The sequence below is a fragment of the Diadema setosum genome, chromosome 19 (assembly GCF_964275005.1).
Source record: "Diadema setosum chromosome 19, eeDiaSeto1, whole genome shotgun sequence".
Taxonomy (NCBI): domain Eukaryota; kingdom Metazoa; phylum Echinodermata; class Echinoidea; order Diadematoida; family Diadematidae; genus Diadema; species Diadema setosum.
In genome coordinates this window covers 24,035,993-24,096,940 of record NC_092703.1, presented here as the reverse complement: position 1 = coordinate 24,096,940, position 60,948 = coordinate 24,035,993, and the positions used below count along the sequence as shown (strand labels likewise).

At 38.7% G+C, this 60,948-nt stretch overlaps 2 protein-coding genes across 2 annotated transcripts; one reads left to right on the top strand and one right to left on the bottom strand.

The window, feature by feature from the left end:
- Positions 1 to 443: 443 nt before the first annotated feature.
- Positions 444 to 14,854, bottom strand: LOC140243143 (lysine-specific histone demethylase 1A-like). Its single transcript, XM_072322871.1, has 14 exons — positions 14,291 to 14,854; positions 13,012 to 13,150; positions 12,397 to 12,530; positions 11,712 to 11,790; positions 11,106 to 11,215; positions 10,127 to 10,393; positions 8,600 to 8,745; positions 7,587 to 7,677; positions 6,695 to 6,829; positions 5,392 to 5,465; positions 3,370 to 3,614; positions 2,204 to 2,391; positions 1,202 to 1,444; positions 444 to 750 (listed from the first exon to the last, which is right to left on the bottom strand). The coding sequence occupies exons 1-14, from the start codon at positions 14,618 to 14,620 to the stop codon at positions 445 to 447; spliced, it is 2,487 nt and encodes an 828-aa protein (XP_072178972.1). The 5' UTR covers positions 14,621 to 14,854; the 3' UTR covers position 444.
- LOC140243142 (uncharacterized) lies at positions 14,855 to 24,567 on the top strand. The gene is made up of 5 exons (XM_072322870.1): positions 14,855 to 14,972; positions 20,561 to 20,707; positions 21,603 to 22,430; positions 23,140 to 23,527; positions 24,163 to 24,567. Exons 1-5 carry the CDS (start codon positions 14,910 to 14,912, stop codon positions 24,273 to 24,275), a joined length of 1,539 nt encoding a protein of 512 aa, XP_072178971.1. The 5' UTR covers positions 14,855 to 14,909; the 3' UTR covers positions 24,276 to 24,567.
- The last annotated feature ends 36,381 nt before the right edge of the window (positions 24,568 to 60,948 follow it).

The window sequence follows — 60,948 nt, the reverse complement described above, 5'->3', positions numbered from 1 at the left end:
TTCTCATCACTGTGCAATCAGAACTTTCAATGGATTGATGATATGAGGGGGGTTACCAAATTAATGGGGCCATAACTTCTTACATACAACTTGTCACAAGCAAAACATTGTACATTCATGAACAGTCTTCTGTCAAGTGGTTGATGAGCCAATAATAGGCAGTGTATCAACACAGAGAGAAGCATATTGTGTATTCATTGCGGATATTCAAAGTTGTTTGCATTCCATTTCAGATCAAAAACAAATGTGAGTGCACATAGCCCCCCCCCCCAAAAAAAAAAGAGCACTTTGTACAAGTTTACAAAAAAGACAAAAATAAGCGAGGATTACAACATTTGTAATCACAGTAGAAGCTTATGTCTATGTACAGACTCGCAAACACATGAAATGCGGATACGGAAATGCAAAAAGATTGACGAGACTGAGCTTGTTGCCAGTTGTCAACTACCTCCTAGCCGGCGGTGCATACGGAGACCCCAGGAACTGGTCGGCAATGCGCCCAGCTTCCCGCAACCCGCTGAGCAGGGCACCGTGGACTGTGGCAGGGTAGTTCCTGATGGTGTGCTCGCCGGCGAAGAAGAGGCGTGGCAGGTTGTTGGCCTGAGGGGGCGCCCCGGGCACGATGGGAGTGGGCGTGACCGGGGTTGCCATGAGGTCGTAGTCGTTGCCCGAGGAACCAGCGGCCACGTAGGAGTAGGAGCCCCGGGACCAGGGATCTGCTCGCCAGCGAGTGACCACTGCGTCTTTTGGCTGGATTTGACAGGCAAGAAAAAAAGGTTACAGGGTGACTCCCATGATAGGTAACAAGACAAGCTTTAATTCCGGTAAAAATCATAATTACATTAACCCATGCATACAACATTGACTACTGGGCATGATTCCAAATCAAAGAATGCTTAAATGTAAAATTGGTGGCACAAATTCAAAATGACAGCCCGCCTAACACAATTTACTATATAATTCACAAGCATTTTGGACTTTTAGAAACACAATCACTACAAAATACTTGGGGGGAAAAAAAAAAAAAAAAAACTCTAACCTACTTTTATGCTTTAGAGGCAGATTTCTGACTTCATATGATGGTCAAGCTATTGTGTGTTGACTCTGATTAAGGTGCCCACTAATCAATCATACCAGTCTAATTTCAATACATTCTTTAGTGCTAGTAATCCCAGTCTTCAGAAGGAATGAACAGACCCACCTGTGGAACAGCGTTGTTTCCAAAGATCCCCTTGAGCACCGTCAGGCAGCGCCCGACGATGACGTCATCGCTGACGTTCTCCATGATCTGGGCCGCCTCCCCGGCCACCAGGGCCAGGAGGACCGGGGCCTTGTAGAGGTTCCAGAAGAGGAAGAGCTCCCCCCGGCTGGCCGTGGTGCTGCCAACGTGGCCAAACAGGTTGATGGCCGACTCCCAGAACACCTTGTCAAAGCACAGCACCACCTATACACACACACACACACATGGACAATCAGAAACATAGATACTGGATATCAAGTACAATGCTGTATATGAAGAGAGTCTGGCCAACTGCAAACTTGGACGCCATGTCTTTACTCAGCGTCAGTGTGTATGCTCGATGTCATAATCAAAGCAAGCTAAGTAGAGCGTAGTTAACAATGGGCACTGCACATGTGATCTCTTTGCTAACAACACGGTTCTGCGTAGGTCACAAGACAAGCTATTGACCAATCGCAGGCTTCAAAACTCATAAGCCGAAAACCAAGTTGGCCAGACTCTCTTTACGTATGGCACTAATCAAGTACAGTGCACTCCCAATTATAACCAACACAATTAAAACAAAATTCTCACTATAGCAAAGTAAAAAAAAAAAAAAAACAGGTCTAAAAATTGTCATTCATATATCTTTAAATATTTTGCTGTTTGGCTACAACAAAATTTCTATAAGGACTTCATTTTAACGTGAGTTGCCCATATTACATCATGCTTGCTCTTGCACAATACAAATCTACTACAGAGTCAATGATATCAATTCACAAATAAATGTAAAAACTCCAATAGCATTAGTGCTTTAATTTTTCATCTGCCAATTTTTCATCTACCTGCCAACACTAGGGTAATGATAATGGCAGGGCCCTCGGGTAGGATAGTGTCAACACTGAATAGGCTACCCTGGATAAAGAAGGCCATATCATTATTATTACCACTACAATAGCACTGCATGAAGAAACTGAAATATACCTTGTTCAGGTTGCCGTAGCCCATCCGCTGTATGGCGCTGGTCTTCCACTCCGGAAGATGGGGTGAGAACTGGACCACGGGAGGGGACTGCTTTAGGACCCCCAGGGGTAGGGTGCACACGGCAGCGTCGGCCTTGAATGTGCAGCTGCCTCCCTGACCCTTGATGCTCTGGGTCACAACCTCAACTCCTAAAGGTCACACACACATACAGAGAAGATAGAGAGAGACACATTGCATAAAGGTGCGGCAAAAACATTTTGAAATAATAAAAATGACAATAATAAAGTACATTTATAATGCGCCATATCTATCATTACTGAAACTCTCAGCGCAGAACTATCTTGACTCGGGGCAGGGGGGGGGGGGCAGACATGCATCCCGATCACACTTAATTACTAACCAAACAAAGTAACTTTCACAAACTCTGTAAAGGATAAATCACATGACCTGTGTAAGCTCTGCACCAGCAAACTGGGTCGGTACGATGAGGATGTTCTTACTATATTCCTTTGTTTCCTGTGACTTCTTATAAAGGCATATATCACAAGCACAAATCTGAAGACTAAATCATATTTTTCTTCTGTTAATACTAATTATTCAACAAGCTCATTAATGTAGGGCAGGATTACCCTGTACTCAAGGAATCATCACTTTGTTGATACATACATTGTTCCCCCCCCCCCCCCCGAGAAACATCTTAGCCAAAATGAAGAGATCTTCTGCAATGTTTTACACAGCTATAAACACTTCCTGTGCCTGAGCACATCTATGTATCTCACCAAGCTACCAAACAAAAATATTTCAGTTTCCCCAGACATCTAAGCCAACAATGTAAATCAGACAAAACACACATTGTGGCATTTAATGCAATAGTCCCTGCCACGGGAAGTATGGAGGATAAAGCAACATCCAAACACAGCTTGCCAGAAGTGACGATAGGGGTAATAAAAGAAACTTCTTCTTTTTTTTTTTTATAAATTGTGCAAATGCACACAACAGCTAGTTCAGAAGACCCTGCCTAAGAGAGTTCAAAATTAGGCTAATCAAATGGTTTGCTGCTGCTCAGAAAAAAAAAAAAAAATGCATCTTGACTACAAGGTTTATGAAGAAAACAACAACAAAAACAAAAAACAAGTAGGTTCCTAAATGTGCAGATCCTTTCATACCGGTGGAGGTGTGCTTGATCTGTCGGACGACCGTGTTGAGCTTGATGTCCAGCCCCTCGGACAGGGCTACGGGCACGCAGGAGTAGCCGTTGCGGACGGTCAGGTGGCTGCCGGAGAACTCGAAGTCGTCGTCCTGGTCCCAGTGCTTGAGGGAGAGAGTGGAGAGGGGTGTGGCGTTGGCAAACTCCAAGTTGGCAAAGTGCCAGTCCAGGATTTGGCGGTCGCGAGACGACAGGTACACATCGCTGGGCAGGGGGCAAGGCAAGGGAGTTGCAAAATGATATGAGACTTTATTTAACATGGTGTCAGTGGGACTTCTACACACATGACATTTACACACAGTGTCCATATAAATACACATTTTGTTGCACTGTACTGTTGATGAGATTTTACACTTCATTTACACACTGTTTAAAGATAATAAAAAGTTTTGGTACCTCAAAAGTGTCCTTGAATTTTCTTGTCTTAGTTTGTGTTTCAGATTAAAGTACCTTTCATATAACTAACACTGTGACACTTACTCGCCCCAAAGTGCTCTCATGTCTTAGTAATCATGCAATTAACTGCGACCAGCAGCCCCATACGCATAGCGACCAGCAGTCCCATACGCATAGCGTAATCGGGCTTCGCATTGTAGCATTCAGGATCATGACAGATTTAGTATCGCAGGGTAAATGTCAACTGAAAATCCCATGAATTCTTCAATTTGAAGACTTACCAATTAAGTTGAAGTATTGAAACAGGCTTCGGGCAACGTTTGGTTCTGCCTATAGTCCCTTTCTGTTCGAATTGATGACTGAATGTGACTCGGTCGACAGGACCTTAGGAGAGCTACATACAGTACACTGAATACTACAGCCAGTGCACGCGAACACATCACATGCACACAAATTTCAAATCCATGAACGGATAAGATGTTTGTGTGCGCATGCGCTGGCCATGGTATCCAGTGTATGTATAGCTCTCCCAAGGTCCTCTCGACCGAGTCACATTCAGTCATCAATTCGAACAGAAAGGGACTATTGGCAGAACCAAACGTTGTTCGAAGCCTGTTTTCAATACTTCAACTTAATTGGTAAGTCTTCAAATTGAAGAAATTTTTGGATTTTAAGTTGACATTTACCCGCGATACTAATTCTGTCAAGATCCTGAATGCTACAATGCGAAGCCCCATTACGCTATGCGTATGGGGCTGCTGGTCGCAGTTAGCTATGCGTACAATGGGCTGCACGCTGCTGTTCGCAGTCAGTCGTTTCGTACAATATTTATCGACGCTGTACAGCGTCGGCTCTGGTACGAAACCATTATTGCATGATTACTAAGACATGAGAGCACTTTGGGGCGAGTAATTCTCACAGACAACGTACTTTAACCTGAAACACAAACCAAGACAAGGAAATTCAGGGAAGCTTTTGGGGTACCAAAACTTTTTATTATCTTTAAATAACTGCAGGTTTTGCAGCACTGCAGATGCTACAATCAGAATTTGCATTTGATGTTACACAAGATGAAACGTAGTTACTGTCAACACAGTTTTAAGTTGCACCTTCTGTGCATATTTGCCCCAAAATATATTTCACCAAGGCATTCTCATAAGAAAGCATACTGTAAAGCAAAGAAATGTTTATGGCATGAAATTTTCGTGAATTGGAGATGATCGTCTTTTTCGTGGCACGAAATGCTTTTGCGAATTGCCACCGGCATTCAATATCTAATTCTGACAAGAAATTTCACATGCATTTCAATTTCGCTAATCTCAGCTCTCGCAAAATTCACCAAACTAAAATGCACACAAACATTTCTGGTTTTATTGTATCACTTTTATCACTGCTTTTCCATCAGATACTAAACGTGTAAGGCAGTCAAAAGAGAATATACAAGTACTCAATCATCTGGGAGTAATAATGCCTTCAGCAACACTTCATGGCAGAGGCATTAACCCGTTCCGTACAGGAACCTGATGGCCTGCGCATGACGTCTATGGGCATTTCAGAATTCAGTATGGAAAGGGTTAACACTCACCTTGGAGGGTTGTTCTCCAATTCTTGAATTTTCTCTTCAATCTCCCTCTGCTTCTCCTTCTCAGCATCGTACTCCTGCAAAGCACACAAACAATCATCATAATCATGACTGAATTCCATCGTTCATGAACAAATCAAACTACCATTCATGATATATTCTTCCATCATTCATCAAGTAAGCATGAAAAAGTCCTCTTTTGCTAACAAGACTCCAGAGTCCAATGCTAGAATAATCAGTGGTAATTCTTGTACGCATCCCTTGCCTTCATCTGAACCAAACTAAATGACATGCACCCATACATATTTTAGAACTTTGGCGCAAATTGCATGAGGGTTTAGCAGTGACAAATCAAAGTATTCCTTTCCTTGCTTTACAGTTCCATGGACGGCTACCTTTACCAAGAAAATGAAATCAAGACTGTAGTGTCTATGGTAGGCATCAGAATTATGACAAACAAAGATTTCTCTCTCTCAGTAAGCTAATTACATGTACTAAAACTTTAAAGATATCAAGGGGCAGAAAATTTGTGTTGAATGACAGCACAGCTATGTATTCTTTTGTACTACTTGACCGTTTTCTTCTTCTCATATGGCACAATGTTCCTGGTTGATACCGTTTACTGACTATTGTATATTTGTGTGTGTGTGTGTGTGTGTGTGGGTTGGTAGGTGGACCACTTCACCGGGTTAACATCCTACTCTTTGTGATACATGAATGGAGTTCTTTTACATGTGTGAGTCACAATTCCCTCAGGAATCGTGACTCACTCAGGAATCAAACCCAGGTCATTTGGATTGGAAGGCAGACAGGCAACTGATGACTGAGTCAAATTAACGCCCTTCACCCGACCCTTTATGAAGAAGGCTGTAGTACATCAAGCAATCCTAGCATATTGTCCGTGGGGATAATTAGTGGGAATTCACCCTTATCCGTTCAATCTACTGTATATGCCATATATTTAGCAAGTCTAAATTTTCGTGAATCGGAACTTACCGACAATTTCACAAGTGGTTAAATTTGCAATCATGGAGTAATGTACTGAACAGAGAAATGTATACAAGTGCATCATATTCATATCGGGATCAGAGTCATTATTTTCAAGTATCTTTAATTTCGCAAATAGCACCTGACTTGTGAAATTTGTTTAAAGAAAAACCTCCCGAAATATTCAGCAAATACAGTAAATTGGACCAGGCCCAGAGCCATTAAAAGGCATGATGCGTGGATACTACACACAATGTGCCACTCCACAGGCAGTGACAGATAAGGAGAATATTTAACAAAAGGTTTTCCCAGAACTCACTTTGCAGGCGGCGTTGAGGTCCCTCAGCTTGCTGCGGACCACAAACTCAGCAGTGATGTCTCGCTGCTGTTTGCTCTCGCTGGCCTTCTTGTGCTGTCGGTTCAGCTCCTTGATCTTGTCTTGCAGTGACAGCAGCTGAGCAGGCAAGTAATAAAAAATTCCCCAAGTGACATACAATTAAAGACGAGTGAAACCCAAATACACATGTGGATTGAGTGAATGCAGCAACATTAGTAGAACGCATCACTTTTAGAACACATCTTTTAGATGAAGTCCTTTCACCATCGCGGTGAAACGATTTCTATATGGTATGTGAATCTCACATTATGGCCTTTTTTTTTTCAAAAAGCAAAGCAACATATGTGAAGATGACAGTGATTCATATTTGCCTTGTAATCATTTCTTTCTGAGATATGATCATTGATAAAGAGCAAGAATCTTTTATAAGCAATTGTGTACAGGCTTGGTGTTAAACTGTCAAGATACACTGCAGCTTTGTGCAAATCTCTCACCAATGATTACTTGATATGTGTTTCCCAATTTTGTTATGGTGTGTACATAGAATAACTTTTCTTGCACTCACAGCAATTGACCCAATGAGAAAACAAATAAAAGCATGAGTTCAGCAACACATAAGATTAAGAACAGATAAAGCATTTCGAAAAAGAGTAAGAAAAATGATGGCAATGAAAGGGATGGTGTTGAAATAGTTTCTGTACCCTCCTCATTAAAGATATGGTATGTAGTAACACATGAAAATTATCGCAGCATTATCTATGACTGGAAATAAGTGAATGTCTAAAATTAGCCCACAGTGCAAAGGCACTCAGGTCAACAAAAGGACAAGTCTGCCATTGCAAAGTAACATATGTCCATGTATAACCATGCTTACCCTGGACTGAACTTGCTTGATCTCGTCCTGGAGACTGATGATGTTTCTCAGGTAGTCACCCTTCTTCTCTTTGACTTGCTTCTCTTGCAGTCTGGATAAGGAGAAAGGAGAACATGCTGAGAAACTTACAGGCAACATACATACGTGACATTCAAAACCAACCTGCACCAAATGCCACAGTACAGTGGAACCACAATACAAAGAGGTCTGACATACATGTACCAAAACCCTCTCATAGCAAGGGGATTTTGTAGGTTCCAATCCTCAACATTTTTTCCCTTATGTAGACAGAAATCACTGATATAATGAGATAATTGTCATGATTTTTAGGTCCTCGTTAAAATGAGGTTCTCCTCCTGTAATACCGGCTCTGTTGCATTTATTGATTCCTTTCCACCTCTTCCTCTTCCCCCACAATACAAATAAAGCAATAAGATAACACGGTTGTGGGAAGTTTTTTATTATCTCAAACAATAAACACTTCATTCTAAGAAGTAACATTAAAAGATTGCATGGTCAATTTACTGTCCCTTTACATTCTTTGCTTTCTTTCCACATTCACTGCCTTTTTCATGAGAAGCTGGGCAAGATACACATGTATCTAAAACAATCCTTAGAATCATTCACGACAACCAAATGGTTAAAGAAAAGTATGTAACTGCTCACAAGAGTCAATGGGGAACACATAATTACTGATGTGACAAGGTGTATTACAAAGAGATCTATACAGGCAACTTGTGTTATAACAAACTGCTTGGTATCGGCAGTTTTCTTTCCTTTTATCAAAGTACATACATATAGATAGATGAAAATTTGAAGACCTAAATTTTTACTTGGTTTTAATGAGAATTTTATCATAACCATGTTCGTTTTAACGAGAGTGCCCTAGACATGCAAAGAGAATATTTTAAGAATACTCAGTGCATCACAAATACAGCAATCAATACTGTGCTCGCGACACACAGTACATAAACATAAAACCGTCGACAGTCTGCGTAGAAGGACACGCTTACTTGATGACTAGCTCCAGGGCCTCTCCCAGGGAAACAGGCTTGCCGTTCAGGTAGTTAAAGTCCAGCTGGTGAGACAGGTAGGAGGTGGCCTCCAGGAGACGATTGAACTCTCGCTCAACCATCTCATCCTTGTCCTTGGGAATTTGCTGAGGGAAAGACGAGAAACCTGTCTGTTATTTTCCTGACATTCAAAACTCTCTTTCCTTCCATTCCCTCCCCGAACCCTCAAATACATATGGCAAGAACGCCAGACTTTATGCTGACAGTCCCAATTACTGCATATACTAAGAAAATGGAAGTAAAGGCAGTTCCCCTTCTAAGACTTTGGGGTTGTACTCCTAAAATCTACTCCCCATCAACTGAAACAGAGTTCAGGCAAAACACTGGTACTAAACATTCAAGAAACTACAACACAAACAGTGAACTGCATTACATTAGAACATACTTATAGGGAATCACTTTAAAAGGCATTAAACTTAAAGGACAAGTTCACCTTCATAAACATAAGGATTGAGAGAATGCAGCAATATTAGTACAACACATTAGTGAAAGTTTGAGGAAAATTGGACAATCGATGCAAAAGTTATGAATTTTTAAAATTTTTGTGTTGGAACCGCTGGATGAGGAGACTACTAAGGCTCGTGATGTCATATGAGTACAACAGTATAAAGAAAATGTAAAGAAAATTCATCATATATTCACTTTTTTCGCATAATAAAAAAGCATTTGACTTGCCTCTTTCTAAAGGCAATGGGAATAACATTACCCATAACATATGTCAGTAACGAGTCAAGGGAATGTGTACTTTTTTCAAAAGATGAAATTTTGTGAAATTCTCTTTATATTTTCCTTATATTGTTGTACGCATGTGACATCATACACTGCAGTAGTCTTCTCATCCAGCGGTGACTGCACGAAAACTTCAAAAATTCATAACTTTTGAATGGATTGTCCGATTTTCCTCAAACTTTCAATGATGTGTTGTACAAAGATTGCTACATTCTCTCAATCCTCATGTTAATGAAGGTGAACTTGTCCTTTAATTGGGTTTAGTAATTTTCACTCCACATGTTGTTTTGATGTATCACAAAGAGAAGGTTATGATAGAGTCTGCAAGAAGAATGTTTTTCTAGACGTTGTAATGTGGTTCAGTCAGTAGCACATCTGCACCCAAATCCAACGGACGCAGGTTCAATTCCCCATGTCTCGCTGAGCAATGTTGTGAGCAATCATACAGTCCCCTCTGGTAACAGGTAAAACACACTCTGTCCCGCAACTAGAATATTGAATGGAGGTCCTGTGTGGGAGAGAGTCACAGCCAACGCACATTAAAGATTCCACTTCACTCCTTCATTTTAACCTGTTGACGATGGGCTGATGTTGCTACAACACGCATTTTCCATAGACACTTGCTCGAGTATACTCGGGTCTACCCCAATGAAGTGGCCCATAAACCTATCTACCCATGCAAAAAAGTGCCTAATCTTTAAGCATGAAGCTGTACTTAATGGAAGAAGAACAACTCACTGTCTGGCCTCCACTCTCAAACAGTGGACACTTCTGCTTGACCTTCGCCAGCTCCATGTTGACCTGCTTGCTGACGATGGTCATCGGGTTGCCCCCGAGTCCGGTCACCACCATCGCGCCGAGGTCGGCCACGTAGTTGTTCTTGCGGTAGGTGGTGACACGGCCGCCCACCCGGTCGCGGGCCTCCAGAAGGGTGACGTCAATGCCGAACGCCTGCAGCTGCCGGCCGGCAGTCAGCCCAGCGATTCCTGCCCCTACGATGATGACCTGTTTGGGATGACCATGATAGACGATGGAGAAAAATAATGGTCAGGCATTGTGGATTACTCTTCTCCTTCAGTATCGCAAATAGGGATGCTAACTTTGAAAACAGAAATGCAATATTTTAAGGACTGAAAAGGGCTCTTTTTTTTTTAGTGGAAAAACAGTATTCCCCCCCACCCCTCCCCCCCCCCAAAAAAAAAAGGCAACAGCATGATAAATGTCATAATGATGAGTTTCTACAGAGTATGCCAAACAAGAACATGTCCTCATTGCTTGTTTGGGAAAACAGACAAGCATCTATTTTGAGCATACCAAACAGACTGTAATCATTTTGCACATTTCTAACTTTTATCAACGTCTGCTGGTGAAGACTTGATCACTCCTCAGTGGCTTAGTCGAAACACACATGGGATGACGTGGATTCTTTTGAGTAGTATCTGCTTTTGTTTCAAATATCAGTCAATTTGTTACATGACAGCAGCCCACAGGTGTACAGTATCAGTCAGACAAACCTGCAAGCACCAGAAGAGCACTATTGTAAGTCATATGGCTCTACAGAACATACAGTACTTGTGGCAAAATAATACACATCTACAATTTGGATCTGATGTTACTCTTGCAGTTATGGTGCCCATAAGTCCACTAATTAAAATAGCAGGGGGGGGGGGGCAGAATCTGCTCCCTTCAGATTTAGCATAGCCAAAATGAACCTCACCTTGAATGAGGACCTCTGGGGAGGCGGCTGGATCCTCTTGTACACGCCGAAGTTGATGTAGCCGTGCCGCTCCAGGTATGCGTGCACCCTGACTATCAACTGCACATCACCTGGTGTCAAGAAAGAAAGCAAAACATGGAGGAATAGTAACACCACTATTGTCCTCTTCACCATAGCAATTTTATGGGGGAATATTCCTTTGCATAACCGTACTGTGCACATCAAAACTACGTAACCAAGTTATTGTACTTCCCGCACTAACAGTCTTCACAGACTGCATAGGCCTACACGTAAGACTACATACTGTAATTATGGTCTCTGGGCAAGACTTTTTGACATCTTTCATGATTTTTTAGGATGTACAGTAAATTGTATCAAACTAAAGACTGAATTCAGTCATTTCCATAACTCTCCACATCAATCTCTAAACACTTCACAAATGTACATGTATTTCACACTTATCATTCACTACTGTATGGGCAACATGCTTGTTCGTGTTTGTGTGCTGCTGCCAGTCTTGAAATGCTGCGTACAATTGACATCACATGACACAACCATGATTACAAAAGAACTACATCAACATTCAAAACATTCTCAGATACTTACTGTTGTAAGGTGCTTCGATCTGAGGCAAGGCATTCTCACAAGTTAATTGGACCTTTGGGTTTTCAAGCCACAACTGGAGCTGCATTTAAAAAAACAAAAACAAACAAACAAACAAACAAAAAATGTCATTTAACAATAACAAATACCCTGGGTAGTACTCATGTTACATAAGATATAATTTCATTATTCTATTCAATTACTAATTTCTTTTTTTCTTCAAGATGTGCCATCTCATTGCAAATCATATTTTACTACTGTATTTTACGAGCAAGGTCGACCAGGAACTAGATGAGCACCATAGTCTCCATGAGTAAAATCATGAGTAAAATCACATAAATGGTAATTGTTTCCTCGCCATCTGAGGGTAACTTATCAACAAAACAATCTTTTGGGCAAATAACGTCAGTATGTTCTTCTACACCTATGTGTGCATCTATTCATAAATCATGCAACAGTTTTAGCAAGACAGCACAATCACCGTCACTACTTTTGCCTGCTTCCATCCAATAACTTTTGGTGAGGGAATTGCAGAACAGACACATCATAAATTTCCAAACTCATACTGTTGGATCAAAGTGTCTCTTTACACTCAGCTCTGAAATTTTAGCATACTTGTACTTGTACTTTAGATATTTTATATATAAGAAGTACAAGATGCACTATGATAACAATCTTAGATGCATACAATTCTGTTTCTGATGTAGAGGAATAGCTTCTGGGTCTGCGTCGGGCTCTGGATGATGTCAGGGAAGCAGGCTGCCTCCTGGGAGGTCATCTTGTCGTGAGGGAGACGGGCAGAGAAGGCTGCTCCCTCAAGACCTACATGATTACAAAGAAGAAAAAAAATATAATAAAATAACAATCATCATCATCATCACCATCATCATCAACATCATCATCATCATAATAATAATAATCATAATAACAGAAGACAAATACAATGACACCTTTTTCTCTTACAGAAAAGAACAAACTGAGAAAAGTATCACAGAACTCTGTCAGATACTTCCACATTGTACATTATAACATGCCAAGAAGTTTTCATCAGTGGACAGTGTTTCATATATGTTTTCATACATCATTAACATTGAAGTACTCAAGTACGTTCACAAAAAAGTAATGAAAACAATCAAGGAGTTGTTACAAATCTCAAACTGGATATTATACGGCCTTTATATCTGAAAGGCAGAGTCTTGCTTAAAGTGTTTTATTTTCGAGTGTGAATAGAGATTCTGTCCAATCTATAGTGGCCAACAGCCAAACATGACACCGATGGAGAAGACTGGGCACATGCAGGTACCTTTGGGTTCGGACAGCTCTTCCTCTGGCTCCTCCTCCTCTGGAATTCTTGCCGTTCTCTTGGACTGTCTCTCCTCCTCAGAGAAGTATTCATCTTCCGATAGGTTGGCCAGCTTCTCATCCATCTCACGGTATTCCACCTGCAAAGTGCAGCCAAGTTGATGTGCATGGACATTAATGGAGCATTCTAGAAATTTCTATACTACTCCCCTACGTGTGCATAATTAAGTGTCATGACTGCGAAATTTCACGGGTCTGATTTCTACACACAGTGCAAGATAAAAGAGGCAATTGGCTACTGTCCCCTCTTATCATCTAAACATACTGACATTTCTGGAACTGATTTTTATGGTGCAAGCCCCTCCCATGCATTGTCCATCTCAGAGTAACCCCCCCCCCCCCCAAAAAAAAAAAAAAAAAAAAAAAAAAAAATGAAAATAAGAAACAAATTCATACAAACTGACCACCTTTTGGATACACTTACAATTACATTAAACTTTCCAGGCTCAGTATTGGATCTGTTGAATGGCCTTCAAAAAAAAGTCTTTGACTTACAAATATAATGCTGTGCATCAATTGTTTAAGCAATATAGTGAAAAGCCAAAACATGTGCTTTCGGTCAGAAAGTCTTTATATGCAGAGATTTAATTGAGGGAGAGTGAGAGGAGAGTAGATTACCTGGTCCTGGCGTACACTCTGTAGTAGTAATGTACAGTGTACCGGTACGTCAATCCTCATTTCCTTCAAGGAAAATAAACATGTGCATTTTTAGTCTGCACTAAAAAAGGTGGGTTCCACCTTGTATTATTGCTTTGTTTACTTCAAGGAATATTTCAGCCATTTTAAAACCAACTTATTTAACGTTAGATCTAGGAAACCTAACGTAAGTCTAGATGCTACATCCAGTAGGGTCTAACCGTTACACCTAACACCCTAACTATAATCTTTGAATTCCTCTTCGAATTATCGGAGTATAAACAGATGCTCTTTCATTTTCATAAAAGATTTCTCATTATCTTAAAAAATCATCATAAAAAAAAACAACATTGGAAACCTAGCTGAAGCACCATCTCAACCAAAACTGTACAATCGCCGCAAAGGTCATCAGTGGTCATGCTTTCTATTCTTTCTATCATTAGGCCTAACTTACGTTAGAGTAGTAGGCCTAGATTCTAACGCGTGGCCGTTAGTAGCTTTAGTATCAACTTGATTTGATGACCCTGGCCTGACAGTAAACTGCTGATAAATCTAACTGTTAGAACGTGTCCTTGTGAAATTACCCGAGGTCTCTTCCTCCTACTCGTTCTTCTAAGGGGCTCGTCATTTCCATTAGATGCTTGCCCCTTGCTGTGGTGCGATGTTGTCGGCATAATGCTGTAAACTGGTGTAGGATGATGTTTTCCAGAACTGGTGGAGCTTGACGAGTGTATGGATGCCGAGGTGGCCGCGGGTGTTACAGATGGGGTCTCCACGCCAGTGGCCGAGGCGGAGGTTTGACTGCTCGAAGTACCCTGGTGCGCTTGAGACGGGCTATTTCTGTCCCTCTTCTTCGCGCCTTCATCTCCACTATTATTCGTGCTGCCGCTAGAATCCTTCTCTTTCTTCTCCATTCTGCCAAGTATTATTCCTCAAACTCAGGAACAATGGAATTAGCCAGTAAGATACCGACGTAAATAAACTTGGTCCGACTCTCTTTTCACGAACACACACAGCCAGCTAGCTAGTCTTTGTGTGTAGTTTACAGGTCGAAGGTGAAATCAATCAAGTGATGCATTGTGGGTAATGACTAAATTTAATTAGATTTGATCGCCATGATCGTGTGATCTCGCTGATTTGTCAGTCATATTTCCTATGATCAAACAAGCTCGATAGACCACAGAAACAACATCATCAGCTGAAATGATTTCACCGGGAAATATCCCACCCAACGCCTACCAGTCCTTGTCATCACGCGTGATGCGGGTAAGGAGAAATTTTGACATAAATTTTTGTCACACTGTCTGAGCGGGTGAATACAAGTCTGTGTGATTGAGATCCGGACATGGTGCGTGCGTGTGATGTCCTGCGCTAGCACTACGTGAACAATTCAGGTGGAACGCAGGGTGTAGACTGAGCCTTTCTTTCTGAAAACAACGTTCAGATAACAATCCTAAGCTCGAATACTTTCCCTCATAATATGTTTGATATTTCTTCTTTGAGAAAATGTTTCGTAGAGTTTTCGAAATGACTCGTATGGCTTTCATTTTGCAATTCCTCTTGGGGGTGTTCGTTGAGATTTTGCTTGCGGTGATAGACGACAAAGGTGATCTTCAGTCATATTTAATCACAGTCCAAATCATTATCATAATACGTTGCCAACTTGCGCACTTCTAAAGAATTTCTGTTCAAATGGGCAACAAAATTTTTATAGAAATTCAATGTAAGTATGATTTATGTGTGAACAAATTTACAAATTAATAAATTAGCAGAAATTTAACCCTTTGCCGTTATTCGAATTTAGAAGGGAACAATTTAGTGTTACATTGTACTATTGCACATTATGCATGCACATTATAATACACAATGATCAGAGTAGATGTGCGTTGCTCACTCGGAATTTTTGGAATTTTGTTCCGCAACCAACTTTGTCTGAATTCTGTCAGAATGAGAGTTTTAAATATTTTCAAGAAAATTAGTTATAGTTTCTAGGAGAGGTTTTGTTCTTAGTTTATGTATGTTATTTCTGTGTGTGTGTGGTTTATGCGTGTTCAATGTTTGTTTGTTTGAGTTGGGTTTGTGATGTTTAGTTGTTTATTTCCGCATGCAGCTGGTTATATGTTCGCAGCAAAACAGAAAAAGATGAGTAAGATTAATCATGATAGAACAAATTAAAGACAACACATTATTTTCCGCTATTTCGGCATACAATAAACTGTTACTGTCGCTGATGATGATTATTAGACAGTGAGGCGCGCTAACCAAATTCGATATTTATGATAATAATTATGCTATAGTTCCGTGGACTGAAAGTCATATTCATTGAAATTAGATCGGACAAAACTAGATCATTATGTGGGCACGTCGATTAGAAGCGCGGATGCAAGAGATGTAGGAATATTTATCGACTAACGAGGAGGATTCATTGCAACTATCAGTAATGGTCGAAATGTATCGGAGATGAAAAGTATATATGGCTTCCTTGCACTCACTGTGTACCCGTGCATATAGAATCAAAATCATAGGCCCACAAATAGTAATAATGATAATAATACTAATTATAATGATAATAATAATAATAATATTAATAATAAATCAATTCATAAAGCGCAAAACATATAGACATATTCTTTTGCGCTGCAAAAGCTTCTGTTTTAGCCTATTTGATGATAATAGACAGTGAAATAATGAAAAGATGTGTTTTTGAGTCGCGATTTAATGACTGCTTTATACAGTTGGGGATTTCCTGACCTTTAATGGCAGGTCAATCCACAGTTCTACAATATGCCCTATCCCTATACCCTTATAAATAATTGTATAGAGAGAAAGGGAGAGAGAGCGATCGGAGGTAGATCAGGGATCATAATCATAATAATTTATGATATGAATTGTAGACCTATATAGGCGAATTGGTGTAGGCCTATAGCATTCAATAAAATATTGCATTAAAACAATATCATTCTAAACTACATGGATGCCGTCCAGATTTTTAAGGTAATCTATGCCCTATTAATAATGTTTTTCTTACATTTTGATGAGAATCTCATCCCCATGTTATTATGTTAGCTTTATTCAAAGGGAGCATATTCAAACAAGAAAAAAAAACAAGTGAAAGTTTCATGAACTTTTATAAAAATCGGGCACAAATATGAAAGTAAGAAAAATATAAGCGATAATCACCATTATGCATTCTTTGGTTTTGAAATGGCTGAGATATCCAAAACAGAGTGATTCTAAAAAGTGTGGGACCCACACTTTATTACTATCGCTTTGTTTTACTTTGTTTTTGAATGTTTCAGTCATTCCAAACCCGATTTTCATCAAATAAACTTTGAATTCCTCTTAAAATGGTATGCTCTGTACTATTTCATATGTAAGTGTTTTCTTGGTATCTCGCAAAAAGTTGAAAGCCCAATTCTCATCTCCACCAATACTGTACCATCCCTTTAATTGTCTCCTCATTACACTCTTATTGGTTCGACATTTTTGTTAGGACGTGAACAACATTGATACGTACACTCTGTAGGCCTACAAGCTATCCTGAATGAAGTTTCCCCCTTTCTCAAATTGTTTATCTTTGGGGGCATGCAGTGATTAAAAAAAAAATGTTGGAGTTATCACATTTAATGCATATTTATGTATGTCAGTTGTATCCCAAAGGCGTCCTACCATATAAACATTTCACAATAAAACCTATAGATATAAGGAGATATCACTATTTTTCACAATAAACCACAACTGTATCTCAGACGGTTTACTCCAGAAACAATTCATTGTAGGCCTGAACTATTGTTTTGTGTATATTTCGCAATACTTGACATTGATTATACTGATTAACTTTCTTACATTGGTTGTTTCTATCCGTAACTCACATTTTAGAATTATTTGAAGCACTAAATCTGGGTTTTTGTTTCATCTGCAACTGGTAAATGATACATTTAATGCATGGAGTTGTGTAACTGCAGTGAACTGAGGACTGTAGGGAATGACCCAATCACGTCTAGGGTCATTTCACTTACATCTTGTCTCATGATGGCTGTTTTGAGAAAACACTTGCCAAAAAATGTCATAACCATAAGCCTTTATTTTCTTTTGTCATATTCTTCAAAAGACCAGAACAACAACAAAAAAAAGTTAGTCTAGGAAGAAAGAGTAAAGTCTTACAAGATTTGATCAAAATCGGATGAAAATTAAGGAAGTTACGAAATTGTGAAGTTTCACTAAATATTATCATTTTTTTATAATGCAGGCCCATGAAACAGTAACTGTACGGTGATGCCAGTGTCATTAACACCTCTTCCAATATTTTGCGTGCTTATTATAATTTTGCGTATTTGATGAAAACGCGCGAAAATTCCATAAATTCCATACCCTGCTCGCTTATCTTATGTCCGGTCCTTCTATTGTTCTGCTGTCCATTTGATTCTACTTTCACGTGACTCTGTTACCAATTTGAATAAGAAATTATGATGTATGTTGGATGGCAATATAGCAGCGATTTTGCCGTACAATCAGTCTAGCTAAAAACGTCATAAACTTTAACAACAGCAACAACGACAGTACCAACGATCAAAGTATTGCCAACAATAAAGACAATGGTCAACCGGAATTATTTCTAACATTGTTCAAATTGTTGTTAACATCATGCATCTAGTGTTTCCTTTCCGTTTTAAACGTTCTTGTAAGATGATACCCCCCCCATGCAGCTGAACCCCAAACTCGCTGACTATCCACAAATATTTACAAAGAGAGTTCTACAAAAACAGAACGATTTATGCCTGTGTACAACACATTAGTGTTTGTATCTTAGATGATGGCAGAGAAAAATAATCATAAAGAATTTGGAGAGCACTCCTTGAAAAACAACAGTGCCGTCAAATTGTGAAAAATGATCTGATTTCACCAAGTTTTTTTTTTCTTTAATCGCCTTATTCTGATATGTTTGTGTGGACTATATAGGAAAAGTAGACTGCAGTGATCAGCTTTTCCATAATGAAGTTTCACATAAGTTTTCTGCACTTAAGTTTCATATAAGTTTTCCAAACGAATCTCTTGACCTTGCTAGTCATACGCTTAATTACTAACTGTTGTTGTTAACTTGTGGTTGTTGTTCCTTGGATATTTCGTGACGACAGTGTTTTCAAAGTTAATACTCTTAGATGGTTTCTTCCGCGTCATCATCATCTTCTCTTATCTTCCTTTCTTGTGTCTTCATTCGTCTACATCTCTTTTTCCTTCATCTTCATCGTCTCATGCTTCCTCTTCTTTTTTTTTTTTTATTTTTCCCTTGTTTCTCTTCATCTACATCCTCTCCAGCTCTATCCATCAATAGTTACTGTGAATTAAAAACTTGCAGAAATGAGCTGTAATATGCAAAGCACAGTTTGTGGGCACCATTTATTTTTCTTTCCGTTTATTTCATTTAAAACCAACGTCAAATCGATAAGCTGCGTGTACACCATGTTTCTCGCGTCCACGTACGGCAGCCCCATTGTTATAGCCCGTAACGTAGTGTGCCGTGGGTAGATGCAGTGTGACATTCTCCTGTTTTCCATCCTTCGCATTTGAGTCTCGTTCGTTCTAGTCCTCGTTTTTTGTTTTTTTCGTTTTTTGTCTTTTTTGTCTTTTTTACCCCGGAATTGCGTACAAGTAAGTGGCACTAGAAAGAAATTATACAAACCTTGAAAGCGCGGTAAGGCTTTGTTTTTACGGTGAAGACTCCTTTTTTTTTTTTTTTTTTTTTTTCTTGCTTGTCAGGTGAAGAAACCCGGAAATGGAATGAGAAAGATGACCTTTTTTTTTTCTTGTTAGCTCTTGAAACCCGGAATTCCCCTCCCACTCCTACTCCCCTCTCCCCCCCCCCCCCCCCCCCCCCCCCCCACTTTTGAAAACGTGGCGCCGGCGGTGATCATATAGCTATGAGACGCTGTTCTCACGGCGTCTGGTCAGGCTAGACTATAGATATTTTCAGTCGCGTCCCGCTACGGACAGCCTCAAAGTTTTGTTACGGCCTATTACGTGCCACCCCTTACAAGATTCCTCATTAGTACCGGGACTGCCGTGGCAATTTTTTGACAGTCTGAAAAATCTGACACGGCATCCACGGCAATGAAGGCCTGTCACGTTTGCTTGTCCCGTCTCACTGTGTTGTTTTACGTCCATCCCGTTTTGCCAACGGTGGCGCTGCCGGGAACATGGTGTAAACGCAGCTTAGAGTCATTGCATCCATAAGAAATGACGACGAAAGTGTGGGCTATCGTATGCAAACATTTCCGATCCTTTCGATTTCAGAAATATCAAAGTCATTGTCTACATGTAATGGTATTATCGGTAGTTTGATGTTTTGTTTTGTTCTTTAAACCCCTTTTTTGGGGGGGCGTATAAGCTACATGGAGACGCAGACATTTTACTGTTTGATGATAAGAATGATAATAACTTTTATACTCGGTAGATAGTTATCAATTCAATGCGATAAAATTTGATTAACGTGTCAAAATGTAAGATTCTCTATAGTTTCCTTTCTCTGTAATTTCCGTGTGACTCTAACTTTCATACTGCCACTGGCATTATTCACTTGTTTGTTTGCTTGATTATTTTTAAAGCAGTTTGATGTTGGCTCCATGTGTCAGTTGTGTTTTCGTAAAGCTGTGCATATTATATCATCAAATCATCGAGGGACAACGTTCTTTATACCTTGGTGTTTTGAGATTTTGCGAGTGCGGACAATGCGAATGTGGCGAATGGGGACAGAAATATCTATATGAATAATGTGTACCATGGTAAAAGGTATGGCTGATATCGAGATATTAGGCCTACTTAATCCTTTCGATTTTTTTCGTCTTCTTCTTTTCAAGGTCCCAATGAGGCACACATTTACGCTGGAACAGAAGCGAATCCTGATGAAATACTTCGAGCAAGGCATGGTCGGCCAGAGCCTCATGTACCAGGAGAAAATCCAGCAGTGCGCTCAGGAAACGGGACTAGAATTCGACGTTGTACGGGTGAGACACATATAAACACATATTATGTCAAAGGTTATTGCTCGGCCGTGAGGGAGAATGTTGACTATGCGCAGACTTGTTAGCAGAATAATTCATTGCCTGAGCTCGGAAGACATAACTATACATGTATTGCACTATACTATAGCGCGTGTGGAGTGGGTTGGCCTAAATTTGTTGCAAATGGTATCAACATGATGTCTTTTATTAGTATACTTGAATATAGGCCCTCCAAATATTTTCTATGTTGGCCTACATGATAATTATGTTCATATTATGAACATCATAATAACGAGAATATTACTGTGTCTTTTTATTTGTTGGGGGCAGTAAATCATCAATTATCAAAGTTGCGGGAGACAGTGGAAGAAAGGGTGGGCAATCGAGAGTTATAGTCCACTACTCATCACATTAAAACGTTTACACTTCGTTTGCCTATCACAGTATAGGCCTACTGAATAATCATGACGGGCGGTTATTGTTGAGAAGCGCTCACAAACAGGCTCTGAAAAGTTCAGAGATTCTCGTCATGGTGGAAGATTGTTTACTTATAGTAAAGTATGTTTATTTCCGTCTCGTGTTTTAAGTGCTTCCTTGGTTCTGGGCTGTGCCTTTTGGTAACATTTCCCGGCGATTTTCTCCAATTAATAAAGATGATGGAAAAATGTGAGATTCTATTTTATTATGTATTCTGAGAAAAGTCTTTTTAGTTTGCATAGTTATATACTTTCATCCATGGCAAATGTTTTCAGTTTTCTTTTTGTATTGTAACAACTTGAGGGGACTTGGCTCACCGCAGACTCTTTTCCGTAGGATCCTGGGCATTTTCATAAGATTACATGGATGTGTTTTACATTGTCTTTGCTTCTTGTGTTTCATGGCTGCTTTTCCTGTTCAGAACTGGATTGGCAATCAGCGCCGAAAACGCCGGCTGGAGGAAGTGCAGCGAGCGTGCATGCAGAACTACATCGACAACGTGCCGCCCAGCGAGCTCGGTGAGGGTATGCCGCCCACCAAAGTGCCGCACATGCTCCCCTCAATGAACCCTCGCCAGACCCAGGTTCTCTTCCTACCCCACATGGCCAAGCAGCACCACCAGGCACTCGCACAGTCGCAGCAGGTCCACCACAGCGGGGCGCTTGGCGACGGAACCAACCACTGTGGGGACGGTGCCGAAGATGAGGGGGGCTCCATGCAGGTGAATCCCATGGCGCTGACGCAGTCGGCACCAGCGAACCAGCAGGTGGCACCAACGGTCCCACCTCCACCGCATTCCTCGCCGCGCATGCCCAACCGCGCGGTTCCGCCGTTCCAGCAGACCCAACCCGTTGCGGGTTACCCCGGAAGCGGAAATGGTTCCGCCGCGGACATCGGCATGGCCGAAATGCAGTCCCCGCCGGCTACCACCCACCAAGGGTCACACCCGACGCCTCGATCCAGCCACATGTCTTCTTCGGCTCAAGCAGTGTCGCCGCTGATGTCTGTCGCTGGGGCGTCCGGGCAGGACGAGGAGATCGCCTTCCATCCCACGCCGATCCGAGGGTTCTTCCCGACACCCCGTGGGGCTAGAATGCTACCGGGCAACGCCCATCCTGTACACCCTCAGCAGCGGACATCCCCACCGTCCTTCACCATGTACCAATCCATGAAGATGGCACCCTCCAAGGAGTCTCCGGAAATGCGACATCACGAAATCCGGCGGGTGGTGGAACAAATACAGATCAGTGTGAGTTCACTCAAAAAAGGGTTCTCTTACTAATATACAGTAGTATGTGTATATAAAGATTTTAATTTCAGGAATGACACTTAAGTGCACTACACTTCCACACAGCAGAGAAGGCCTACATTCTGTTTTTATCATTTTCTTGTTTATGTTTCTTTTATTTACTTTACTTTACTTTACTGCACCAACCTAAGAAGAGAAGGAAGAAGAGGAAGTTGCTCCCTTATGTATTTTCATGTTCGTGATATGTTCACTTCCTCAGGGTGGTTAGACCGCTTTATATCAGCGGTGAGTTACAAATTTATGATTTTGTGAGTTTTCTAGATTGAAAGATTAATCGGTTGTGTATATCGTTTTCGTTCCAATTACGTTTTAAAACTCGGAGGTTAAACAAAAGCTTGCGTTGCTTGTGTTTCCAAAATATCTGGCTACTTCACATTATTCTATTTGGGTTGGAGCTCCTTGATTCCACAACCAAAACCTTAAAATGTGACAGGATTCTGGTAGATACTTGTCCTTCCAAAAATAATGGCCAAAGTACGATCTCAAGGCTAAAACAAACAAACAAACAAACAGTACGACAAACAAAAACTTAATTGTTGACCGAAATCAAAGTATATCCTTTAAGAGTTGTGATTGTTTTGTTAGTTTCGACTGTGAAATGTGCTCGTTTAGCGCAAAGATTATTTTCTACAAACCATTTCTCCTAAAGTTGGACAGACTGGAGCAGCTAGGCTGCGAGTCTCTCCTGGCCACCGTCTCCACCGCCGACCGCTCCGCCTACGTGTGCGGCACGCCCATCGCCCTCCAGTACTTCTCCAAGGTGAACAAGGACCTCCCCATGGCCGAGTATATCCACAAGCAGGTGTCCAGCGACGTCGACTTCGACCCCGACACCGTCGAGGGGAGCCCGACGGACGGCAACGCGACCGACAGCGGAGAGAGCGGCACCGCCTGCGACAAGGCGAAGGACGGCCAGAGAGACAAGGCGATGACCGCCATGGGCCAAGACCACGCCAAGGTCGTCGGCGCTGAACTGTCCAACGCGGACGAAGACGACATGACGTTGGTGGATGACAACGAAGGCGTGATCAGAGCTGGTGAGCTGACGAACACGACGTCGATGTGTTTGAACTTTCCACGATTAAAGTCATAGAATATAAAATACCTTATATTAAGGTCTTATTTACCCAGGGTAGCCTCTTCAGTGTTGTCACTGCTCTACCAGAGGGCCCTGCCATTATTATTACCCTAGCATTGCCAGGTACCCATGTATACACCTGGGTCGAGAGGGACATGGTGGGTAAAACATCTTGTCCAAGGACGAAAGCGCTGGGTGGGATTCGAACTCGGGTTGTCCGATCGGGAGTCGAGAGTCTTATCCACTATGCCACAGCGCCCCCAGAAGCAAGATTCCTTGAAGCAAAATTCCTTGAAATCCGCAAAGCTCACAAAGCAACTTTTAATAAAACAATCAAACAAACAAACAAACAAAAACCAAGTCCCAAAAATTTCCGTCGAAGGAAAGAAAATGCGTTTTCATAGACGATAGACGATATAAGAAAGTCATGCATTTAATGTATTTGGCGCTCATGATGTTGTAAGGCATTTTCAAGTCTTTAAGCCTGCATAATCATTGATATCGGGTCTATTCTCTATTTTTAATCTTTGTTTCTTTGTCTTTTGTGTTTGTGTTCTTTCTCTAACGCCGTGCCCTCGAATCGTCATGGTATAGGTGAGGAGGTTTTCATCGTCAGCAAAGACCGTACGATCATCGGCACGGGGACGCTGTACCCGAGACCGCACGAAAAGATCAGCCTGAAGAGCTCGCCGGACTACGCCGAGTGAGCCCGACCTCTTCATGGCAGCCACGCTAGCCCGGCCGGCGCGTCATCACATGCCGGGAGAAGTTCACGTACTGCAGTAGGAAGGCTTGGGAAAATATCGGCAGCTTTTTGCTCCGCGGTATACACCTGTCGTCACTTCCTGGTTATCACCATAGTTTTTTATCTTGCCAGCGTTGTAGACAGGTAACGAATGTTTTAGAGGGAAATACGACATAGAGAAAACGTGTCTTCTAGAGACGGCGGTAATGTCATGCGTTGATGAGTACCAGCGAGGAGCAAAACCAGCAAAATGTAAGGGTATAGGATGTAAGGATATTACGGAAATAAAAATCAAAACGCCCTCTTTGAGGTAAAATAGGCGTGACGCTGAGGCGCCTTATCATGGAGATTTTATCTGTGCAGAGTGAGCTCTGACAGACGGTTGAGTTTAACCCTTTTTGCGTCAATGAGTCAAATGTGTACAAAAATTGACACACAGACCTATGAGCAGGTAATATGACGTGGCATGCAGAGGGTTAATACTCCACTTGCAATGCAAAAATAGGAAAGAGATGAAACAATGGATGTGACTTCCTTTCTTTAAAACGCAAAAGAGTATTGCAGTCAACATGAGCTTTTGACGTGTTTATCTTCTTTTTCTTCCTACTACAGCATAATCATTGAAGGGAATGATGAAGGAGATGAGGATGATTATGATACGATAGCTTTCTTAGACTGTTTCACTGTTCATTTATTATTTCATTTCCATATCATGAAATGAATAGAAGCCATATGCTATGGTGGAGAGAGTCTTTTGACAGGGCCTCGTGGCTGAGGGTTGGAAAAGAGACTACAACCGCAAGGCGAAGGAGAAAGCGCCATTCGCTCTCGCGATCATCGTTTCTGGCGATGCTCGGTGTGTCTAATTAGTGTCATTCCTCAGCCACAACGCCTTGTCACAAAGCTAGTGGACAGAAGGTCAAAGGGAGACCAAATACTCTTCTATGAACCTGGTAATCCACTTTTCTAGACAAGCTGTCGATAGAATTAGACAGAATGATAGTGCTCTTTGGTCTCTGAGTAGAAAGGCATAGATTGTATATCTCGGGTGCTATCTTTTTTTTTTTTTACAAACAAAATGAAATGGCAAATGAGCCATCCTAAGCAGCAGTATGATACAAATCAAAACAATGCCCAAATTTGGGTTTATGATATATTATCGAATGGTTGTGCCCTCGTTTGGACTATTTGCTGCATAAAACTTGCTGTACATAGGGTTTAACGTGTCAAATGTGTATTCATTAAGAAAAAGAACAACGATTTGCATTTTGCAAGTTATACTAGAAGTCACTCAAGCCTGAGTATCACATGATGTTAGAAGTGTATCATATACTCTGAAATATACTCAAAATTTCCGTCTTGAATCTAAAAGAAGAAGCATTGTTGCTGAGCTGGTATTTGTTTCTCGTAATTTAGAAGAAATGCCAAGCCTTGATCATTTTTGTTTAGAGAAATACTTGAATTTGAAATTGTTGTCGTGACGTGGTAGTTACTGGGAGGTGGGTTCGTGAACTTTAGTTTAAGTGGATGGTACAGAATATTGGTTAAGGTGAGGATTCATTTTTTTAACTTTTTGTGAGATACTTAGAAACCACTTTATGAAAAGCATGCAATTCTAAGGGGAATTCAAAGATTTATTTGCTGAAAGTCGGTTTTGAAATGGCTGAAACATACAAAATCAAAGTAACAAAAGCGATCCTACCTTTTACTAGGATTGCTTTGTTTTGGATATTTCAGCTGTTTTCAGGCCAATCTTCATCAAATAAGCTCTTATTTCCTCTTAGAGTTGTCTGCTTTGTCATATTTCATAGGAGGTTTCTCATTATCTCAAAAAGAAATTAAAAAAAAAACTGTTGGAAATCTGAAACCCCATCTTAACCGAAACTGTATCACCCCTTTAAGCTGAGATTGTTGTCGTGGCGTGGGTTCGTGAAATTTAGTATAATGATGACTCGTTAGTGACGTAATAAACAATCACGTGATCTTCCTCTGTAGATCTGTTAGCGGGTGAGCGTGTTGTAAATACAAATGTCGTTATCAATTATACCCACCGGACAAAATCATGTTGGTTTTCGTTGGCAGATATGACCACTGTGCTCCTCATGCACACAGTCAAGAATTTCCTCCACTTTGAGCGGGAATAATAGTATTAATCGTCTGGCGGATAATTAATTGATCTCCATTTGTAGTAAGGCAAACTTGCCTCTTGAATAGGAAAAGTCGTGTCTTTTGTCGTATACTATTACGTTTGTATACGTGTTGTTGTCTCATATCAAGATGACATAAAGTTATATCTGGATATCTCTTCTTTCTCAGTGTAGTATAAGATGTACTGCTCATGAGTATTGATACTGATCATAGGCCGCAACCGACTGGAATTAAGGCAAGTACAGACACGGTGTCATTCTGAAGAGGTTGAATAGATCAGCTTCATGGAGAAATGAGAACATGTTATACAAGAAAATGAACATGAAAATTGATTCGTACATCGTCATCGGTTGTATCGAAGTATGATGCGTATGTTCCAGATGACAGTGTATAGCTGAATGTCTTGAAGTTTAAAGGGCATCAATATCCATAGACACGGCTCATAAATACGTTCGCCATTACAGTGTATACAAGTGTATAAGTTGCAGTATATTAAAGTTGTCATAGCAACAACCCATACACTCACTCCTGAAGACATTCTTTTCCGTAGCTGCTGCTACCACATGAACTGTAATCATCGCAATTTACTGTTACTCCAGACTATATCACGAAGCGCGTCTCAGATCTTCAATTATAAAATCATACACTGCAAAAAGTCCGGTGTTAAATATGAAACACAGAGCTGGTGTTAAATTTTCGTTACTCATTCATGGTGTTAGATTAACACCTCCGGGTGTCATTTCAAAATGTAAAATTGTTTTTGTTTTTTGTTTTTTTATACTAGTAGTTTCCTAGGGACTGAATTTCTTGTTAATTCTGAACTAGACGATGAAGAATTTTCCGATAAAGTACTTGATTTTTGAAAAAAGTGTAAACACATTTACACCACAGTAACACCAGTTGGTGTGGTCTCCTACTGAAGCTGGACGAGTGTTATACCATTAAAATTAACACAACCAATATCAAATCAACACCATGCGGTGTCATTAATGAATTAACGCTAGCGCAGTGTCGAAAATATCACCAGCCACAGTGTCAAATTAACACCACGAAGTGCCAGGTGAACACTTTTTAACACCGTCACAATACATTTTCTACACCTGTGGGTGTGATCCTTTATTGAAGCTTGATCGGTGTTAGATTTAACACCCATGGTGTTAAATGTAACGCCGATGTTTTTACAATGTAAAAACAGGTACCTGTTAATGCATGTTGCTGGAGTATTCATGTAATTTCCAGTTTGACCCAAAGCAAACAGACATCATGGCTGCTACTTTCATCACGAAGGTACAGCGTGTGATTATCATTCATTCACTATCGATTGTGTTCACTTTGATTATGGCTTCACAAACTTTACCAATTTTTTTATTTGTCATAATGTTCACTGACGAGGAGAAAAACGTTTTGTGATTTTATTTCTGATAAAGGGAGAGAGATTGTCTTATGTGATGCTCATTACAAATTGTTAATTGTTCAGTTAAATTAATGATATTCATTAATGTAAAGAAAAACGCAGTCCATCCGCTGCACGCCATAAGGATTAGAATCAACACTCGGGCCGAAGCTCGTTGGTCTAGTGGATGAGACGTCTGTCCGGCGATCAGGGGTCGTTGGTTCAAATCCAGCCCGAGTATGTATGCCCATGAATTTTTTTTTTTATCATGGTTACTACTAAAGCACTGACTAATTCGGTGCTTATTTAAGTCGATGTATAGGGCGATTTGTCAATCAGTTGCAACGTCAATTGTGTTGTGTTTGTCTAAAGGTGTCTCAAGGTTGCGGGCTTGATAGTTCTGCTTGCCAACGAGGTGTGTTCACTAAGTACATGTAGCAATACTACTCAAACATATCCAAGCTATATGAACTTTTCTGTCTGCGATTGTTAAGACAGCGAGACAGATCTTGCCATATGTGGTAAAGTGGTCCTCTATATTAGTTATATATACTGTATGAAAGATGAGTTTCTTGAATAATAAATACGTTCTTGCCATTTGCTGAGAGAAAATGTAGACAACACGTGAGTGTGTTTGTTTTCCCAGTGTTCATGAGTCTTTATAGGTTATGACCGTAGAAGATGGTTCCTTGCATTAATTTATGTTGAACTACTCAATCGTGATATTGCGAGAATGTCCCCAACCCCACCCCACCCCCTCACCCCGATCTGGCGATGTTCGTCATGCCGAAGGTCCGTTAATCCGAAAATGAAAAAAAAGTGCGTACTAACCAACCTTCGGAATTACGAACCTTATTTCGCTTTCGGGCTAACGAACCTTCCAGGGAATTTTCCCTGTCTGTGTCCACTATAGTACCCGTACTTCTCAAACTTTATCAACTCGAAGCCCACTTTGACACCTATGAAATTCATTTGAGGCCCAATAAGATCGCAAATTAATCTTTTTTTTTTTTATTTCATTGTAGGCTGACATCACGGCCCACCTGCAAAAGCAACGGGTTTAGTTGAGAACCACGGCACTATTCCACAGTACCCACCCAATGACATCGTAGTTACGTTTGGGTCAAGAAGTTAACTGATCTACTGCGATCAGTAGATAATCGTGATCTACTTTCGTATTCTTGTGCTGAATGCCATGACCTTGGTCTATGTACGAGCCAGGCTATTTTGAAAGCTATTGAGAAACAATCAACACACGGTTAAAATTCCTTTGGGCTTACGTAACTATGTTTCAGTTTCCTCAGGGAAATGGATGCAGGTTGTATTAGGAAACTGTTCTATAGGCTTTGCAGTTCAGATAAGAGTTTTGACCGGCACGACTGCGGTCAGTATATACTACCAATATAGAGTCTCTGTTTTATTATTTAAAGAGACACTCCACCCACAGTGGTCAAGTTAGCCTTGACAGATTAGTAAAAGTTCCACTAAATGATATAAAAAACAACATAAAACGTTCAGAATTTTATGGTCAACATGACTCGCTGTCTGCAAAACCAGGGGATCTGTCGCAATCGCATCTGCAAATTAAGGCCACCGCACACTATACGACTTCGGTCGCACGACTGAACGACTTTGGATCTGAAATGAACAAGCGTGTGTATTCTGAGGCCATTCTGATTTATTTCAGATCCAAAGTCTGTCAGTCGTGCGACCGAAAGTCGTGTAGTGTTTTGCGGGCCTTAACCAATATCATCAATAGTCCTCACACAACTCATCACTCCATTATGATCTTTTAAAGGTCAACAATTCAGCAACAGCCAGAACATCTTTTCATTGACAATGTCATCGTTGCTTAATAATGACCACTCTAAAACAATGTCATATCAATACATGGGGTTTTTTTTTCTTAAATTTATGCAAAATTTAGTGAAGCTTCGTGTGCGAGAGAACAGGAAATTTTTCATGGGACACCATGGCATTATACTCTCATCTAACTGCATTTTGAGTGTAATCAATTGAACTTGAACGTCTATCTTTCTTTAATGACGCTCCAGTTTCATTAAAGAAGCGATCGTGGAGTAGATTATCAACTTCAATACCAATTAGGATAATGATCACACCGTTCCTTGTATCATTAATTAAACGACCAATGAAGGTAACATAAAAAAGAACTTCGATAGTGAAAGCACACACGCAAACACCTTCACACATACACACTGCCAGAATGAAATATTTTATGGATGATTATGCGTCATTATGTGAGTGCGTTTATTTTTATTCTTATCGAACCTTTTTTCTTCCTCGCAGGGGAAGTCATATAGTTGACAACGTTGCTTCCGAGGAACTGACGTGTATACTCCTTCCATTTCTAATCACTTAGATACCACTTCACGTCTTACAAATCATTGATGGAAATAATGGTGTTTGTTTTTATATCATTATCATTATCATTTTCAAGTACCCCATCAAAATCGAATAATTTAAAATACACAAGCATATGTCAATATCAAACAGTAACGTGACTGTAAAAAGTCACTATTGTTCTGAATACCTCCAACTTTATACAGGCATCAAAAATGGGGAGTTTGTTTTTGTTTTTTACGTATACTGATGTCTTCTTTGTCGGTTGGAAATAGAAACCACACTGATGGGACATATGGGAAAACATAGATTTTGTTATAACTTCTTGGAAAGCAGCACATATCATAAAGATATACATGAGTTACTGAAGAAGATTGCACGTTAGGTTTTCAGGTACTGAGTAACATGAACACATGAACATCATGATAACTTAAGAATAGTTGCACAAATTAACACCGAATGTATAATTGTGAATTGACCCATGGTGTAATTCGCAATCATGCCTTCGGTGATAAAGTGCCATAGTTTCTGAGCCATTCTCAATCTATCAGTCAGTCACTGTATCGAAGCTGTCAAAGTGACCGAGTTTGCTTTAATTTGCTTCCTTCGCAAAGGATCTTGTGTTGCAAAAGCGAGCACAATTTTAGTTACCTTAATATATATACACATTCTTTCTTTTTTTAAGTATTGAGTCTTTCACTATTTCCCTTATACTACTGTATTTATACTCTCACGAATACTGGGTGGAGCACCTTGCTGGGCTTCATTAACATAAACTACTTTTGATAACCAAGAATGTGTGTAAGACGTAATTGCGAGGCAATTACATCACTCACGACATCCAATTTGCTGCGAAGTGGTTGATTGCAAACCTATAGGAATTATGAAAGGAATTACGTATTCAACCATATCACGCGATACAATGCTTAAAATGTCAGCGCCACATCTAGGGACAAGCATCATGATTAGATTGCCACATAAATCGCCCACGACTCCATGGTTACTATTCATAAACTTAACAGTACAACTGACGTCCACTGCGACCCAGTTTTACGCCAGCCGTGACAAAATTTTATTTACAGAGGGAGGCTTAGTACCACAATGTGTATAAGCCAGGTGGATATCGGGAGAAAAAAAAACAACAACAAAATAGAACAAACCAATAGCAGTTGTGTCCTGTTCACATATACTTACAACGACAAATTTCAATTGAATGATGCACACGTTCTTGTCGTATCAACCGTGCATAACTCTTAAAGGGATGACACTCAATAATTGGTGGGGATGAGGATTGGATATATATATATATATATATATATATATATAAGAGAGAGAGAGAGAGAGAGAGAGAGAGAGAGAGATATGTATATATATATATATATTATATTATATTATATATATATATATATATATATATATATTTTTTTTTTTTTTTTTTTTTTTTTTTTTTTTGCGAGATACCAAGAAACCACTTATGAAAATACAGAGCATGACATTCTAAGAGGAACGCAAAGCTAATAAGATAAATATCGGTCCTGGAATGGCTGAGACAACCAAAAACATAGTAAAACAAAGCGATCCTAATAAAAGGTGGATCATTCTCATCTTTTATTAGGATTGCTCCGTTTTGGACATTTTTAACCATTTCAAAACTTATTCTCATTAAGTAAACGTTGAATCAGTCTTGGAATTACATGCTCTTTCACAATGATATTTATAAGTCTATTTCTCAATATCTCAGCAAAAAAAAAAAAAAAATGCTAGAAACCTGCAGTTAAGTCTCAACCAAAACTACAGATCCCTTTAAGAACATTATGTCTACCACTTTCAAACGTATTGAATTTGTATTTGCAAGCTTCAGAATAAGCCAGTCCGGAGTTTCACTCTGAGCATGAGCTGAAAAAGGTCTTTTGTACCAACAGGCATATTGGTTTTCATTTACACTGATAGAAAACATCTATGATAATATGATTATTCATGGAATCCCTATAGGCTTACACTGTACATGGTGCTTGCCAGCACATCCACCTGACAGCAAGACCGGTATTTGGTAATATCTATAAAGAAAAGTTTGTCAATATGCACTCAATGACAAAATGATAAAATGGATGATTTCCCAAGCGTTTTGTTTGCACATGTGACGTCATAATCAGACAAGCTTATGCATAATGTCGTTTTGAGAACAAGTGAAGTGTCTGACCAACTGAGGAAAAAAAAAAAAAAGATAAGAAGGTAATTTGTACCAATGTGCAGATGAGCTAATTGCGAACTGGTTTATAGTTACATACATAAATTTTAATGTCCTTGTCCTTTAGGTGAGAACCTTAAGGAGCAAATACAAGTAGGGTGTGTAGACATCATCATGCCTGTCCATGTGAGGAGTTTCACAATACGATGTCAGAACCGATTGATTAATTCATTAATCATAGTTGTGATTGTGATTGATTGATAATTATGAAAGTCTATATTGCCTTGCCTTCAAAACTAATTGACCCACAGTAATGTTGTCTTGTTTCAGGAGGAAAACGTTACAATAAAAATAATGATCCAGATCGTGACAGATGGCAATAAAAACATCAGTTCTTATTACGGCTAGACCTTCAATCTAGACAATTAGAGCATAGAAAACATAATGGCGTGACGACAGTGTTGCATTATGTATTGGTATAACGTCAAGGAAAAATTGGCACGTACGCTTTCCCTTATCGCCAGTTTAAGCAAATTCTATCTTCTGTTGTTCTCCTGTCACTGCCTGTTTTTATCTTTGTTTTTCTGAGACTTGTTTCGCCATAGGTGGAGCTGCTTCTTTTTTTTTTTTTCTTATCACGCTGAGGTTGGTTATGACCGAAAAGAGATGTCTGCAGGTCCCTGGTTTATGGGGCAGATTGAAAAATTACAGCATGGAGCTACTACACTAATGCTTCATGGTTTTTATCTAGAGAAGCGTTGAACACAATTTCAAGACATTTTGTCCTGCAATGGCGATTACTGTGAATTAAAATATCTGCAAGTCCTTTTCGTGAGGAAAAACAACAACAAACAAACAGACAAGTATTACAGCAACAGCCACGACAACTCAAATTCTTCCTCATGTGGACAAAGACAGAGTGGTTGAAATATTAGAAACTAATTTTTCTGGGGTGTTCTGTGCACAATTTTAAATAATTTCAGGCAATTTTCTTCAACTCCTGAAATTTGTTACAAAGACTAAAATTAAAATTTTTGAGTAATTGCCTACTTTCGAGATAACGTTATTGGTAATCATTGCCCTTTCGCTTCTTCGCGTCATCGTGATGTTTTCGAGACTTGGGGTAGACTTCAGTGGCGTCCGACTGCTGTGCCATGGCTGGCGGCGGCGGTGGCGGCTTCGTCTTGTTTTTCTTCGGCGATGGCCCGAAGTTGTGGCGCCTTGCGAGAGCTTCCCAGTCGGGAACGGTTGGGAAGTCGGGGATGGGCGGGAATAGGCCGTCTGCCTTGCCGGGCCACGACGGAGACGGCGTCGGATCCTCGGGTGCAGATATCGGCAGTTGCCGGTGGTGGCTCACGTCTCCGCGGTCAATGGATTTTCTAATCGGATCGAAGAGAACATCGTTGTCGTGAAGAAGGGACGGTTGAAGCTGCTGTTGTTGTTGCTGCTGTTTTTGCTGCTGCCACTGCTGGTGGTGCTGTCTTGCGGCGGTGGACATCAGCGATCCAGACCGAGAACGGCGGGTAGCGGTCAAGCCGGAAAAATGGCCTTTTTCGCTCCCCAGACCATTTTCCAAGCCGTCGTTTCTCTGAGAACCCTCTCGTTCGTTGTTGTCGTCATCGTCATCGTCATCGACATCGACGAGCATGACATCGATCTGAGCAGATTTCCATCGGCTCGTCGGGGAAAGATTGGGTGAGGAATTCCACACGTTGTCCTCCGATGTCTCCTTGCCCCTCGCATTGTACCCACCGACCGTCAATGACGAGATGCTACCGAGAACGCGAGCGTTCACACTTGTTGGCGACCGGGAGAATATGCCGGTAAAAAGGATCAGTGTAAAGACGAGACGTAAAACCGAGAAAGCCATCTGTACTCGTCAAATCAAACCGTGTACATAAGATAGGTATGAGAAAGGAATCTTGTGACCGCTCTAACGTCTGCTCGTGATGACTTCATCAAATGTATTCAACAATAATTGACGCGTCGTCTGGGAGTACACTTCTTCACTGAATTGGCGTACGCGTGGGTAGCTTTTGGAGACAGTAACTGCGCCAAAATGGCAAATTCGTTGACTTTATTTCAAATTGGGTGTATCTGCAATCAACACCGATGATGTCTCTTCTTGCATGAATGTACATGAAAAACGAAAAACAGGTCAATCATTTACAAAAGGCGGAGGGGTACAGTAATCTTGGCTAACGTCCTTGACACGAAATACTAAGGTTCAAATTTTCACGTAGCCTAAGAATTAAGTTCCGAAAATTACAGGCTACAGATAATTCATATTCCAATCACTGTGTCTGAAATAATCGAACAGGAAAAAAAGGAACCATACAGCTCACTCGTATTCAGTGTAGACGAATAGAACCAAGCCAATTTAGATGCACGTCGTGCGGAGACTAGAAGTAGAAAACACCAGTAGTGTTCTCCCTGACGCTCCCGTCGATCGAGGGTGTTGATGGCGACCAGTAGAGGAAAGCCAGCTCACCAACTGAACTGCCGTGCTGCAGGAGTTAACAACCATATTTATTCCAAGCGTACATAGCAGCAGTGATTGCATATAGGTCGATCCTATCAGTATTCTGTGACGTAGACATGCGCACGTCGAGTAACACAGAAAGGACGAAAATGCAAAGAAAAAAGACAACGGTAGGAAGACGGGGGAGGAAAGGGGGAGGGAGAAAGTTAGATACATGAAATTCGAGAGAAATATGAGGGTTTAATAGCTAGGCTCCCTAAGAACCAATGGGCGTGCCGCATGATTACTGACATGCGCAAAAGCAACTAGGACTATGGTACGTCCATTGTGAAAAGAAAAAGTTTCCTTCCATATATGGCTCTATAGGTAGGCCTACTAAGAAAGCATCTGGAAGTCATAAAATTCTACCAACTTCCTGTGTCTATTTTCAAGGTTCAATATAGCTTCTAGGATCATTATTAAAACAGTGAACTAGAAAAGACTGTTTCTAGATCAGCGCCACAAAATAGCGCAGCTGGAGGTTGACCCGGAAGCGAACGAGAAGAGAGGTTCACGCTAACTCGTAAGCTCGTTGATTTCAATTTCAGGAAGCTTTGTTTTCACTAGCTCATGTTGAGTCCACATTATTAATAAAAAAAAAGCAAGCGCGTTCAGACGACGCATTATATAAAATAATCTTGGAAGGAAAGAAAAAAAAATAATCTGCATCAACGAAATGAAAGAACAAGAGGCAGCATATCAAAGCAAGCCAACCGGAACTACCATTACAATACGATCAATGTAGTACTTATATAAATACAGAAAAGATATAGAGATGAGAATGAGGTTAGAGAGAGAAAAGAAATAGGCATGAGAATTCCAGAATGATTATACAAAATAAAGAGAGAATGGGGAAAAGTAAGGTTTTGATACATTTCATACAATTGCAGAATGTTTTTAAAGTAGGTTTCGAAGGGACTCTTTTTAAACTTGAAAGTTCTGAAAGACGGTGGTAAGAGTGAATGCCTCTCACAGCGGTTTGTTTGTTGTTGTTTTTTCCTCGCCGAAGAACCCAGCTAGCCGAACTCGTTCCAATTCGTCCAACAGTAAACGCCCTGCTTCGCTCGCGCGTTTTGACCTACACGATATCGTTCTCATTAGATTCTTTATGACCATGAAGACCGACAAGCATTGTTCAGTCGCCTTGTTTGTTTGTTTTTTTTTTCTTTGGAATGACGTTTTCAATGACTTCACTACAAAGCAATGTCACAAGAATGAAACCATATGAAGCCCTTCACGTACGAGCTCTGATCATTTTGTATGGCAGCTCTAAACGACGTAACCAAATATTATTCTGTGGTATTGAAGTCATCATGATAGCAACAACAACGACGACGACAATAAGTATGCTAATGATGATAATAATAATGATGATGATGATAATAATAATAATAATAATAATAATAATAATAATAACAATAACAATGATAATAATGTTCAATTTTGTATAATACTTAAAACAAAATTTGTTCTCGTTTAAGAAGCGCTTTACAGATCAACAATGACAGTTATAATTTATTATGATAGCACTTGTATATTATATTAAAGGCATAATTTACCATTTGCAGATGAAACAAAAATTCAGCATTAGTGCTTCAAAATAGGTCTAAAATGTGAGTTAGGGATAGAAACAACCAATGTAAAAATTTGAACCAGTGTAATCGATTTAAATATGGTTAGATATACAAAATGTGAACAGTAGTTATAATAAAAATGTTTCCAGACTAAACCGTCTACAGTTATGGTTTAATGAGAAAAATAACGATATCCCCTTATATTTTAGGCTTTATTGCAAAACTTCTATACCAAATGGTATGATGTTGTGTGATACAACTGGCCTGCAAATATGCCTCAAAAGTGATATCTTGAACATTTTTTAAATCACGGCTCCCAAAGATAAACAAGACCTTTAACAAAAGAAGGGAACAAGAACAAACAAACAAAAATCTTTATTATTTTATATGGCAACTGTTTCACAGTTTCATGTATGATGAATCATTGTGATATAGACTAAAAGATGGATAGATAAGTACATGGCAAGAGAGATTAGAAATCTCAATACTGAGAACGGTGAATGAATGCTCACTGAACTCTTTAATGTCAGAATGAGCTACAAGTATACATCATCTGTACATTATACAATTAAGAAATTCCGGCACTTAGAGATCTGCCAATCGTTTTTTTTTTTTCCTAATGATATTGGAAAGGAAAAAAAAAAAGAACTCTGTGTCGGTATTTAAAAAAAAAAAAAGTAAGAGAAGAGAACAAGGCAAAAAAGAGAAGCGAACATGTAGGCCTATTCTACTACAATATTGTTTCTTTTAAAGGACTGGAAATGCACATTTATGTGAATGCAGGAAAGCCAAGATATAAATTTTCACCATTTTCGTGGATTAATCCGCGATAAACAGCTCCCCAAGTAGAACAGGAACATTTTCTTTTTCTATAGGTGAACTAAAAGCAGGTATTTAAAAATTAATTGGCTACAAATTTGTGTTTAAAGCATAACTGACAGAGACTAGCTCAGTTTATGAGAAACAATACTTTTTAAACATATTTTGTTCGTGAATACCCCCCCCCTGTCTCTCTCTCTCTCTCTCTCTCTCTCTCACACACACACAAACATACAGGGCATAACATAAATGTTGATTAAATTTGCTATATTGTTCCGCACTCACGAAGAAATTGATCGATATATTAAATATTTCAAGAGAGGTAAGTGTGCAGCAGATGGCCTTGTAAAGCAAAAGGATGTGAATTACTGACGAAAAGAAGTAATTCATGTTTCAATACGTGTTTAAAATGTGAGTTGTACGCTCTTGTATCGTTGATAGTTGCATGTATTTTCGATCCGATTCGATTCGATTCATTTTATTTTTCATCTCCCAAAAAGCATGCATGAAAAAATCATATTGATTGATCATTTTTTTTTAATGCATAGCGCAATGTGAATCGTAGAGTATGATATAGGCCTAAGATGTGCACTAAAGTAGAATAACTAAAAAGTTATTCTATGCATGCTTTGAAGGTTGCCAGAAAAGTATTTAATAAGCATGCAAAAGAGTGGTCCACTAAAAAGCAAGGCTGGCAATATATGGATCACTCACGAACATATATTCAAAACTATACATCATTCTTTATAAACAGTATTACATATAGTAAATAACATTTTCAAGAACAGGCCAGGGCTTATTTTACTGACTTGTTATATTAGGACCCTAACTCATCTTCTCAGAAACGAGATGAAAGACACATGTTTACAAGAAATCCTTTACTCATCATGAATACCTGCAGATGATAGTGTAGTTCCCTACTCTTGTGGGCTGAAGAAAAACAATCTAAACGTGTGCCGTCGTGTGTTATGTGAGGGACAACAACAACAACAACAACAACAAAAAGTATACACTCTAATCATCATTATTGTCAGCCGTAACGGAAATTACATCATTTCCGTATATATAAAACCATTGTCATGACCGTTTGTGGGTACACGCGTTATGATAGTAGGGTCAAAGAGATTGAATACTATATAAAATTACAATCACTTTGAGTATAGGGTCAAGTTTAGTGTCTCTCTCGAAAGTAGGACAAGTTCAGGCATATCGGTCATGGTATCACGTGACTAGGGAGTGACTGCGATGGCAGATGTGCACTCGTGTATTGTAGTGAATGTTGGTTTCTTTGTAATCGAGATCGATTATTCCCTCCTTTATTTCTATTGATATTCCATACTTCTGCCTTCGCGGAACGGTGGGGGAGCCCCCCCCCCCCCACACACACACACACACACACACACACACACACATTTTCTTTGGTCTGTGAAGAAAAGTGCAAAAATGAGAAAAACGAATGAGGAAAAAAGACCATCACCCAGATTTTCCGTAGGGCCCATGTGGAGGGGGGGGGGGATCATACCCCCCCCCCCAAACACACACACACACACGCACAAGATTACCTTAAAACGTTCCGCTGCTCTTAGTATATACTTTGTTGAAAATCATCATTCTATGATTTATTCCGCTCCCATGGTTTTCTGTTAAAATCTTCTCTTTTTCAGTCTCGCGGGCTTTGACGTCCAAACACCCATATAGTTTTCCTGCACATCAGCCTGAAAATATGGTTTCTCTGCCCAGCTGTACAGTGTGTCCCAGAAATAAAGAAACCGACATTCGTTGCAACTTTTTGCTATCAAAATCATACCTTTCCTTCATGAGATGTACATCAATAGAAATTTACCCTTCTCTTCTTTAATTCGATGTACAATTCAATGTTCATAATTCATGCATAACTGAGTAAGAACAATGGACAGTGGTGCTACCAAATTTTCATTCGCAAATTGCAACAATTGGAGTGAGTTTTTCAGACTTTTCCCTTATCTTTTCGAAAAACAAAATTAATACTGAAATATCCATAATTTTTTTTCTTTCATAAGTGCGACCTTATATGCGTAAAATATATGAATGACGCATGCTCGAGAAAAAATTGCATAAAAACATACTTCATTTCTACCTATTCGACAGATAGTTGAAAAACAAGCATTCAGCTTTCCCGACTTAGCACTAGTGAATGGGTTCGATATCTGCGCGAGTAAATTCCCTTCCGTCATGCATGAATTATGAAAACTCAATTCAATTCAATTCACATTTATTTCGGATAAAAAAAAAAGGTAAAATATTACAAGAGTATTCTTTTGGGTTACACCTATATAACAAGCCTTGTCGGGTAAGATGCACCCATTGCAATTGTATGATAAACATAAATAATGATATAATATACAACATAAAAGCTACTAAAATAAAGACATACATGCACACATAAAAACAAAATACATTCACAAATACAACAAAATAAAAAAATAATGGATATCAGGTAAGTGTTGCATCAAATAAAGTATAATGTTGGTTGAAACGTACGATGACTCAAAAGATGTGAAATATCTGATTGGATAAGTTAAACAGAGGCCAAGAAAACAGGAAAAATCATTCAATCATTCAATCAACGTTCAAAATGTAAGCGTCAATGGTATAATTCCCTTGATTTTATATGAAAAAATATTCAATACTAATATTGATCAGCGTTAACATCCAGTGATAATGATCAAACTGAACTTTGAACAGTAACAGAAAAGAACAATAGCATGCAAAATACTAAAAGCATATACTTATTTTAACATATACAAATGAAATACAATGTCAGTTTCCTAATCATTGGGTAATATTGAAACCATCCATACTATACAAGTAATAGACAATTAGTCAGTATTTCATACCATAATTTGCCAGATAAAAAGGAAGTGTAGATGGGAAACGTTTGTTTTTGTTGTACAGTCATCAAATCAGAATAGATCATATAATTGCACGTGAGTTCAAAGCAATGTATTGCCCAAAGATCATAGTACAGTTGTAATGTGAACTTAAATATAACATATGTAAAATATGTAAAATGCATGCGATGAAATACTATTGTCTGCACACATTGATAATGGGACAAATAAATTACAGAAATATAAAATGAGGCAAATAAACATACAAACTCAATTAATGATACGTCACTATAAACTAATATAATTGTCATGAGAGGAAAATAATGTTAAAAATCTAAGTGCATTGAATGGCAAATCATTATAAACAAGGCACTTTACATTGGGAATTACTGTAGTATACTCAGTCTTGCAACCAAAGGAAAAACGAAGCACAGTTTTGCACAAAAATCGTAGCAATGTGAATGTGAAATGCATGCAATGAAATACTACTATGTGACTAAGAATGTCTACACCCACTGGTAATGGGACAAATTGATTACGGAAATATAAATTGAAGCAAATAAACATTTAACTCATACTACAGCACAATAAACTAATATGATTTAAATACAAGTGAGTGGAAATTATGAAAATCAAATTGCACTGAATGATAAATCATAATAAACAGGGCAATTTACATTGGGAATTATACTCAGTATTGCAACCAAAAGAAAAAGACAAAGTAAAGTTATATACTGTGTCAGTAGCAGTGCACCCATTCATCTAGTTGTGCTTAAAGACATCGAGTTGTGCATCAAAATAAAGACGAGAAGTTTATCTTTCCATTCATGTAAATCTCATAAAACATATTTATCATTTTGAGAGCAAAAAAAAAAAAAGCTTTTGTTTTTGTTACTGTGTTTTTTTTTAGTTTTGTCTTGTTTTGTTTTGTTTTGTTTTTGTTTTGTTTTTGTTCTTCTTTTTTTTTTTTTTTGGGGGGGGGGTCATTCAGTTTAGTTTAGTTTAGTTTATCACGGAACCTGCTTCAGCCAATGGTTGTTCTTTAGCTGGTTCGTGCCCGGTAAAATAACATATACATCATCATACATTACACAATAACAAACACAACGAAATAAACAAAACAAAAATACAATGCTTTGAGTGAAATACAAAAAAAAAAAATACAAAAAAACCCAAAACTTTTACTCTCCACCACCCTCCCCCGTCCATTCACAACAAAATACTGAATATTCACATAATATATATATTTGCCAATCAAATATGTTTCAGAAATAACACCATTTCAGTCAAACATCTTGTAAGCACTCATCTTAAATCCATAGCAGCAAATGACTTATCATTTTTTTATATGCACAGTAAGCAGATTCCATCATGTAATTGTGATGCCTCTATTTGATAACTTCCGTTTCTTAAAATTTGTACGAGGTCTTGATAATTCTAAATTCAAACATATTTTTCTCAAAACAAAATAAAATTCTTTAAATACAAAATATTTCATAAACTCGCCAGGCATCATTTCATGGACAATCTTATGCATAGCATACAACACAAAGTGTCATGTTTATCTCTCCGTACTGAAAGATTATCAATATTCAAACACTCAAACATACCTCGACTAGAAAATCTCCACTCGACATTGAGACCACCCGGAGTGATTGTATATTTTGCATTTGTTGTAACTTTTCCAAGCACCCTTTCCCAGCATTGCCCCCTATCATGCTACAATAATCAAACTTGCTTTGTATTACAGATTTTAATGTTAAAGCAGTTAGTTGTGTAACATACGGTCTTAATCTTTTTTTAATAAATAAATATCTTTTGCTGTATTCCTTTTTGAATAAACAATATGTTTATCCCAATTCAAATGCTCATCAAAGTGATAATAACTCCGAGATACTTGCAGTGCGAAACGCGTTTGAGAGGAATATTCTGAAAAAAAAAAAAAAACATTTGGAGTAACCGTTGACTTAATTATTCAACTTAAAGGGATCGTATAGTTTTGGTTGAGACCTAATTTCAGGTTTCTAACATTTTTTGGCGAGATAATGAAAAGCCTCTTATAAAATATGAAAGAGCACGTAATCCCATGAGGATATCAACGTTGTGTGTGTGTGTGTGTGTGTGTGTGTGTGTGTGTGTGTGTGTGTGTGTTGTTTATGTTGTTTATGAAAATTGGTTTTGAAATGGCTGAGATATCCAAAACAGAGCGATTTAAATTACATTTAGTGTGGGACCCACCTTTTATTACGATCGTTTTGTTTTACTTTTTTGTTGTTCGTTCAGTCATTCCAAACCCGATTTTCATCAAATAAACTTTTAATTCCTCTTAAAATGGTATGCCCTGTACTATTTCATAAGTGTTTTCTTGGTATCTCGCAAAAAAGTTAAAAAAAAAAACCATCAATACTATACCATCCCTTTAAGGAAGAGCGTATAGTCTATGTCAAAGGCCCTCCCGCTGTAGTAACTGCAAGAGGAGCAAGCAGACGGCCCTGGTAGACGATCGATACAACTACCGAAACTACGCGAGAAGCCAGGATCTAGCGAGCTGACGCGCTCGGCGTTGCTCAGGAAAGTCAGTGCCAACAACAGCGGACGGCCTGTAAAAAGACTAGGTAAAAAGTTGTCCAGGATACCAAATACTACATGTAGTCGGGGAGTTGCAGCGTACAGGGCCACTGGTTCTTCTTGAAGATTAATCCTCTCTCATATTGTCATTATGGGGGAATTTCTTTTTTTTCCCCCTTTAGATTCTGAATTTAAAGATTTCATCTTAAAAAATTCATCAAATATTTCTCCTATGTAACATATACAATGAAACTTAAACAAGACAAATTAAAGAATAATATTTAGGCCCTATAAAGACGTAATATAGGCCTACTAAAAAGAAAGTAATGAAACTGTGGATTAAGTGAGTGCAGATTTATTAGTGGTCAACATCACTGAAGTTTCAGGGAAAAAACGGAAAATATAATATTTACACTTTTTAAACACAATGAAAGACGACTTGCCCTATACCTCTATTAGATAGCAAAGAGAAATAATGTAACCATTAACATAAGTATGTCGGCAATAAGTCTAAGGACCGTTTCTTTCTCAGGAAAAAAAGTGGAATGTTGTTTAATTTTCTTTCTGCCCTACTATGTGACATCACGAACTTTTGTCGTTGCATAACACAGCGAGGACGGCACACTGCATGTTGTATGGGTTTTATCAAAACTAAGAATATTCATAACTTTTGAACGCATTGACCAATCTTCCTCAAACTTCACTTTGGTTGTGTATGGAGTACTAATAGGGCTCATTATGCATTCACTGATCAACGCATTTAACAAGTTGGAGATTGGATTCTGCTGTAACTATATCATGACGCGACACGCCTTTCTTTAAAGGGACATTCCAGACGATTTTCATAATTTCACATCATGTAATACATAAATCGACAACTCCATGTATAGATTTGTGGAATTTATTGTGGTTCTTGAGCAGAGAAACAATACTTTGAAAAACCTTAAACAAATTACACTGAACAAGGATGATGACATAGGAGGTTCACATATTTCAGAAATGTAGCTGTGTAATTCCATTACAATACCGCTTGCTTGCGAGTTCACCTGTGTGTAATCTATGCATGCCTTTTTCTTTTGTTCTGATTCCTTGAGCACCAACTCATGAATTCTTATGGTGACTCTGCCATGTCATCATCCTTGTTCATTGCAATTTGTTCTAAATTTTGAAAATATTCTTATTCTTCATCCCAATTATCATAAATTCTGAAACTCTGTCCCCAGTATAACTAATTTATATTTGTTCAAATGTAAAAATCTGAAAATCATCCGGAGGTCTCCTTTAATGAACATGATTAACCCTGCACTAGGCCATGAAGAGCATACTGGAGTGCGTCAAACGTTCGGCCATGACGCACGCACAAGCTCCTCAGTCATTCGCCCTTCCGCCTCCACGAAAGAAGAAGAAGAAGAAGAAGAAGAAGAAGAAGAAGAAGAAGAAGAAGAAAAGAAGAAGAAGAAAGAGAAGAGAGAGGGGGAGAGAGAAAAAAATTGCTTACCTTATATGGGGCATCTGTCTTCTCGCAGGTTTGACGCATGTGTGCGTAGCGGTCATTTCGAGTCCCCCCGCTTACGTACGCATAAGTTATGATACAGACACTTCAGCAATATCGTGGGCTGAAAATTGTTATTGTCGCTTGTTTGCTTGTTTGTTTGTTTGTTTGTTTTTAACATCAGCCAGCAAGCAGACAATTGTATATTTGTTAGGGATATCACCGGGGAATATTACTCCAGTGGTGGATCCAGGAGGGGCGCACCGCCCCCCCCCCCCATTTATTTTGTTTATTTGTTTAAAGAGACAATTATCCTTGTCAGCCGATCGTATTGCGTTTAAGTCTGGCCCCCTCCCCCCCCCCCCCCTCCATCCCCTTATAGATTGCTGGATCCGCCCCTGTCACTCGAAAACATATCCAAGTATTGTGATCATTTTCTTTTTTAATGATAGGACCACTGGGGTACATGAACAGATGATTAAGGTGTGAATTTCCACGTTTTATAAGCTCTGCTTTTCAGCATAATTATCTCTCTTTTACGTCGCTTTACTCTTTGTCACCATTGCAGGGTATGCATTACCAGTCCTTTATTCATTTGGTCATACATTTTGTATTAAATTTTATGATTTGTATTTCTTACAAATTGTCTTTGTATTTTGTTATTTTTATCATTATCATTATCATCATTATCATTATCATTGTAATCATAATGATCTTTTAAATGTCCACTTTGTATTACATATGTTTGTTTTTTTAATGAAAATAAAGCACAATTGCATTGAACTGAATCAAGGCAGTGCCATGCAGTTTTATAGGGCATGCAACCACAGAGGGCGTTGGTTATAACTGCGAACGACATAGTTAATTTATTTGAACCCAGCATAAATCTTTAGATTTCAATGTCTGTTACATATCACATTTCCACTAGTTTTGTAATCTTATATTTTCTGGAATTTGAATATTCATAAATAGGCATGAATATTCATGTTAAAGAAACCAATGACGAATACGTAGCGGACTAAATAAAAATGTTTGCTTTAAACGTTCATTGAAGACGAAGTCGACGTAGCAGACCTAACAAAAACGTTTTGTGGATGTTTATAAAGGACGAAGACGTAGCAGACGTAATAAAAACGTTTTGCAAAGTCCATTGAGGTTTTTAAATGTTAAAAAACGGTGCTTTACGTTAAATAATAAGTCCCATTAACTTTGACGTTGTATGTACGTTTTAAAAAAGTCCATTTTATGCGACGACGTACGGAACCTCAAAAAACGTTTAGGAAACGTTCTGGAAACGTTATGTGTTTCCTGGGTAGTAATTGTTTTGATTTTTAATGCGATCCATTCAAACACACACACACACACACACGCACACACACATGCACGCGCGCAAACACAAACAGACAAGAGCCCACAAACACAAAATACACAAACAAAAGGAAGTATAAAATGCAAAATAATCATAAATCGAAAAAATCATGGGGGACAATAAAATATTCGCGTCCTCTTACAGGGATGGTACAGTTTCGATTGAGATGGGCTTCAGGTTTCCGATGTTTTTGATGATTTTTTTTTTTTTGGATAAAGAGAAACCTCTTATGAAATATGAATAAAAGAGCATATATTTCTATGAGGAACACATAGTCTATAATAGATAAGAATGACAAAAATTGGTTTTGAAATGGCTGAGATATCATAAACAAAGCCACTGTAAAAAGTTAATTACGTATTGAAGGACCAACACCTTTTATTACGATCGCTATGTTTTACTTTGTTTTGGGATATCTCAGTCACTTTGAAGCCGATTTTCATCTAATAAACTTTGAAGTCCTCATATAGAATATTATAGGCTCTTTCATATTATTTCGTAGTTATTGTCAAGTATTTCGCAAAAAGTTTAAAGTTGATTCCTCACCTCAAACAATACTGTACCATCCCTTTAATGTAAAAATCCTTGTCATTTGCTTGGTTGTTTGATATTGATCATCTTTGTCCCATTTTGCTATTACGTCATGTGTTTGTGGAATTTTGGATCTATGCGCTTTGCTCTTATACACACAGAGAGCCCGGCACAACACGTACTGTACTATGAAAAACGCTTGCGTTTCCAGCATGCAAATATAGCCCGCTAGAAAGCGCTCAGTGAGCACTCTCTAGATCTGATAATGAAGTCCATTCATACAATGGACAGTATTTTCATGAGGTGAAAGATGATAATGATGATGATGATGATATGATGATGATGATAATAATAATAATAATAATAATAATAATAATAATAATAATAATAATGATAATAATAATGATAATAATAATAATGATAATAATAATAATAATAATAATAATAATAATAATAATAATAATAATAATAATAATAATAACAATAATAATAATAATAATAATAATAATAATAATAACAATAATAATAATAATAATAATAATAATAATAATAATAATATATGGTGTATGCACGAACCACAGAAAGTTTATGAAAATGATCAAGTTAAAATTCTGTGGGATTTCGATGTTCAAACTGACAATGTCATCCAGCACAGGCGTCCGGATATCATCGTCGTAGAAAGGGCTCGACAGATGTGCACGATCGTCGATATCGCGGTACCGGGAGACAGCAGAGTAGCCGAGAAGGAGAAGGAAAAGATAGAAAAGTACCAGGACCTTACCAGAGAGCTTCGCCGCCTGTGGAATATGAGAACGAAGGTGATCCCTATTGTCGTTGGAGCACTCGGAACAACGCCAAAGCAGCTGCGACGGCACTTGGACGATGTGGGTGTGCCCGATCGAGTGCAAACGCTCCAAAAAGCAGCATTGCTGGGGACGGCATGAATCCTGAGAAAAGTACTAGAAGTCTAAGGTTCTAGGATGGAACTTGACGTGATTTTGATCTCCAAGAGATATCTTGTGAAGATAGAGATAATCATATGAAATAATAATAATAATAATATTAATAATAATATTAATAATAATGATAATAATAATAATAATAATAATAATAATAATAATAATAATGATAATAACAATGATAATAACAATAATAACAATAATAATAATAATAATAATAATAATAATAATAATAATAATGATAATAAATCGAATTTACCCAGGGTAGCCTCATCAATTCAGTGTTGCCACACTCTACGGTATACTCTTTGGTTGCCACTGCTATTATTGCTGTACCATAGGGCCCAGCCATTATTATTACCCCATCGTTGCCAGGTACCTAACAGCACCAGCGACCCTAGTCTAGCGGGCGACGTATTTTTAGCCTATATCAGTCGTTGATTGCCAGTCAATAGAGGGCGCGACAGTGTGAAAGTCAAGTTGACCAAAGAGATTTTTCTCCTACCTCTTTACTAAAAACTTGACTTCCACACCGTCGCGCCCTCTATTAGGGAGCTTTAGATTTTAGACGCGCGGACGTTCAAAGAGAAAAAAACACGATCTGAGCGTGCGCAGATCGTGTTTGATCGCGCGCAGATCGTGTTCGGATCAAGTTACTGCGCACACTCAGATTTAGGAATGTGTGTTAAAAATCAAATTTCAAAAAATTCTGTAAAATAGCTGGGAGAAATGAGATATTTCAGCTTCACTAACCTGGATAAGTGAGATATACCCTTTCATCCATCAAATTTTCAGGGTGGATTCTTCAGTCCAAATTCTGTCCAGGGGTCCGCAAAGCCAGACTATGAGTTCTTGTCACTCAAAAAATCACCTACTTTCCGTACATGTACCCAATGAAATATAGTCCCCTCAAATTCCATCAGAAAAGCTTTCATCTTCCAACCAAAATGCAGTTTGTAGAGGAATTCATACTCAATATCTACAGCTATTCAGTTTTTTTTTTTTTTTTTTTTTTTGCCGAACTACATCATTGATTTTTAATCAATTTTTTCCTTCATTTATTTTGGTATCTTTGGTACGAATTTGTGAAGGGGTCTGGGTCATTCCATTGTATTTACGGGTGTGAGCCCTATAGTGGAGGTCATATTTCTCATTTGACTTTTTAACATCATAAAATGATGTGTTTTTGATGATATTTGCCCCTACATCATATGGGAAATTAAACATTCAAGGGTTATAAAGCTTCTCAAAGGGACACTTTTGAAAATCATGCCCTTTGGGGTTTTTTTTTAATAAATCTTGCAGTGTTGATCAGATGTTCTTCATAAGATGAATACATAGATGCAAGCAGTAATCCTTGATTATGGGGGTGTCATCATCACCTTATTGCCTACAAAGTACTTTAAAAGACTTTGTTTTGTCAAACAGACTAACTTTATGAATTTTGACCTGTTTCATTGGTAGCCAAAACAAAGAAATACATTAAAATAACACAGTCATTCAAAGTTGTGTGATACTGATGACTGCTATATACAAAGATCTAGTACCACAACAACATGATAAGAAAACAAATTGTAGCCAAGCAGAGTTGGGGGAGGGGGTAGAGGAGAGGGGTAGATGGGGGGGGGGGGTAGGAAGGAGAAGGGGGAGGAAGAGATCTGACACAATAGATCAACATAAACCAGCAGAGCTTGTATGGGATGAATACTTCCCATAGACTTGTGTGCATTGCATGCATCCTCTATAGGGCTCACACCCATAAATATTTCCCCATAGGAATGTGTGTTAGAAATCAAATTTCAAAAAATTCTGTAAAATAGCTGGGAGAAATGAGATATTTCAGCTTCACTAACCTGGATAAGTGAGATATACCCTTTCATCCATCAAATTTTCAGGGTGGATTCTTCAGTCCAAATTCTGTCCAGGGGTCCGCAAAGCCAGACTATGAGTTCTTGTCACTCAAAAAATCACCTACTTTCCGTACATGTACCCAATGAAATATAGTCCCCTTAAATTCCATCAGAAAAGCTTTCATCTTCCAACCAAAATGCAGTTTGTAGAGGAATTCATACTCGATATCTACAGCTATTCAGTTTTTTTTTTTTGGTTTTTTTTTTTTGCCGAACTACATCATTGATTTTTAATCAATTTTTTCCTTCATTTATTTTGGTATCTTTGGTACGAATTTGTGAAGGGGTCTGGGTCATTCCATTGTATTTACGGGTGTGAGCCCTATAGTGGAGGTCATATTTCTCATTTGACTTTTTAACTTCATAAAATGATGTGTTTTTGATGATATTTGCCCCTACATCATATGGGAAATTAAACATTCAAGGGTTATAAAGCTTCTCAAAGGGACACTTTTGAAAATCATGCCCTTTGGGTTTTTTTTTAAATAAATCTTGCAGTGTTGATCAGATGTTCTTCATAAGATGAATACATAGATGCAAGCAGTAATCCTTGATTATGGGGGTGTCATCATCACCTTATTGCCTACAAAGTACTTTAAAAGACTTTGTTTTGTCAAACAGACTAACTTTATGAATTTTGACCTGTTTCATTGGTAGCCAAAACAAAGAAATACATTAAAATAACACAGTCATTCAAAGTTGTGTGATACTGATGACTGCTATTATACAAAGATCTAGTACCACAACAACATGATAAGAAAACAAATTGTAGCCAAGCAGAGTTGGGGGAGGGGGTAGAGGAGAGGGGTAGATGGGGGGGGGGGGGTAGGAAGGAGAAGGGGGAGGAAGAGATCTGACACAATAGATCAACATAAACCAGCAGAGCTTGTATGGGATGAATACTTCCCATAGACTTGTGTGCATTGCATGCATCCTCTATAGGGCTCACACCCATAAATATTTCCCCATAGGAATGTGTGTTAGAAATCAAATTTCAAAAAATTCTGTAAAATAGCTGGGAGAAATGAGATATTTCAGCTTCACTAACCTGGATAAGTGAGATATACCCTTTCATCCATCAAATTTTCAGGGTGGATTCTTCAGTCCAAATTCTGTCCAGGGGTCCGCAAAGCCAGACTATGAGTTCTTGTCACTCAAAAAATCACCTACTTTCCGTACATGTACCCAATGAAATATAGTCCCCTTAAATTCCATCAGAAAAGCTTTCATCTTCCAACCAAAATGCAGTTTGTAGAGGAATTCATACTCGATATCTACAGCTATTCAGTTTTTTTTTTTGTTTTGTTTTTTTTGCCGAACTACATCATTGATTTTTAATCAATTTTTTCCTTCATTTATTTTGGTATCTTTGGTACGAATTTGTGAAGGGGTCTGGGTCATTCCATTGTATTTACGGGTGTGAGCCCTATAGTGGAGGTCATATTTCTCATTTGACTTTTTAACATCATAAAATGATGTGTTTTTGATGATATTTGCCCCTACATCATATGGGAAATTAAACATTCAAGGGTTATAAAGCTTCTCAAAGGGACACTTTTGAAAATCATGCCCTTTGGGGGTTTTTTTAAATAAATCTTGCAGTGTTGATCAGATGTTCTTCATAAGATGAATACATAGATGCAAGCAGTAATCCTTGATTATGGGGGTGTCATCATCACCTTATTGCCTACAAAGTACTTTAAAAGACTTTGTTTTGTCAAACAGACTAACTTTATGAATTTTGACCTGTTTCATTGGTAGCCAAAACAAAGAAATACATTAAAATAACACAGTCATTCAAAGTTGTGTGATACTGATGACTGCTATTATACAAAGATCTAGTACCACAACAACATGATAAGAAAACAAATTGTAGCCAAGCAGAGTTGGGGGAGGGGGTAGAGGAGAGGGGTAGATGGGGGGGGGGGGTAGGAAGGAGAAGGGGGAGGAAGAGATCTGACACAATAGATCAACATAAACCAGCAGAGCTTGTATGGGACGAATACTTCCCATAGACTTGTGTGCATGGCATGCATCCTCTATAGGGCTCACACCCATAAATATTTCCCCATAGGAATGTGTGTTAAAAATCAAATTTCAAAAAATTCTGTAAAATAGCTGGGAGAAATGAGATATTTCAGCTTCACTAACCTGGATAAGTGAGATATACCCTTTCATCCATCAAATTTTCAGGGTGGATTCTTCAGTCCAAATTCTGTCCAGGGGTCCGCAAAGCCAGACTATGAGTTCTTGTCACTCAAAAAATCACCTACTTTCCGTACATGTACCCAGTTAAATATAGTCCCCTCAAATTCCATCAGAAAAGCTTTCATCTTCCAACCAAAATGCAGTTTGTAGAGGAATTCATACTCAATATCTACAGCTATTCAGTTTTTTTTTTTTTTTTTTTTTTTGCCGAACTACATCATTGATTTTTAATCAATTTTTTCCTTCATTTATTTTGGTATCTTTGGTACGAATTTGTGAAGGGGTCTGGGTCATTCCATTGTATTTACGGGTGTGAGCCCTATAGTGGAGGTCATATTTCTCATTTGACTTTTTAACATCATAAAATGATGTGTTTTTGATGATATTTGCCCCTACATCATATGGGAAATTAAACATTCAAGGGTTATAAAGCTTCTCAAAGGGACACTTTTGAAAATCATGCCCTTTGGGTTTTTTTTTTAATAAATCTTGCAGTGTTGATCAGATGTTCTTCATAAGATGAATACATAGATGCAAGCAGTAATCCTTGATTATGGGGGTGTCATCATCACCTTATTGCCTACAAAGTACTTTAAAAGACTTTGTTTTGTCAAACAGACTAACTTTATGAATTTTGACCTGTTTCATTGGTAGCCAAAACAAAGAAATACATTAAAATAACACAGTCATTCAAAGTTGTGTGATACTGATGACTGCTATTATACAAAGATCTAGTACCACAACAACATGATAAGAAAACAAATTGTAGCCAAGCAGATTTGGGGGAGGGGGTAGAGGAGAGGGGTAGATGGGGGGGGGGTAGGAAGGAGAAGGGGGAGGAAGAGATCTGACACAATAGATCAACATAAACCAGCAGAGCTTGTATGGGATGAATACTTCCCATAGACTTGTGTGCATTGCATGCATCCTCTATAGGGCTCACACCCATAAATATTTCCCCATAGGAATGTGTGTTAAAAATCAAATTTCAAAAAATTCTGTAAAATAGCTGGGAGAAATGAGATATTTCAGCTTCACTAACCTGGATATAAATGCCCTTTCATCCATCAAATTTTCAGGGTGGATTTTTCAGTCCAAATTCTGTCCAGGGGTCCGCAAAGCCAGACTACGAGTTCTTGTCACTCAAAAAATCACCTATTTTCCGTACACGTACCCAATGAAATATAGTCCCCTCAAATTCCATCAGAAAAGCTTTCATCTTCCAACCAAAATGCAGTTTGTAGAGGAATTCATACTCAATATCTACAGCTATTCAGTTTTTTTGCCAAACTACATCATTGATTTTTAATCAATTTTTTCCTTCATACGAAGGGGTCTGGGTCATTCCATTGTATTTACGGGTGTGAGCCCTTTACGTGTAGAATCGCGCGAGTAGAAGAGGGTCTACTCGCGCGATTCTACACGTCTAACGTGACCTATGTATAGGCAGGGAGGTGTTGCAGAGATGGAGTGGCAACTCTTCGTAATTCATGCAAACACAATAGTTTGGGTTCTTAGGGCGTTACAATAGGATGTCTAGCATTCCATTTCACTTTGAAGTCATGCTCGGCACCGCTCTAGTTGCAAGACGAAGTTCGGAGACGAAGAACGCATTTCACCTTTCGATGAATTACAAGCTTTATTTCACCGCAAAATTTTAAATGAAATACTCGAATTGATTTAGAATAGTTTAGGAAAGAATTCAATATTATTAACATGTATTTCTAGTTTCTTCATAATTCGCAAATCGAAATGAAATGAAAATTAGGCCCTCTTAAAAACCTAATTTTTTCTATAATGCGCACATTTCCGCATGTTAATTTTCTATCTGTTAATAAGGGGATATTTTGATCTTTCAAATAAAGTACTAGTACTCCGTTAAAGCGTGTTCCAGCGTGTTTTTAAACTATTTGCTGTTAAAATTGTGAGTTTTACACTGCATTTTTGATTCGCTGCTCCAATTCAAGGTACACAAATTCATTGTTGCCATCACATTGAAAGAGAGAGCGAATTGCAGTAGAAGCAATTATTTCTAGATGTGAGAGCGCTAGTCCCTATTATTGATGCTCTCTTTTGTCAAAGCACGTGGGTAACACCTGTAGTTGAACGCATAACTTCTCGGCGGTGCCGCGCATGACTTCAAAGGAGAGCTTTAGTTGCCTCTCCTTCTCTAGCACCTCCCTGGTATAGGAGTGAATTCTGCCTTCCCTGTGTTTTCTCCCTTTTAAGGAGGCAAAAAGCGGTATAGCTTTGTTTAAGACCTCAAATTTCCATTTATTATAGAAGCATCATTTATGCTTAAAGATGAAAAAAAAATGAAGTAATGTCCATTATTTTCGAATCTGTAGTCCCTCAAAGTTCGAGCTATAGGCACTACCGATACTGAAACGCTTTTCTCTCCCTCTATTTCCCCCCCCCCCTCTCTCTCTCTCTCTCCCTCTCTTTCGCCCCTGCCCTTTTGGCCTTATAAAACATCTTTGGGAGGGGGGGGGACGAGTCCCCTGGATTTTTTTTTTCTTCTGAGGATTATCCCCTGTTTCAAACTTAATATACTTATTTTTCTTGTTTTCTTTTTTAGCACTCTTGATAGACCTTGTCACGATGATCTGCAATGTGAACATTTTGGAGATTACAATACATGTATTTGATTGAAAATTCTCAAATATTCCACCAAAGTGCATCACATAGTTGAATTTTAATTCTGAAAATGCATAGGCTCCCTCCCCGGCCCCTTCGGTCCACGTCTTACACAGAAGACGTGCATATTATGTCGATTTTTTTTTTTTTTTTTTTGATTCATGTTCCATATTTTTACATTTCATACCAAGTTTTATATTCCATATGATTTTGAAAAAGAAATGTTTTTTAACACAATGGTCAGTTTGAAACAAAATTGCACAAAATAAAGGGCGTATAATTGACGTGTAATATGAGGAACCCATTAAAAAGCAAAGCTTGTAGGATGTGGGTTCCAAAAATATAATATAGGCTTTTAGTACAGTATAATGTCAAAGGTGACGTATGCAAGAATACAAGATGTCGAGAATATTATAAAGTTTACGGAATGTACAAAGTATTGTATGATATTTATGATTAAACTTATACCACGGTATCAATGCTAAGAAAAGTAGCAAGTTGATCAAACTAATGAAGTAATCCGAGAGGGGCATCATTGAGTATGTAGAAATTTTTCAAGTGATCACGGCAAAATAATGATTAGAAAATTGGCTTTAAGATTTTGCTTAAAGGAACTTAAAGAACTTGATTGCAACTGAACCGAATCTAACTCATTCCAGAAAGAAGGGCCGGTCGATGTAATTGTCTTAAGGGCTTAAACTGTACGAACAAGGGGAAAAATGATAGGATTCACTGTGTCTTTAATTGTATAGGGTAAGTATGGATATCACTGTTTTTAACAAACATTGAGGAAAATATGCTAGGAAGATCACCAGTTTTCAACTTATACATAAACATTCTTGGATAATTAGGTCGCGAATAATAACGAATTTAGCCACATTTCCCCTATATTTCCTCTCTTTTTTTTCAATTAAAAATTGCAAATATTCCACCAAAATGTGCACCAAATCGTACCAATTCTGAGAATAATAAAGCTCCCTCGTGTGGAAGGGAGACATCCTCTAAGCCCCCCCCCCCTCCCCCCCCCCCCCCCTCCCCCGGACCCCACTGTCGACTTCCAACACACATGACAAAGTGCACCGACAGAGGTGACAGACACCATGATTCAGCCAATCACTGTCCCAGAATCTCTTCGATTAAAACATTTTAAATGCCATTCCACCGAAGTGGACACCGCAAAGATTGTTGAATTCTTCTTGAGAAATCAAAAAGCTCCGACGATATATAGAGGGGGCAGTCAACCAAGTGGCGTATAAACAAGTCCTCAGATTAGACCTGGTATGATTTGCATGCGGCCGAGAGACGATCTCAATGTATTACGGCCAAGAAAGGCGATTAATATCCCTTCAACAACCCCCCCCCCCCCAAACACATACATCACTACATACTTAAATATACATGGCCACTTTACCTAGGAATATTTTTCTATTAGGGCAAGAATAATTGTTACAATAACAAGAGACGTTGTTTTCAGGGATCAGTAATGTGAAAATGTATAAGGTGATGGCGACAAAGATCACAATTATGATAAATAAGATAATCTTTTATACTAACAACAACAACAACAACAACAATTCATGCTTTATTTCATTTTTCGAAAAGAACATAAACATTTTACTTTCTTTGGTAACAGAGAATAAGGCTGCATAGTCAAAACAAAGTAAATTGCGACAAATATAATCGAGGAACCTTGGGATAAGAAATACGTTGTAATGAAAATTGACTGAAGTGATAAAGATAATATACGTATAATACGTAAAACATCGTACACATCATCGTATATCGTATAGATATAATACGTAAAACATCGAGATGGATGGAGGGACCCACTAAGAAGACAATGCTTGTAGAATGTGGGCCCCTCAAGTACAGAATGTCAATAGAAATTGAACTGATGCAAAAAGGGGAAGAAAGACTGGGAATAAAGTCAGAAAAAAAGTCTGGAAGCCCACTAAGAAGATAGAGTATCAAACAGACACACATACTCAGGCGAATAAACATAAAACGAGACTGGGACGACGAAACTAATAAAGAGAGACTCATAGACAAGACAGAACGAGACAAGACTAACATAACAGGAAGACAATACAAGGGACAGAAAGACAAAACAGATCCAGTGATCCTCGACAGAATTCATTGAATAAAAAATGATGGGATGCGTGAAAAGGATACGGAAATATAGAAAAGTATAGAGAAATAGATGCAGAAATAATATAAATGAAATCAAATCTACTCTATAAGTGTCTCAGGACAAGAGGGACGAGAAAAGACGTGACAGTATATAATTTGTAATCCAAGTTTTTCGAAAAGAAATTGAAATAAGCCAACAGGCTAATTCAATTCTGTGGGATCATATAAAGATTGCAATAAAGAAAACTTTAATCTTCTTTTAAATGAATATATAGAGGGGGCATTTCTTATATCATTATTCAGGGAATTCCAGTAAGTTGGGCCAGTGTAAATAAGTGTGTTCTTAGCAAACATCGTTCGTAAAAGAGGTAAATGAAATTCATTGGAGCGTCGAGTTGGATAATCATGGAATGAATGATTTCTTTGAAACATAGAAGCGAAAATGGACGGGAGTGAGTTGTTGCTGTACATGTACATAAATTGCCCCAAATTATATAAAAACAGATCTTTAATTTTTAATAGCTTATTGGAGGGAAATAACAAATTTGAGTGGGAGGGTATGGAAGGATAACAGATGACACGGAGCGCTTTCTTTTGTAGAAGGGACACTCTATCCAGTAGATTCTGATGAGTGTTACCCCATACTAAGACACCATAATCAAGATAAGGCAATATCAATGAGGAATATAACATAAGTAATGATTTTTGTGGAATATACAAATTCATTCTATTCATAACGCCTATGATACGCGAGATTGTGTTGGTTATATTATAATCAATATGTAACTTCCAGGAAAGTTTGTCGTCAACAATAATTCCAAGGAATTTGAAATGTGAAACTCTTTCTAACTGAATATCATTCAAAACTATAGCTGTACTCAGAGTGTCAACAGTATTACTGAAAATCATATATTTCGTGTTTTGGGCATTCAAGGATAATTTATTGGCTCTTACCCAATCACTCACTTTTTGCAATTCAGAATTAACTTTTGAACAAGAAAATTAGCATCATTTTGGGCAAAAAAATACATTGGTATCGTCAGCAAAATGGATGAAAGAAAGTACTTCAGATGCCTGACAAAAATCATTAATATAAACAATAAATAATAGTGGCCCTAATAAGCTTCCCTGCGGAACACCACAATTTACTTCTCTTGTTACTGAATAATTGTCTTTGATTGTAACAAACTGTCTTCTATTTTCCAAGTAACTCTTGAACCACTCCAAGGCCTTCCCACGTATGTCAAAATGTTAATCTAAGAAGAAGAGTGCCATGGTTGATAAGAATAGATTTTTATTTAATTTCACAATTTGAGCCAAAAGGGCAGTTCCTCATGTCCATGCATCATAACAATAAAAAAAAAAAAATAATAATAATACCATGCACCGCATTCGCTTGGTCCATGTAGTAATTCCAATTCAAATTTGAATTCAGATTTTATTTTCACTTTTTCAACAAAATGCCGAAGAAATATGTGAAATTTGACATGCGTGTTGTTTAAAACACATTAGGGACCCGGTCATATGTTCATGTCTATAATATGATCAGTATAAAAGGGACATATTTATACAATTCACAAATTTTAAAAGTGCAACACAGAGAAGAAGATCAAGATGCCTACACTACCTCATCCACGGTATTCCCCCCCCCCCCTCTCCATCAACAAAAAGAAAGAAAGAAAAAAACCCCAAAAGAAGAAATAGAATTATATCGTGTTCTGCAGCTTTTCTGGAAACGACTGTTATATCTCTTGTACAAGGAAAATTGTATTGACCGCCTACAATGATTTCTGTTGGTTATTCTAGGGAAAATCATGGTATATTAGCCTACGTCGTTGACCAAGAGAAGAGTGAAAGGGAGGGAGAGAGAGAGAGAGGGGAGTGGGAGAGAGAGAGGGAAAGAGAGAGAGGGATCTGAAGTTGTGAGCACCCTCATGCTTATCACACATTATGGTTTAGGTACTGATACCGTCATGTACTCCCTATTACTCACACATTAGGAGTTAGCTCAAATTTTGAGGGACTACAGATTGGATATTAAAGAGCATTTCTTCATTTATATTTCATTCTTAGGTAGGAATGATACTTATAAACGAGGTCCGAAGTTCTTCTTTTAACCTGTATGCCTCCCTAAAAGGGAAAATGAAAGGGAGGCAGATATCTCTCCATTGAGGATCACGTAAAAATACGCCCGCTATCGATCACTTTGCTTCCTAAAATGGTGCTCGCACCTGCCCAAAGAGGTTCTACAGACTACACTATAGGGCTCACACCTGTAAATAAAATGGACTGTCCCAGACCCCTACATGAAGACAAAAATTAATTTAAAATGAATGATGTAGTTTGGCAAAAAACTGAATAGCTGTAGACATTGAGTATGAATTCCTCTACAAACTGCATTTTAGTTGGAAGATGAAAGTTTCTCTGATGGAATTTGAGGGGACTATATTTCATTGGGTACGTGTACAGAAAATAGGCGATTTTTTTAGTGACAAGAACTCGTAGTCTGGCTTTGCGGACCCCTGGACAGAATTAAAGCAGAACAACCCACCCTGGAAATCTGATGGATGATTGAAAGGGTATATCTCACTTATTCAGGTTAGAGAAGATGAAACACCTCATTTCTCCCAGCTATTTTACAGATTTTTTTGAAATTTGAATTTTAACACACGTCTCTATGGGGAATTATTTACCCGCGTGAGCCCTGCACACACGTCTCATCAAGCCGCGGGAAAATTTGACCTGCGTAATGAACAAGTAACTAACGGAGGTCATTGCAGTACATGATGTGTACACGTCGACACAGTCGCGCAGCTAGGCACGTGGACCGGATCCGGGCTAACTCGGCCCACGGGACAACTCGTCCCACCCGTCGAGGGTGGGCCGAGTTGTCCCACCCGTTGGTATCGATAGTGATCGTGAGCGCTTGTCTGCGTTTGAGGTTATTTTGTCTTTGTGACGTCTTTTTTAACCGTAACTTTTATGGAATTGTGCTCAGTGGATTCTGTAAAGAATATATGCCAACTTTTGGGGGATACAACGACGTAAAAATGAAATTTCAGACGTTTTTATCGCGGTTCGCGATCCCCATAGGTTCACGTTCATTTCGCGCGGTGGGCTAACTCGGCCCAGCTAAGTTTTAGCTGTTGTTTTGTCAGTAAATCTCCGTAAAAATATCAATTTCATCATGTATGAAGGTGTATTCAGGGTTCCTTCAACTAATTTCATCTTCGAGGGAATTTAATTTTGCACATGTTTGGTGAAATGTTGGATATTTGTTCGCATGATTTCATCTTTGCCGTATCCGCACCGCACCGGTCTCGCCACCAGCAGCTCGCTCACGCATCGATCACTGTGGCAGAGCTGAGCAGCGCCATGCCCATGCCCACTCTCGGCGAGGCACGGGGCGGCGCGGGGCACCCGCGCGAACTGCACAGAGGGAGCAGCCAGCCACTCCGTAAACGTCGCTATACGGATACGGGCGGTGGTTGAAATTGGAGCGAAATTGGGCTGAGCTGGTGTGCTACCGCCAGCCAATGCCAAGGTGAAAGGGCAAGGGTTTCTGCTAAAGGCTGGGGATATAGGGGGTTGCTTGACTCTTTTTTTTTCTGATTTTTTTTTGTCTTTTATTTTTTTCTGATATTTTTTTTCCAGGATGACTCAATGATATGTATTCCAACCTCATGCAGTTTGCAGTTGTCATTTTGCTGTTTTTCTGTCTATCCCCCAGCATCAGCGTTATTATTATTATTAATGATTGATACTGAATAAAAAAAAAAAAAAAAACCACACACACACACAAAACGATTTTGATGCATGCTGTATTGTTGGCAATTATCACGTGACTCGGATGACACTATTCGCTATGTTGGGACACTGCTCCTTAATTTACGAATATGTAACATTTGCGAAATAATACGAGTTTTAATATGTGAAAATGTCACTTTTTTGTGTCTGAAATGATTTACTAATACTATGGTGAAGTCTGTTTTCAAAGTGATATTTATTCAATGTACTATAATTGCTAACAGAAAGAAGTACTGCTAATGATTGACAAATTGCCCTACACGTACATCGATATAAATGTTTATGTAAATATGATGATTTATAGAGATAATTATTACATCGATGTAGGGCAATTTGTCAATCACTTGCATTAAAAAAACATCTCGACGGAAGAATTTCATGAATTTGAAAAAATACTGTTATACCAGTACTGAAAGAATGGAATATATAACCTTGTAACGAAAGCAGCAGATAAAGCAATAGTAAATTACATTGTGATCGAAGTACATCTATGTAGCAACCTAACTTATCACTTTATCATTGAATTGTCATATAGACTGCACCTTGCTACTAACAATGAATACTATTGGCCCTGAAATTAATTTTACATTAGTACATGTATGTTCTTTCTTTCTTTTACGCCCAAGTACCAGACTACTTCTCTGGCAGGATAGACCAGTAAACTCTGTGGTATTGAATTGCATGCAGACTTGTGCAGGATGGATACTGCAAGTAGTAGTAGCTAGGGCCTGGTAGGGGAAAATATGACCAGGTAAGCTCTGAGATTGTAATGTACTAGTTTTGGAACTACATTGCATTAAAGATCAAAAGTGGGATTTTTTTTTTTGTAACACCTATAACTTTCGACAAAGCTTAACATTTGCTAATATTTCACATTTTTTCTTACCTGCGCCTAGTGTTATTGTATTATGATGGCCTGCTATTATGTAGGCCCACGGTAAGACAGCAAACTTGAATTTGTTGAGCTTCTTGGCTATTTCATTCTTTTCAATCTCAGATCATTATATTTTGTTCAGTTTGTAATTGTATAGGTTCATAGGTTGACACACATTCTCATTGACCTGTATGCTGTTTCTTTTTATCGCCCTCATTCCTTTCCCATTCATGTGTTCATCCCTTTCACACCACACCTACTCTTTTGTTTAACATT

What these genes read in the sequence shown, in the direction of transcription:
- LOC140243143 (XM_072322871.1), bottom strand. Translation starts at nt 14,620, where the DNA reads ATGGAGAAGAAAGAGAAGGATTCTAGCGGCAGCACGAATAATAGTGGA. An exon ending in TCTACATCAGAAACAGAATT is followed by an intron (nt 11,791 to 12,396) that starts GTATGCATCTAA and finishes TTTTAAATGCAG; the next exon opens with CTCCAGTTGTGGCTTGAAAA. An exon ending in CCCAGAGGTCCTCATTCAAG is followed by an intron (nt 10,394 to 11,105) that starts GTGAGGTTCATT and finishes CATCCCAAACAG; the next exon opens with GTCATCATCGTAGGGGCAGG.
- LOC140243142 (XM_072322870.1), top strand. Translation starts at nt 14,910, where the DNA reads ATGATTTCACCGGGAAATATCCCACCCAACGCCTACCAGTCCTTGTCA. An exon ending in TAGAATTCGACGTTGTACGG is followed by an intron (nt 20,708 to 21,602) that starts GTGAGACACATA and finishes TTTCCTGTTCAG; the next exon opens with AACTGGATTGGCAATCAGCG. An exon ending in CGAAGGCGTGATCAGAGCTG is followed by an intron (nt 23,528 to 24,162) that starts GTGAGCTGACGA and finishes GTCATGGTATAG; the next exon opens with GTGAGGAGGTTTTCATCGTC.